General features: G+C 37.0%; 2 protein-coding genes across 2 annotated transcripts; one reads left to right on the top strand and one right to left on the bottom strand.

Moving 5' to 3' along the window:
• Positions 1 to 4,554: 4,554 nt before the first annotated feature.
• LOC5576020 (odorant receptor 85c) lies at positions 4,555 to 22,053 on the bottom strand. Its single transcript, XM_001662305.3, has 5 exons — positions 22,041 to 22,053; positions 7,836 to 7,911; positions 5,243 to 6,311; positions 5,027 to 5,182; positions 4,555 to 4,959 (listed from the first exon to the last, which is right to left on the bottom strand). The coding sequence occupies exons 1-5, from the start codon at positions 22,051 to 22,053 to the stop codon at positions 4,894 to 4,896; spliced, it is 1,380 nt and encodes a 459-aa protein (XP_001662355.3). The 3' UTR covers positions 4,555 to 4,893.
• A 2,907-nt stretch (positions 22,054 to 24,960) lies between these two features.
• On the top strand, positions 24,961 to 57,898 carry LOC5576018 (glycine receptor subunit alpha-3). Its single transcript, XM_021852483.1, has 6 exons — positions 24,961 to 25,288; positions 48,582 to 48,664; positions 48,727 to 49,181; positions 49,244 to 49,479; positions 56,436 to 56,798; positions 57,122 to 57,898. Exons 2-6 carry the CDS (start codon positions 48,585 to 48,587, stop codon positions 57,329 to 57,331), a joined length of 1,344 nt encoding a protein of 447 aa, XP_021708175.1. The 5' UTR covers positions 24,961 to 25,288; positions 48,582 to 48,584; the 3' UTR covers positions 57,332 to 57,898.
• The last annotated feature ends 10,514 nt before the right edge of the window (positions 57,899 to 68,412 follow it).

Here is a 68,412-nt window from a genome sequence, read left to right on the forward strand (position 1 = left end):
GCCACTCTATTTTACAATCGTTGTGAAATGTTGAGCACTCACCCCGACGGCACTGCAGCAGCGCCCGCGATTACAGTCTCAAATTGTTGAGTCATAAATTATTCATGACAAAGTGAAGCTGTGAAATTGATTTAGGAATATAAGAAGTCATAAATAAAGTCGGAAATGTTTCTCTTTCAACTCTTTTGCACTAGTTTGATGGCCCTGAAAAGGGCCGATGGCTTTGTTAGCTTTGATGCTTTTACAGATAAATAACACTGCGGGATGTTATCAGTTGATTGCCATGGTCAAACGGGGAATCCTCAACTCAAATGTATAAATTTGAGCAAGTTATTTGCTTATACGACGAACCGAAAGTTTCGTGGCGTGGATGGCGCACAACAGTAACACCGGGCTTATGTCGAAATCTGAAGATGGCGGCGGTGATGATGGCTGGGTGAACACAAACAAGCGGTGAACCACAAAGCGAAAATGATTCGCCCGACCGTGTTCACAGTTCGACCGCAAATTCTCCTGTGGACTGCTTCCTCTTCTTCTTCTTCTTCTTCTTCTTGGCGGCGGCAGCGGTGATGACTTTGGCTTTGGACGGCATCTTCTCTCGCTCGCTCGACAGTTTGATTTGAGCGAAGCAAGACAAACGGGGAGGTCCTTCGCTATCGATGTCTGTGCCTGAGAAGCACGCCCGGTCAGAGCAAGCCGACCTGCTGCCTACTGAGATGCGATCCAAGCGAAGAGTGATAAGCATCTTTTCTCTAGCACCCCATATTTATAGATTTGGTTGAAATCAACGTTCTCTTTTAAAACAGTTATTAAACTATTTGAACATGTATGTGGGATTCAGAACGTAAACGAAATGAACCTTTGATGTTTTGTCTTTCGATTGAGGTGCTAATCAAGGTATTTCGTTGATCCAGCAAAAAGTTATAAACGTTCAAAATACTTCATGCCAACGTAACGCTCTTGGTTTTTTTTTCATGCAAACTGACTAACTTTGATAAATTATATCTCAGTTATTTATGGACCGATTTGAATGAAGTTATCACAGAATATCAGACATAACTTTAATTTTAACATATATTTTTGAGTGATTTTTCCAATCACACGTTGAAAAGCAGTAACGGTTTGACTAAAATGAATTTTTTGACGATTTTTTTTATAATTGACATAACTAAACATATTGAAGGAATAGCTTCATGGTATCTTCAGCAAAGTTGTAGATTTTGACGAGATGAATAAGTTTGCTGAAGACAGTTTTTGTGTAGGGCTATCAGATTTTGAGATAAAAAGTTTTGAATTTTTCGTCGAAAATTACACTTTAGTCAAACCGTTATTACTTATAAACTCGTGATTGGAAAAATTATTCAAAAATATATGTTAAAATTCAAGATATATCTGATGCTCTGTGAAAGTTTCATTCGAATCGGTCCATAAATAACTGAGATCTAACTTACCAATGTTGGTCATTTTGTATGGAAAATCGAAAAAATTGCAAATGCATGTGAATAAGTTGGGGCCTTCCTTAGCCGAATGGTTCGAGTCCGCGGCTACAAAGCAAAGCCATGCTGAAGGTGTCTGGGTTTGATTCTCGGTCGGTCCAGGATCTTTTCGTAATGGAAATTTTCTTGACTTCCCTGGGCATAGAGTATAATCGTACTTGCCATACGATATACGAATGCAAAAATGGAAACTTTGGCAAAGAAAGCTCTCAGTTAATAACTGTGGAAGTGTCATAAGAACACTAAGCTGAGAAGCAGGCTCTGTCCCAGTGAGCACGTTAATGCCAAGGAGAAGAAGAAGAAGAAGAAGAATAAGAAGATGTGAATAAGTTCTCTGTTTACTCGACAAACCAGCTGAATATGTCATGAGTGCACAACAGCAACAGGGTAGCGGATCACAGGGATTTAGTTGAAATCTGGAAACGTAGCTCAATCTTGAAATCTTGAGCGATTTCACAAACCAGATTCAGGATTAACAGCTCAGCAGGATTCTAGAAGCGAGGTACTTCTCGCTAAGCAAGTTCGGAGGAGTTCTTACCAGCTCGAAAGCGGAAATGGAATGAAACTGAATTCGACGAAGGCAGCATGTTTTATAACCTTAGAATAGCAGATGATGCTCCTCCCTTTTGTGCTCTTCGCTTTCTGATCGACCAATCTGGGAAATGGGTATGTGCCAATAATGTGTTGGGCTTGGAATTACTTAAAAATTGCGGAGAATGCTAATACGTGAGAATTTGGTCGAACATGAATTGTTGGAATGATTGACATTCCCTAAATATTCAATACGAGCTATTGATAATCAATAGTTTTCTTTATTGTGAAGGTAAATTTCTGATCCATGGGTGCCAAAATTATTACAATTGTTCAATGAGAATGTCTTTTCAAAAGCATTCTAAATATGTCGCAATTTTGTTCCATGTGATAATTTTCCTAATCAAAGTGTTCCCATAAAATATGGAACATAAAAGGCGCTGTTGGAAATGCCACTCTATTTTACAATCGTTGTGAAATGTTGAGCACTCACCCCGACGGCACTGCAGCAGCGTCTGCGAGTACAATCTCAAATTGTTGAGTCATAAATTATTCATGACAAATGAAATTTTGTATGTAGCTGTGAAATTTATTTAGGAATATAAGAAGTCGTAAATATTTTTCTTTTAACTCTTTTCCACAAATTTGATGGCCCTGAAAAGGGCCGATGGCTTTGTTAGCTAAATTTGAGCAAGTAATTTGCTTATACGACGAACCAGCTGAATGTTTCGTTGCTGGAAACGTTGCTCACTCTTGAAATCTAGAGCGATCACATTAATCCGACGCTCGATTAGCAGCTCCTCGGACCAGCAACTCAGGGGGCTTCTGGTATTTGTTCCTAACGGGATTGCTTCTTGACCACCAATGCTGATTTTATCACGAGTCGAAATCTTGAAGCGCGGGTCAACAGCTCCTTGGCCGATGAAATTTGCGGCGGCGATGACGATGGCTGGGTGAACGCAAACAAGCGGTGAACCACAAAGCGAGAATGGCTCGCCCGACCGTGTTCACAGTTCGACCGCAAGTTCTCCTGCGGACCGCTTCCTCTTCTTCTTCTTGGCGGTGGCAGCGGTGATGGCTTTAACTTCGGACGGCATCTTCTTTCGCTCGCTCAACAGTTTGATTTGAGCGAAGCAAGACAAACGGGGGCGTCCTTCGCTATCGATGTCTGTGCCTGAGAAGCACGCCCGGTCAGCCGATCTGTCGCTTGTTGAGATGCGAGCCAATCGGAGAGTGAAAAGCAAATGACGTCAAATTTTCTCTAGCCACCCCTATTTATAGATTTGCTTGAAATCAATGTTCTCTTTTAAAACAGTTATTAAACTATTTGAACAGGTATTTGGGATTCAGTAAGTAAACGACATGAAGCTTTGATGTCTTGTCTTTCGATTGAGGTGCTAATCAAGAAATTTCGTTAAGCCAGCGAAAAGTTATAAACGTTTAAAATATTTCATGCCAACGTAACGCTCTTGGTTTTGAAATTCCAATTTCACTCCTGTATAGAGAAGAAAGACGTAGTTCTACGTCAAAACAACGAATCGGTGATACAGTAACTTCAAGGCATAAAAGCCGCGAATAAAATTTCAATGGAAATGTGTTGATATGTTGCCAATCAACATTCTCTTACATCAACATTGTGCATAGCATTCGGGCGGCCACGAATTGGTGGCCATCGTAGAAATCCCGAAATTAAAGGGCAATGACCAGGTCGTCGATCAAGAACCTTTTGGGCAACAAGTAAAAGCTAGAGGCTTCCAGTGTTGCCCTACACCATCCTGAGCCCTATTGGCCGAAGATCAATCCGTCCACATATCGGTAGCCTAGGACGCACCAAAGGGTCTCGAAAACTGCTGCCGAAGTCCACCAAGCTAACCCGAGAAAAGCATAGCCAGACGTGGTGGAAGTGTGAAGTAGCAGTAGGTCGAGAGGAAGGCGTGGGAAGTGGTAGCAAGAAGAAAAAAGCCCCGGAGTGAACAGGTCAGATTATCTAATAAGAAAGTAGGAAAAAACCGAAGGAAATAGTAGCCAAATAAAACTGTGAAGGAAATAAAGCAGAACTTTGAACAGTGAAGTTTATGTGGTTTTTTCTAAATCTTTGGTGTGAAGATTCCCTGACCGCGGTAATATTTGAATCTCATATCCACGGAGAACTGCAAATGTGGCGTCCATGATGGTCTCCGTTCTGTTTCTCAGAAATGTTCTGACGGAGCTTTCGTTGCACAATTGTACATCTAACTTCGCTAGAGCTTCCTGCAGCACACATCCTCTTGCATAAATTATTCTGCTGCCCCACACCACAGCTCAGACATTGAAGTCTCTTGCGATGATTATCGACCTTCGTTTGATCAACTTGCCGGTTAACTGGTAACTTTTTATCTTGAAGATGCGTAACATTTGCATTGAAGGACATAGTTATTTTTTGTGATCACGAAGCCTTCACCTGAATTGTATCGCTATGGTTCAGATTTATCTGGGCTAAATCCATCAATGTGACATCTTTTCTATGCAGGATATCTGAAGTCTTCCGTCTAATTGATATTACCAGGCTTTTCCATTGTTTTATTAGTAAATTTCAGGTGTCTACGTTTACAAAAAGAATTCTCTTAAATTTCCTGTATTATAATGGGTTTCTGTAACATAGGGTTTCAAGAACTAATGCTCATTATTCATTCTGGAGGATAAATTCTCACAAATAGTCAATAGCTTTTGTTTGATATTCCAAAAGTGCCAAGAATTGAAATGGTGCTTACGTCAAACTGCCAGATTTTAGCAGTATGAATCTATATTTGAATATATTTATTTCAGAAGTTGATTTCAACTATACCTTAAAATCATTTTGTTTCATTTTTTTCAAATTTACGTCCATTCACTTCTGACTTGGTTCATAGATGGTCTTCAGCAAGGTGAAGTATGAAAACGACGTACTTAAGATCTGTAATTACAAAATATTTACAATTTTCTGTAATGAAAACGATATCTTGTTCCAAGAGTTTTCTTACCGCCGAATAGCTTGCCAACGAAACTACGGAGAATTTCATCGCCGTCAGCTTTTGCCACTGGCCAGCTCGAGTCATCACGAAAAGAAGCGACTTTTGGTAGCGCAAGTCTGCCATGTACCATGTACCTTCGAAGGCACAGTACCCTATTTGTGAACTCTACAATGATACAAGTGGGATTAGGCAGAAGAATTGAATCTATTGTTGAAAATTACGAACCGCTTCAATCAATTTGTTTCCGTAGTAGCACAATAGAAAAACTTGAACTAACGATGAAATCAGAAAGAGAATGAATTTGAACAAATCGAATGCACTGATATTGGACGTAGCTTGGAATCCCACCAGACAGATTATTACCGAGCTTCCGACAAAGTTGACCAAAATGGAAGGTGAGAATATTCCTTCCAGCTGGTTGCTCAACTCAACGACTGACTGATGCAGTTTTACACATTGTTCCAACTCCTTATAATCACCTTTAGCATGTCGCAATCTGTACGCCAATATGTCAAATTGCAAACAAATCAGAAGAATGATTGCACAAAAGAGTAAATCCGTGCTGAGGTTGAACACAGCTGAATCGAAGGCTCCCCAGTTCTGGTGGAAGAACGTTATCTCGTAGTAACCTGCCTTGTGCCAATCATACCAATACCACATGAAGTAGGGAAGCTCCTTTTCCAGTATTCCAGTCGAAATGTAGTTCACCAACATCGATACCAACGGAAGCAGATTGAAGATCCAAATCAAGATCATGTAGAGAATCGAGAATGACTTCATCACCATTTGCGACTCGAGATTATAGTTGTACGTTCGATATCGATCCTGATCGAGGTGACTCCTCGGGAATAAGTCACTAAGCCGATCGAGAATTCCGTTCAACTTGGCTTCGTTCAACTTGATCGTCATAATTTTGACTATCGACAGCGCCGTGAATCCGATGCACGGTGCCAAGGCCGTCAATTCCAAAAAGTTCGTGAAGTTCCCCGCCGCTTTGATGAAGTAGATATGCTCAATGATCAGACAGAAAATTGTGTTGGCGTATGAACTCCAGAAGAACGCCTGCTTGAGTCGAGCCTTCCAGGTATCTCGAGCTTCCCCGTAGCGTGTGATTCCGATCATGTCGAAGAATATCTCCGGCACCCGAATGAAGGACTCGAACTTCACCAGGTCGTTCATTTGTCGGCGTTTGAAAGCTAAGAGAAGGGATGGATCAAGAATAAGCCGAGTGGGTTGAACAATTCGCAAATTTATTGAGAACTTACCTCCCATGAGAGCATTTCGCGAAATGGTTCTGAAATTTGCCATTGCCAATTAAAAAACGATTATCGGAAATAGATGAATGATTCAAACGATGAGTAGTTCTCTGCGGTGTGATTGATGCTATGACCAGTGCACTAATGAGGTGTGAAAGTGCGCTTGATTTTTCATTGCGGTCAAGCATGGGAAAACGACCAGGTCTCTCAAGTGTTGCCTCATGATAGTCTGGCTCAACCTTATAATTAAAATAGAAGGAAATATTCTACCTTTGATTTTCTGAAATCATAGACCAACAAGAAACATGAATAAATAAGAACAGCTGGATATTTATTTCTTATCAAATTGGGTGTTCGGGTCGTTACTAAAAGTCATCCCTTTGCTCGCTTGCGCTTAAGTATTCGAGAAGCCAACTGTCTCAACAAAAATCAACTTGATCGAAAAGCTTCTTCAGTTGAACATTTTTTGAAACTCTTGGTATCATCCTGCTTATCACTCGAAAAATGATTCTGTCCCAATTAGAATGTGCGCCTTGCACAAGAGATTTAGTAGAATTACTTGGCATAGATGAACCTTGTAAGTGCCATTTCAAAGAGCTGGAAGCTGATGAGAACTTTTATTTATAAATCCACTTCTAAGTTAGCAACTGACTTCCTATCTCGAACCACAAGAGCCACTCGACCAGATTTCCCTTTCTAACTATGCAATCTCTCATCAGCATCAGAAAATAACAAGGCCGAATAATCTAAAAATCCGAATAGATCACGAACGAAGGTTGACGACCAACTCGCACAATATCGATAATTAAAAATGGTTTCCACTCATACCAGCAAGGAAACGTCTCCGGTTTCCGGGATAACAAGGCATATACCTATGATAGAAAGAATATCGTAAGTGTCTTTCTCCATCGTTCAATGATAAGTGGTCACGGATGCTTGGTGTCTCGTCCTTGTGCTGATGGTATGCCGTGGATCATTACGATACTAGTATGTTACATACTAGCAGTGCCACACCATACGATGATGGGTTACGGGCCCTTGAGCAATACACCCGAAGCCAAATGGTACAGGCTACAGAGTGGAACTGGACATTTTTTAAACATATCAAACTACACGAAATCATTCGATTTTGGCAACCTTAATTTTAACACCGTGACAAAAATCGATTGTTTCTCCAAAATTTGTTAGATTTTGGCAATTATTATCAACAATTTCTACAATTCAATCAAAACTGAGGTTGTAGGATGACTTTGTAATTCAACTTACCATAAATTATGTTAGAAAACTGTACCTTGAAAAAACTTCGATTGTGACAATATGGAAAATTCGTACGAGTTGCCAAAATCGAACGAACACTGTAATTTCAAATTACCATTAGTTGAAAACCGATTTCGAATAAGAACCATAAGTAATGAGTTATAGAAATACAACCTTACTTTCTCAACTTAACTTAATACTAGTTTTTTTTTACATAGACTCGATCTTCGTCTACCAGATGAAGTTAAAAAATGTTTTTGAGCATTTTTTAACTTCATCTGGTAGACGAAGATTGAGTCTATGTAAGAAGAAGAAAAATTGTAAAACGTTGTAAATTTTTTAGGTCAATGGATAGCTCCTGATGGATTTCCTTAAAAATTTCTGGAAAGATTCCAGCAGAAATAACAGAAGGAAAACTTGAAGTAGATGTGGATGTAATTTGTAGAAAAAAAATTATTTTTTTAGGCATAAATACTAATCATTTGAAGGAAATCAAAGCTCTCGAAGAACTTTTGAGAAATCCTGTAGAAAATTTCTACAGGGGTCCAGCGATATATGTCTTGAAGATCATAAAAAAATCAAGGTATCTATTGAATTTTCTAACAAGAGGTCGTCCATATACCACATGAATACTTAAAGAGGATAGTGGGTACGTTCACACTAATCCACGAGGAGAGAGGGCGAAGGTATATGAAATGTCCACGTGGATATTGTTTATGTGACAACGAAAATTTCATATCAATTTTTGAAAAGTTCAACGACTAATCAAAATAACAAATCAGTTAACTCGTATAGGCCTGAGTGAAAGCAAAAATACTGAAACCCTCACCGCTCACAGAAATCTTAACGGATCCAAATGATTTTTTTTTTGTCAGTTTACTCGCCCACATATCTAGTTTCTAGAAGTGGCCAGAAGAACTCGGAAATATCCTGTGGCTGGAGTTATTGCGGTGGGTCACTGGGTCAAGTCGGGTAAAAAAGTGCTATTTTTTAGGACATGCTAAGTTACCTTCATTTGTTTGCAATGCCAATCATTTCAATTTGTATAAATCATTAAGATCTGATATTCAATATTATAAATGAAGAGTTTTGCACCATTTAAAATATACCAGATGTAGCCATTCGGACGTAATGCCCGGAAGAACCGGCTATAGATTTGTTGGATACTAAATCGTTTAGAATCTCAAAAAGTAAAAATCAAACATAATTGTGCACTAAAATGCGTTCCCATGAGCTTGGAACAGATGTTCAGATACAAATTGACCACTAAAGTCTTTATCGTCCCGGGACCCGAAAATGGTTATTAGTACGATCAATCAAATGTAAAACTCATAGTTATCCAATTCAATAATTTCTCAAAAAGTTTACACTGATGCAATTTTCTTAAAATTCCGTCATATAGTGGCCACATTAAAGCCGATTCCGGAAATTATCTGTTACTTGAAATTTGTCTACCTCCAGGGGCACAAACGCATAGTACCCTTTTCACCCGACCTGTTCCAGTGACCCACCGGAATAACTCTGGCTACATGAATATTTCCGCGTTCCTCTGTCCACTTCTAGAAACTACATATGTGTACCAGTATACTGACAAAAAAACATTTGAATCCATTAAGAATTCGCTGAGTGGTGAGGGTTTTACAATTTTTGCTTTCACTCAGGCCTATACGGGTTAACTATTCGTTAATTTTTGGTAGCGTAATTTCGGGTGAAGTTAACCACTTACCAATTTCTAATAACTAACGGTGAACCTCATTGACTCATGTACCTAAATTCTATATGAAAAGTTACTTCAACTAAACAATATTTTTAAAACCACAAATTGGTAGATTTATTTTAAGGTTGAAATAAATGAATCTATGACATTTGGTCGAATGACATTTAGTCGAATGACGTTTGGTCGAATGACATTTAGTCAAAAGTACATTTGGTTGAATGGACATTTCGTCGAATGGACATTTGGTCGAAAAGAATTTTATTGCTTTAAGAAGCATATGATATTTTGTTAAAAGGATGTTTAGTCGAAAATTTTGTCGAATAGGGATTTTTCAGATTATTTTACAGAGTGTCATTTTGACTTTAAATCACAGTGATTGAGTCAGAGTCAAACAGTATAATTGAACTGGGAGTAAAAATCATTACACTAAATCACAATTTTCTTGTTTAATTATTTTTGATCAAATTATATTTCGGTGCTCTTATCGTAACCATTCAAAGCTTCTACCACAAACTATTTTATTCACCCGAGGTCATCAACACCACCAGTAAAACCATATAATTGGCCATCAAAATTAGCCTGTTTATTGTATGTACAAAAATGCATTATATGGAGACAATTCAAGATGACCAAATTGTTCTATGCCCAACTGTAACAGGTCTGGTACCCGCATTCCAAATTGATAATTCAAATTGATAGGAATAATGGTTCCGAGCACTCACACTGGAGTTAATATATGAAGAACGATGACATAATGATATTTTGAAAGAATAATAAATTCAACAATGAGCAATAAAAAGATAAAATTATTTCTAAACTTCTACAAAATTGGGTAAAATAAAACATCCCGTCTTTCAATTGAAAAAGGCTGAAGAATATGAACACTTTTCAAGAATAATTAATCATATATAGACGTTATTACATATACTAATCACGTTGGTTATAATTATCATGTAAATAGATTCGTTACTGACTTCCGATGAAATTTATGTTCACCTAAAATAAACTTTAGATCATCCATTGAACAAAAATTTAGTTTGGTTTATATCGATATCGATTGGTTCAATAATCGATATTGCGATCAACTATTACTAAAAAATCTTTCTACGAAATGTTCTAAAGTCATTCGACCAAACGTCCATTCGACCAAATGTCCCTTCGACCAAATGTACTTTCGACCAAATGTCATTCGACCAAACGTCATTCGACCAAATGTCTTTCGATCAAATGTCCTAAAGCCGAAATAAATTACATGTCATTACGTTGATTATTACAGTCGCCTCTCCACATCTCGATATCGAAGGGACCATCGAGATACGGAGAGATCGTGACAAATACTCAGGCAAATGGACTATCGAAATACATAGTAACCACTTATGAAAATTCGCCATAATAAACTGGGTTGAAGTTCATAGCTTTGCCTTATGAAACCAAACTTTGAAAACAAAAATACGTTCTCGCGGCAACCTGGAATCGAACCAAGAACCTTGCGATCGTTAGGTCCGTGCGTACACCACGCGCCAATCGACGCATTGATGTGAGCTGATGCTAAAACGATAGAGTAAAGTGGGGCAAAAGTTCGAGTGGGGTAAAAGTTTCTTTTTAAGATTTCCAGCTCAATTCAAAACAAATCTTATAAATGTCATGGTGGTTCGAATGCTATTCAAGTAAGAGACTTTCGATCCAAATATCATAAAAATCGATTGAGATTTGGAAAAGTTATGGCTATTTGTTGTTTTTCGACGTGAATATTGTAATTTTTGGTCAAACTTTCGTTGCATGGAACCAATTAAAGATAAAATCTTTTTCAATATTTTATGTAAGGGCGTTTCTAGGCCTATCATAAGGTTGCTTTGAGGTGTATTAGTTTTTACATAAATGCTTGAAAACAATTTTTGGCCCATAGCGGGGCAAAAGTTCGACCCATGTATAAAATGACGGAAAAATTTACGAATTGCCTAAAATCCACATATTATCTTCAAATTTAGTTAAATTTGTCTGATCGTGTGAAAATTGTCACCAAAATTTTACATTTCCACTTAGTTTTGCGAAAAACTGCTATTTTTGAGTATATTACAATTAACCCGGTTTTGGGCAATTTTTTGATGAAAATTTAATGTGTATTTTTCGTCAAACTTAAGTTTACGGCTGGTGTAAAGTATGCCTATCATAAAAGGATCGATAATTTGTGTTTTAGCCAGCGAACTTTTGCCCCACACTAGATTCGAACTCTTGCCCCACCGGTGGGGCAAAAGTTCGAATAAGACAGTTAATTTTGAAACTGTTATAACTGAAAATGGGTAAATATTTTGACACAAATTTGTTCAGCAAAATTATAGCCAATATGTTGAAGGTTCCAACCCCCCCGCGAAGTGACAGATAACGCAATTTTCACGTACCTACTTGCAACGTAAACAATGGGGCCATCCACCGCTGCTGGCACAATTTTTCACTATGGCAGATCGGAATTTTGTTTCGTTGTTGACGGGTGCAAAACAACGAATGGAATGAAATAAAATAAGGGCGAGTCTGATATTTTCGTCTGCCAATGGAAATAAATTTAATAAAATCACCAAGTTTAAGCACCAAATGAACTAGGGTAGGTGTACCAGTTATGGACATAATGGTTCCTTATTTCGCCATACGTGATAATTTGATTATCTTCAAATTTTTAATCATTCTGTGTATTTAAGTAGTTTAATATCAAATATATCTTGATGTTAACACATTCAAAAATATTGAAAATGTGAAAGTTTTCGAGAAAACACGTATGGCCAAATAGGGAACCACTATAGCCATAACTGGTACACTTTCCCTATAGAGCGCACAAATTCATTTGGTGAAAAGATTAAACGACCTGTTAGTGCTTTGTTTTGCGGGAAAGTAATCCATAAGAAATTACTTACAATACAGCCTAACCGATTTGTGGATCGCTTTTATGCCCTCAAAAGAAAGCGCTGGCCGTAACATAAAATAAAATAAAATATTGTGGGCCTCGTGGCCGTGTGGTTAGTGTTGTCAGGCATTTAAGCGTATCGTGTCATGGGGTGTGGGTTCGATTCCCGCTTCAGCCGTTGAAACTTTTCGTCAGGAATGTTTCTCGGCTATGCCACTTGTGCATTCTTGTCCATTATCTAGTGTTAAGTTACAGTCCGTGCAGCTAAATGACTGAAAACGGTGTCCTTGTCTTTTTTATTTGAGATCGAATCAAGTCGAAAAGTGATATATTTTTATTTGCAGTTTTTTTTTCTATGCGGGTTAGAACACTTTTTCTCATACTCACCACCAGAGGTCCAAGTTTCAATTAAATAAGCCTATGAACTAATATACGATGACGTCACGCTGCAAATTTCAGCAAGAAGAAAACCTTTACTGCGGGCGATGTACACAGAAAAATAAACGATTTCGTTGCATATTCATCCACGCATTGTTTATCCGGTGAACATTAGTGTTGGCGTGGATGTTATTTTATGTAAACATATTAAGTTCGGAAAAAAAATCGTCAAGAAAAGAAGACCGTGGATAAGTCCATTGGATGAACTATGCAGCTATTTTAAAGCGGTAATGGCCGCCAAAGGTAGCTTACTTTCTGGTAGGGATCCAACATATTGACGTTTAGCTTGGGTCCGGTCAATTGACTTGTCCACCGGTGTGATAAATTCACTCGGTTCAAGAATTTTGACACTTTAGCGGGTCACGCTTCTTAATGCTCCCCACGTGTTTCGATCAAGTGTCAAAATTCTTGGACTGAGTAAGTTAAGATTAGTCCATATCAAGCGACCCAAGTCAAACGTCAGATCACTAGATCCCTTTTTTGTAAAAGTGGGCTAATTTTTGGTGATATTAGCGCTCGTAAAAAGCTGGATACTTCATCCAATAAGCTTATGTGATTGAAACTTAGACCACAGACAAACAGACGTCACACTCTCACCATTGTCCATCGACCACCTTTTTAATGGTCGATACAAAAATATGGTAGGTGGCCAATCCGCCACCCGCAGCGCTCGCATCGTTTTTGTTCGCGTTTGACGTTTACACACTACCGCCATCTGTTGGTCCGTCGGCCAAACACACTAATTTTAGCATTGGGAGTAAATATCTTCGTGACTATGATTTAGATCGAGATTTGTTCTAAGTGTTACGTCTGTTTGTCTGTGCTTAGACATCTGGTGGTGAGTATGAGAAAAAAAAGTGTTCAAACCCACAAAAGAAAATGTACTGTGAGTCGATATGATCTCAGATTGATTTCAAGCTTATAACTACAGGCAATTTCCCATAAATTAATGATCATCAAACATATCTAAGGTATGATTTATATATTGCGTAACGAAGTAATTTGCCAATCCCTCCCTGAAGTAACAGGTTTTGTATGGAAAATTTCAATTTTGTTGTATGGACCGTAACATTACAAAGTACCCCTTACCTCCCCCTGTTGCGTTACGTAATGTTAGAACGATCCCTAATAAATTTGTTTTGTTTTGAATTGCCAAGTGGTCAAAAAATAATTTCGTAAGCAAAAGATCGGTTTCTATAAGCAACTTATAGCATGCGGACCACATCACACCACTATTCAAAACTCGCTCGTGGGCCATACAAAATCTTCCCGATGACCGTACAAATCCTTTCAGAGAATCGCTATTTGGTGATCACTCGTTTTTATAATGATATTACAAATGCCAAACAAAAATTGTAAAACTTTTTTATGTCCATCAAGCATAATTCTAGTTTACGCCCTATTTTGAACACACTCCATGATTTTATTGAGTTTGACAGTACCACGGACCAAAATTTTTCGGTACACTGACGTTGTACTGCAGCTGTCATGGTGCTCCCGGGTTGGAAGGTTCACTGTATGGTATTTGTTTTGTTTTAAGTGCTATTATTTTCCTGGAAACTTTGATTATACCACTAAGGTCGAACTTTTGCCCCACCTTACTCTACATAAAGAGTTCGTATTGCAATAACCGTTCCGCCTTGCATAAGGCAAAATGTATGCATTTCGATAGTCAGCGTGTTTAATGAACACTCCGTTACCAGGAAAATAATAAACAAGCAGACGTCATCTCGCGTTCTGAAATTGTTTTGAATCCCTAAAATCTAGTCTAGTCCCGTTTGATTATGGTCATATCGACACACGGAGAGAAAATTTGGAACAAAAAATCAGAGTTGCTCGCTGTCACTATCAACGCATGAAATTTGGTGATTTTTACAGGCCGACTGCGATACTATTCGGATCATTCCATCAACTTCATGCTGTCTACTCCTTCACCAGTGCATTGATGGTGATAGACTATGGATATCACTAATGGGTTATGTTTAGCTTTAAATTAAACAAATAAAAAGGCAATTTACCAGTACGAGATTTTTGATAGTGCTTCAGATGAATTGAAACTACACGGAGAACAAAATATAGTGTTCGTAATCATTTACCGGTCAAGCTAACTACATTTAAAGGTTAATTTAGAGATAACTATAAAATGGTTGATTGGACAGAATATTGTTAAAAACAACTATACCGTATAGTTGTTACCAGCTATATTTTTTTATTGAATTTGCATAGGTCAAACGTCAAAATTCAACTACTATTTACTTGACTCAAAGTAAATTTAATTGAGTTCATAATATTTTGCAATGTTTACTCAGCATTTTGTTCTGCTTTATCAACATATCTGAAAAGATTCGCTGCTGCTTTATCGATCTAAAAAATATATTGCAAAAATAAAAAAAAAAGTACACGTCGGCAAACTTGATACGTGGTCTCCTGCGTGAGAGGTCAAACGTCAAAATTCAACTATAATTTAGTTGATTGAAAGTAAATTTAATTGAGTTTATAATATTTTGCAATATTTACTCAGCATTTTGATCTGCTTTATCAACATATCTGAAAAGATTCGCTGCTGCTTTATCGATTTAAAAAAATATGTTGCAAAAATAAAAATAAAGTGCACGTCGGCAAACTTGATACGTGGTCTCCTGCGTGAGAGGTTATTTACTTATCACCTACCCTGTTTCTTGCAAGTTAAAAGTAAGTCGATTTGTGAGCATGAATTTACACAGAACAAACGTCAAAATTCAACTATTATTTAGTTGACTCAAAGTAAATTTATTTGAGTTTATAATATTTTGCAATGTTTACTCAGAATTTTGTTCTGCTTTATCAACATATCTGAAAAGATTCGCTGCTGCTTTATTGATCTAAAAAAATATATAAAGTGCACATCAGCAAACTTGATACGTGGTCTCTTGCGAGAGAGGTGGTCTACTTATCACCTACCCTGTTCCTTGCAAGTTAAAAGTAAGTCGTTTTGTGAGCATGACTTGAAGTCTTCGAAACAACTATTTGTGAGTAGGTAAAAGTAATTAACGGGATAGTAATATTAACATAAAGAAATTCTTCTGCGTGTATGTGTTGGTCACTCAAAATATTATGAGCGTGCATAGTTAAGACGTGATCACTCATTCTGCAAAGATTATGATCTAGAGTGCGTTGTCGCATCACTGCTGTTGGTTGTCAGATCAAAGTGGTATTGATAGTTCGCAATTGATATTGATTGTTTTAGAACATCAGTCATCAGCTGTTATGACTGATATTAATCAACTCTGCAAAAAATCAACAGGAGCACATCGAGACATGGAGATATCGAGATAAGGAGGATATCAAGATATGGAGAGAGAAAATGTATGCAGACTGAAGGGACCGAAGAAATCATCGACATAGGGATAAAGATCAACGAGATGTGGAGAGTCGACTGTAGTTACAAAATCAACTCACTATACCTATTTAACGAGCTTCGTGGCCGTGCGATTAGCGGCGTCAGTCGTTTATTCGTATTGTGTCACGGGGTGTAGGTTCGATTCCCGCTCCGGTCGGTGGAAACTTTTCGTCAAACGAAAAATTTCATTACTGGGCGATTCGAATTTTAAAAATGTTTGAAAATCTTATCTCCCATATACTCTTTGCCATCCTTACCATGAAATTTTCAGCTTTCTAGATGGTGATTTATAGGAGGCCCAACAGCGAAAAAATCAACTCAGTGCTAAAAAATGTCTACCTAGCGTTAGCTTTCGAAGTCTCTAGAGTGAGTTAAAACAATCTAAACTTAGGTAAATTCGAAAGAATCTAAATTTGGCTTATTCCACGAATATTCGACGCTGGGTCGGTACGTCTCTCTCTGTTTTTGACAACATTGCTGTTGCGAGAGCGGCAGAACAACCCAACCGTGGGTAAAAACTAAATGGAGTTTACTCAAATTTAAGTTTAAAGAACTTATTTTTTGGGCAGTCTGATTTCTCCGTGTACACACTTAGAAATAATCACAGATATCTGTGAAATTTCAACCGAATTCTCAACAGCAAATTTTTCGGTAATCCGTTCGGTGATTTTTTACCTCACCGAACGATCTGTAAATATTGAAAAATTTCATCTGTCAAAAGCACCGAATAGTTCGGTGATTTTGTACAGATTTTCTGTGGAATTGGGTCCTAAAATTTTTAATGAAATCTTGTTTTTATTTAATAACACGAAAGAGCATGTTACTCTAACTACTTTAGCAATTTTTCCCGCTCAAATAATGGCTATATCATGTTTAAATTTTAATTTAAAAATTTGGTCCATAAATGAACCTTGACACTTTTGATCATGTTTGACGTTCGCTTAGTCGACAAAAACACCACAGGGATTTTAGTTCGACCACCGGGGTTGTTCCTATCTGACATTTCGTAAGGGACATGGAAAATAAAATACACCCAAAATTTGAGTTTAAGCCAAAGGATGTGACAAAATCTAAAAAAATGTTTTTTGGGCTTAAACCAACGGAAAACATTAGAAAATTGAGTAAACATGTGTTTTTGGCCTAAACTTAAGCGTTTGGCACTAAAATTGGGACAGGGCTTTAGGACCCTATTGTTGATTGTTTTTGAAGGTTTTACTGAGTTGTTCGGTGATTTTTTACAGATCTACTGTGATTTTTTTGTTATTCTATTGGCATTTTACCGATTGAATCTGTGTAATTTTACAGAACTTCTGTGAAAAGGGAAAAAGTTTCATATCGGATTTTTGATGACATGCTATTGTGCATTCAGATTAACTTTAGTCCGAAGTTCATAAGAGAAATGAAATATCACAGAAAGTTCGCCGAAGTTCGGCGTCGACATTCTACCGAAGTGCTACGCCGACAAAGGCAATCCTTATGCGTCGGCGAAGCACCAAATTAGAATGCCGACGCCGAACTTCGCCGAAGTTTTGACTGCCGAACTTCTAATTGTCACTCGAATTGTCAATATTATTGCAATAATTTCAAAGCGCTTGCTGCATTCTAAATATGTACCTACAAAATGAACGACGAGAACGGATTAAACGAATTGATTAAAACAAAACACTTAACGGTGATTGCGAAATAAAACATTTCTTTTCCCTTTTTTACACATGTGCACCTTAATTTTATTGGGATTCTAAAACAGAGAATTCCTTAAAATTATCATACAAATATCAATCAGCCTCACTTATTTTGGATGCCCATTTTCTATTTTGAAATTGTCACTTGGTTCTTCCGCGGTTGGCAATTGACCAGTAATTTCACAGATTTTCGGTGCAAACAATGAAATATTTCATCTTCACCGAACAGCATGTGAAAATTTTACAGAATTTTGTACTTTTTCTGCCTTTACAGAATATTCTTTAAATGTTTGACAGTTCTGTTCAAAACATTAGTGTTTCACAGAAAAATCCGTAAAGGCGTATTTTACAGTTCAGACTCTGTGGATTATTTCACCGAATTCTGTGTTTTATTCTAAGTGCGTATGCAACTTTTTAAGCTAGCTATAAATGGGGGGTGATTAGACTTTGGCATTCCTTGCCTACTGATATAGTTTAATCTTAGTAGGCAATAATTTGAGATTGTTGATTGAAATGTCAATTATTTTCACATATGATGCGTATCTAATCAAAAGAAGAGCATTTTGTAAGTCATCTTCGGCTTTAATATTCTGACAAATACAGTCATCAAATATAACCCTGGCGAGATCGGTCATTAGATTTTTGATAAATCCAGTAAAACGAAGTATGCAGTCCAACAGAAAAGTAATCGCCTATCCCGATGCGTGGGAAATTTCTTGCACGAAATGCTAAAGAAAAGCATTTTTCTTTGATCGCAGTACGCAGTTGAAAAGAAATGTCAAATCAAACAGAGCTCACTGTATAAAATTTCTAAACTATTTCTTGCGCAGAAATTTTTACTTTTCTTGAGCGGAACAGCATGCCTAGCTTAAAACGTCTTGGAGAAAGGGGAAAAACTAAAACATGAACTTTTTCAAAAGTCTACAAGACGTGGTCTGAGATATTCAAATACATAGTGATCATCATCAAGCGTGCTTATTCTGCGCGGCGTGTGAGTCGAGACGAGTCGCTCTCACCTCGGGTGACGTGAGACGACTAATGCTAATCAAATGAGAGCGAGTCGACAATTGTCACCCCAATCGACTCGTGTCACCTCACACGCCGCGCAGAATAGGCACGAAGGTCTGCTGGATCGTTCATGAACAGTACTTTGCTTAAACATTATGTACTTGTATCATATTCGATGGTCGGAATAGCCGAGGAATTAACTTTTTCCAATAGTATGAATAGCATTTGTGAAGGACACTCCATGTGTAGGATGTAAAAAACATGACAAAGGGCGGTAGAAAGCACACTCCACACAACCTAACAAAAACAGGTTCTTAAATCGCTTTAGCCATGCTTTGGGCTGTTTTGTTAAGAAATATTATCTTCTGAACTTTTCAAAGGTACAAATTTTATCACTAGTGTTTGATAGTATGTGTTGCAGAGAAATCTCAATTAAATTCTTACATATTTCATTTCTAGAATATTAAATTTGGCATCGACGTTTTGTTTAATACACTCATGCACGTTGAGTAGTTTAATTTATCTTAAAAATGAAAAAAAAAAATTAATCAATCGGATGACTGCGCAACATAAACAGTACATAAACATAAACACATGACCAGAAAATTCTCATTTCCTTTAACCGCGATATTTATGACGTTTCTCTTACATCAACATGAAAAAAAAAATCTACATAGTTTGCTTTGATGAAACCATAAAATTAGTATAGGGTAGGAAAGAAATGTCAAAAAGGAGTGATTTCATGCTTATAGTGATCTAGCATCAAAAGCTGACATACAACACTCAATTTCCGAGCAATTTAGCGTTCTATTAAAGTGGAATACTATAGTGGTAGGTCTACTGTATAATCAAAAGAGAAATAATTTATCAATCGACTACGAACAATCATCAAAAATATTGTTCAGTCAAGATATAAAACCTTGATGGACCTTTACCGCCTCATTTTCCCATTACAAATAGATTATCAAATTGCTCTTGTACTGATTAGAAACCTTTGAATACATGAATAACAAAACTTGACAAGATTGACTAATATAAAATATCTACATTTCGTTGGAAAAACTCAATTAGCATTGGGAGTTGCTAGGAATCACACACTAGGACATTTGAAAAATGACACCTTTTTATGATTTTTGATATGATAAAATAATTCGTTTAAATCTTTTGTCATTTGGCTTAGCTTAGCTTAGACTGACTACACATATCAATGGTTGCTATTCCGTGATTGACCGAAGTCAGTAAAAGTGCATGAAGAACCAACTAGAAGTTTGGCTTGGATAGGCCATAATCTTCTGCAGTGTGCATAATTTAGTGCCTCTATTTATACAGGGTCAATAACGGCACCGGCCACGTCCTTGCAGTCAGGTGGGATTGGGGGAAGGAATATTAGTGTGTAACCTTTGCCATTTGGACCGTGTTTGCCTCTGCATCCCCATAAAGCTTACTGGGAGGGATGTTTGTTAATGGGGAGGATCGTTGGGTCACAGGATTCACTTCGATAAGCGATTAGACCAAGATAAACAATTATTTGTGAGATATAAACATGCTTTTATGTAAATATAATATTTTGGTTTGATATGAAATTATGCCGACACTTGAGGTGACAAACCATTCAAAGTTTGTTGAACAAATACCTAAATGTAACATTCCTAACACTCTTATTCTTATGCCAACACTTGTAGTGACGAACTATCCAAAGTTTATTGAATAGAGTGTACCTTTCGCAAGTCTACACTTGTAGAGTCGAACCATTCAAAGTTTTTTTAATTACAAAAATAAAGGTAAAATTTAAGGTAATTTTTTTAATGATAATTCATGAATCAGAGTTTATGTCTACACTCACAGTGACGAACCATTCATAGTTTGTTGAAAAATCATATTTATGATTAAATGTGCAGTCATACATATTTTATAGATTAGAAAAAGTACCATGAAACGAGCTCACCAATTGATCCGTCATCCTTGACTGAGCAGCAGCAATCCACTTTCAGCTCCACTCGTTTGCTCGGCAATATAAAAGCACTCAGAGAAAAAAGGCGCGCGACCCGAGATCTTGTCCTCATCGCCCGCCCCCGCAGGAGCAAGCGTCAAGGTCGAAAGATCAAAAACTACTCTCTTTTAAATCTTTTGCCATTTGGTACTGAAAAAGTCATTGTTAATAATTGTTAAATTGCATATGTTGGCAGGCAAAAATTAAAAATAACAGTGTGGGGCGAAAAATATGACTAAATAAAAATAAATAATTTTGAATGAAAAATTGCCCTAATCACTGAATTTGGGTCCCTATATATTAAAATGAAATTATTTCTAATAAATTAGACCATTTCACAGCGAAAATAAATTTTTAAGATCAGCTTCATATGCCTGAATATAATCCATTTGTCTTAGTTTACCTTAATACCTTTACTCTAGTTATTTGATGATTAGGATATTGGTACATTCGTTAAAATTTTAATAGCTAACTTTAAGTAGAATTGCGTGCTGTAAATTACCTTTTTCTTCTTTCCTAAAGTTACGTCTTAACTGAGACAGACCGTACTTCCCAAACAATCAGAAGTCGCATAAAAGTTCACGTAATAACTCGTTAATTCATACAAATTTAATCAAACCCGGAAAAAACGGTAGTTAAAATCGTCAGATTGATGAGCTTCCTCGCAAAGAACTTTTTTTTCTGAGTACATTTGTATATTAAGTTTCGTCGTACAAAGTAAGTCGAATCAATCCGTAACAACTGTCAAATCAACATTTGTTATCATAAGTTATGTCACATAGGATCACAGGTTAGTTCGGTAAAAAATGTATACACTCGCATTGTATGCTATTATTCATCACATAACACATGCACGTACATCGCCTCCACTTTTGCACGTAGAAAACCTTTTCACCACATCTTATAAGTGAAATTTTGCACATGCAAAGCCTCCAGGTGATTTTGTTATACGTACATTTTGGTTGCTAAGTGCTCTTATGAGGACTTCCATTATTATTAATGAGAGCTTTCTATGCCGATTCACTTTTTTTTTGCATTCGTATATCGTGTGGCAAGCACGAAGATCCTCTATGCCAAAGGAAGTTGAGAAAAATTTCTTTTACGAAAATACCCTCGATCAGTGAGATTCGAACCCACGACCCTCAGCTTGGTCATGCTGAAAAGCTACACGTTTACCACCACGGTTATCTGGGCCCTGTCGTCTATACTGCCCATAAATGCAGGTCAGTCCCATGTTTGCTGGATTTCCTATTCACATGAGACAATTATGCGTTTATGGGCAGTATAGAACTTTGAATTTGAAAAGTGTTGCAAGTTATCCTGTTTGATCGTATTGCGATTCTATTCCGCAGTAATCGAATTCACCACAGTGTTTATTTGAAACAGGTTATCGTACCTACCTTCCTTTTTCATCTCCCTAGCCGATACAACTTTCCCCAGAGTACCCTAAATATAAAGCCATATATTTACCACGACTAACTTGATTCTACCCCAGTACCACTGTAGAATCTCAATTTTTCGGTATATTTAGTTAATTAATGACGCAACGTTACGTCATAATGACGTTGTTATCGTCGGAATAAAGAAGATACATTTTTAAATCTCTCAAACAAAATCCTTCCCTGTCCAAAGACTGACCATCGACAGCATCATCATGGTAAATTTCATCATTATCAAATTTGCGAGTGGCAGTTCGTTTCCTGCATCAGTTTTCATAACAAGTCCTTTTCTTTACGAACCACCTTCTGCACTGCCCCTCTTCCGGCCTGATCGAAAAAGATGAGCTTTTGTTGTTTCTCTGCGGATCCCAAGACCATCCCTCTCTCTTTCTTTTCGACATAGTCGTCGTCGTCATCCAAACCCGCGACCAATGGCTCCACTCCTGTAGACCTTCGCCACGTGGTCTATCAGTTGGTCCATTTTTCGCTATTGATGTTCCGCTGGATGATGCATTGAAACTGTTCCTATTTATGGCCCTACTCATGCCGTTTCTCCACTTATCCCATCTCATTATCCTCGCCGTTCACTGTACAGGAAAAGAAAAACGGGCGCGCGGTTGCGGTTGAAATGGTCACAGAAGAGCAACTCGAACAAAATCGTGTCCATAATTTCAAATTTTAAAAATTGAGAAGTTTGATCCGGCTATATATTTATAGCTTATTTATACATTTATGTTTTATATATTTTTAATCATATTTTGTTGCTCAATTGGGAAGACGTAAAAAAACATTGATCAAATGTGATGAGTTTGCAAAAAAAATGGTCTTTTGAGATCTTCCTCAAGAAAGTCATGAAACACACTTAATTCAGAGTGCCGAATCTCGGCTAATTTTAACCGAGATCCGCACAGCCGAGTAGACGGCAAACAAATTGCCAGGGATCTCAGCAAATAAAAGCCGAGCTCAGCAAAAAAAAATCTGTAAATCGTGCTCCGTTGCTAAGCAACCTGAGAATTTGTTAGCTGAGTCTCGGTTAAAATCGGGAAACCGAGATTCGCACAGCCGAGCAAGTGAAAAAAATCTAATTGTGAAAGTCCATCACGAAAAGCTGCTCCACTTTATCTATCTATATAAATAAAAATGGAGTGGTGTTTGTATGTCACGAAATGGCTTGCGAAAGGGCTAAAAAGATCGTTAAATCGTTAAATACAAGAATATATTCTACACACTTAATTTGAAATGCCGAATATCGGCTAATTTTAACCGAGATTTGCACAACCGTGTAGTCGGCAAGCAAATTTCCTGGGATCTCAGTATCAGCTAAACGTGGTTCGTAACCGTAACCGGGCGATTTGTTAGATACACTCCCGTGCATAAGTTTGGGTTCACCCCCTCAAAAACATACAAAAGTGTTCAGGCCATATCTCTGTGATTACACGTCCAATTCAAACTCTTTAAGCGGCATTCGAAAGGCAAAGAGTTATTTTTACTTCGTATGTATTTTTCCAAAAACATTCTTTGAACTTTGTAAACTAAATATGTACTTAAAGTTGTGACATTTTTCATAAAACACACTGAAAAAACATTACTAATTTCCTCAGCATTGGATCGACCAAAATTTTAAAACAAGGTGTCTTTAGAATCGTAATCTTATATTCTTTGAAGAGCACTCATGAAATTTTTGCGGAAAAATCTGAAAAGTATTCAAAATCAATGAAACAGTAAGTCAAGTCATCGTGCAAAAGTTTGGGTTCACTCCTCAGTATGGTGTATCGTGCGAAAATTTGGGTTCACCTAAACTTACTTAAATCTGTGAAATCTCAAACCAATCATGTACGCGCCATTATTTGCGCTCAAAAAAGCTTTAAACTTTTAAAATCGGTTGAAAAATGGCAGAGATGTTGACAAAAATGATGTGCGTGCGGCTCTGGTGAACCCAAACTTTTGCACGATTTGCATCATACTGAGGGGTGAATCCAAACTTTTGCACGATGACTTGACTGTTTCATTGATTTTGAATACTTTTCAGATTTTCCCGCCAACATTTTGTGGGGTCTCTTCAAAGAATATAAGATTACGATTCTAATGACACTTTGATTTAAAATTTTGGTCGACCCAATGCTGAGGAAATTAGATATGATCTTTCATTGTGTTTTTTGAAAAATGTCACAACTTTAAGTATAAATTTAGTATACAAAATCAAAAAAATGGTTTTGGAAAAATACATACGAAGTAAGAATAACTCTTTGCCTTTCGAATGCGGCTTGAAGAGTTTCAATTGGACGTGTAATCACAGAGATATGGACAGAACACTTTTGCATGTTTTTGAGGGGGTGAACCCAAACTTTTGCACGGGAGTGTAAATCTCGGTAAAAATTGAGAAACCGAGATTCGCACAGCCGAGCTCATAAAAAAAGTCTAAGTGTGAAGTTTTTGAGAAAATTTTGAATAAATAAAAATTTTAGGCGTTTTTGAACAAAAAAGATAGATGTCCTGTAATCGTTGAAAATTAATCCAGAATAAGCTTTAAAGATAATAAGACCATTTAAGGCAAACATAATGTTGGTCAGGATTGACTCAAATTACTCCTGTGTACCGTGGTGGGGTGGCAAAGAATGTTCTTGCTTTTGGCTTGCCAACCCCACTCGCTACCCATCGATCCCGCAATTCAAGATGGTGGGGTGGCGTGGGGTTGGCTTCTTTGAGCCATCATCAACAGCAGTGGCACTCCGGGAACGAACAACAATGAGGATCAAGGACGCGTCGCATCAACCTCAGCATCATCATCGTCGTCATCAACCGGCAATCTTCACCCAAGACGCGCAACCAGAATCTATTTAAACCCACTCCCGGCCCATCCAGCTGCTTAGTTATAATTTTAAACTCGCTCGCGTCGGATCGGGAAACAACGGGAACAAGACACGAACCTGGTTTGGATCAAATGGAAGACGCTGTGTGACTCTTGGATTAACTTATTATGCAGTGAAACGTTGGTGCATTAATGGATATTTTAGGAAACTTACCAATCTGCAGCACTGATTGGAATTGAAAAATCGCAGTGGATATGATTCAAATCGTTTGAAAATCGGGTGATAGTGAAAGATTCAATGAGTGATCGAATCGCTAGTTAGTGAAACACATTGCACCACTTGGTCTGGATTAACTGGCATATCAACTGTTCAAAAATCAACGGGAAAATTTAACAATCTGTAAGTTACACAAAAATTAGAGAAACTTTCGAGGTTTGGGATCGCCGAAAATAAAGATATCTGGAAAAGTTTTCCTTGCTTGCTGATTCAAAACCACTCCATGCTCATATAAGACAGAAAACTATAAAAGAACTTCAAATAATGGTAAAAAAAACCTTTTATGGTTCGAATATCTTGGAAGTTCTCCAATGTTGACCGGTGTAATTAGAAGAGGGCTTCAAACGTATCATTTTTTTATAACTATGACGAATTGGAACGAATCTATGATCTTTGACATATTTCAAACCAAAATTCTTGTTGCTCTGTTACTTGGAGGTTATTGAAGATTTTTAGCTAAATAGTTTCTCAATGATCCACAGGGAAGGGCCTAACTAAAAATGAGCCAAATTCAATCATCCGAATCACATCATTTATGACAATTTTTGATATACATCCATACTAGTGCTAGTGATAAATTCTAGGTAATAAACCGGACATAACAAATTAACATATTGATAAAATATTGAATGGCAAGTCTTCGATGCCATTATGGTAACATCCAATGATGTAAAGGGTAGAATTCAGTCAAAAATGTTTTCGTAATGGAAATTTGTTTCATTTCCTTCACACAGAGAAAATCTAGTTTCTTGTCTAGTTATTTTTATTGCAACCAGATTTATTAGAAAATTCAATAATTTTGATTTGGAGTTTCAAAAAAAGGTTTTTTCGTTTCCTCTGTAATTTGAGAAAAATTTAAATTATAGATTCAAAAAAGAATATTTGTTTTATTCGCAAACAAGATTTTATTGTACTTAAAAAATATATTGTGAAATTCACAAAACGCCGTTGCATAACGCACATACAAGCTCACTATGTAAATGTATGCATAAGTTTTCAATAGTTGTCCTATTTTGCAGTAGTCATTGTTATCGTTTTGACGAAAATTAAGTGCTGTGCTGCTGAACGATTTTTTGGTAAAACAATAATTACTTCGGCATTAATTTTAATATTGATCTCAACTTACGTTTCAGAAAAAAAAATGCAACCAGCCTTCGAAAAATTTGAAACAGTTCTTCCACGTAGTGAGCATGAAACATGTGTTTCACAGATCTCAGGATCCTGACCACTTAGAAAGATAGCGTCTTCGACAAAGTTGTTCGGTAACGCAAGCACTATCATTATTTGAGCTAATTGATTCAAAATTTTGCCACTGGGCGGCGCTAGTGAGTATAAAACATTTGTTCGCAAATATCTCAGGAGCCTGATCACTTAGAAAGATGGCGTTTTCGGCAGAGTTGTTCAGTAGCTTAAATTCTTTCTTTGTTAAATCCTTAAAGTTCAAGATTTTGTATAATAATGATAGTCTCTGAGCTTCTAAACAACTTTGCCAAAGGTGCCTGTCTAAAAAGTCAAGATCCTGCAGTATCCACAAAACAAAAATTTCATGCTCATTAGCGCCGCCTGGTGTCAAAATGTCTTATTTCTTGGCTCAAATAATGATAGCCCTTGAGCTACTGAACTGCTTTGCCGAAAACACTATGTTTCTAAGTGGTCAGGCTCCTGAGATATCTGCAAACAAAAGTTTCATGCTCACTAGCGCCGCCTAGTGGCAAAATTTTGAATCAACTAGCTCGAACAATGATAGTCCTTAACTTACTAAACAACTTTATCTGCAAAACAAAAGTATAACTTCCATACTGCCACCTAGAGGTCGAATTCCGTATTGAATGAGGTACTATCAGATATCTCTTCACCTCCAGGACAACTTTACTAAAGACCCCAAGTTTCTATACCACCTGGATTTTGAGATATATCTATATTAAAAACTGTGGTTTACTCGAACCGTTCATTATTATGCGACTTTCATGTACCTTTGTTGATTTTACTGTATTATAAAGGGCCATAATGTACCTAAAACTGTCGAGTATTCCTCTTAAGAAGATTTTTGAAGAATATATTTTGATTTGGTGTCGATAGATTTCTTTGTTGCAAAATGATAGCATATAGGGTAACGGTCGTATTTTGGACCCCCTAAGGAAGTCATTTTAGTTTTTTGTCCCAATTGATTAATTGCACAGCGTAACTAATTCAAAGAACATGCCAAAATGGAGAGAAAAACTTCCTCTACGAGATAAAAATGCCCATTCGGTCATGTAGGATCGAAAAAACGTCGAAAATAATTGAATTGGGAAGCCATGTTTTTCATTATTTTGGACACACCAATACATTTTGGACCCTCAAAGTATATATGTTGGACCCCCGGCATTTTTTATCGTTTGGCGACAAAGTCCACGACACTGGATGTATAATTTGCTTGCCCATAATCGAATGCCAATGGAAAATCGAAGAAATTCTAGATTCAGGAATTCAGAAATTTGATAAAAGTATTTGTTTACATTTGGAAAATTTCTGACGGCTTCAATTTCGGTGTGTAACGTGTTATAACGGTTGCATGGATGAACCGATTAAATTAAATTAATTTCAGACAAAATAAACCCCTTTTCTATGTACCAACGGTTGATGCAAGTGCGGCTTAGTCCTATATTTCCAAATGGCATGCGAATTGAGTTGGTCTTTCGATTCAAACTGGGAAATTTTCAGGAAAATGGCTCAGGGGGTCCAAAATATATTGGTTACCCTAAATCACAACTGTTGTACAAAGGTTAATAATATCGAACGAAAGCAAATGTTTTGGAAATACATAATATCATGAATAAAGATTATATTTCTTACTAATATGCAATAATTTTAAATTGAATTACAGTCAACTTTCCCTTGCTCGATATTGAGTAAGAGAACCACAGTAAATGTTAGTTTTCATGGCCAACTCGATAGTCCCTTGAATCGCAGTAACACTGGTTTTGTTATCTATAACTCGATACTTCGCTTAGTCGATGATCGTCGAGTTCTTGAGATTTGACGGTTTTTTAATCAAATTTGATTGGCATAATCAGTAATACAAATATTTTTAGATAAAAAACAATTTTTTGGTTTAAATGAAATTCTTGTATATTTTATAATATATTTTTTTATTTGCATCCAGGGTAGAAAAACCGTTTTTGGCCATACGCCAGTCGTAACCTTAGTGGATTATACACAGTTTCAAATGATTCTATACCATTACCCGGAATACCATTACCCGGAATGCAATTTACCGGAAGACCATTTACCGGAATGTATCATTACCCAGAAAAACCATTTACCGGAATGCACCATCTACCGGAATGCACCATTACCCGGAAAGCCAATGTAGAAATCAAGACCAACATTTATTTAAAACTATTGTTTTCTTAGGCCCCGAACGTCGCAGCTAATATGTGAATAGTGCGCTGTGTTCATAAAAATCGTGAGAATGCAGCGCCACACTAAAAAACTGATTTCAAAATGCAGCAAGTTAAGGCGCGTCGCGAGGCTCACTGGCGCGATCCGGTTTGGTGGCGGTGCGACAATATAAAATTTGTATTCTCTTTCATTGTTGCTCAGCACAAATTATGGCACGCTAACCATGGACATTCTCGACTCCCTCGGTTTCCATTAACACTTTTTCAAAAGACATCTCCAAACAGCTATGGACCAAATATGTTGTTCTTCTTGCCGGCGATACGATTCAACTGGGACAAAACCTGCTTCTCAGCTATTCTAGGAACATTTGTACAGGGGGGGGGGGCAAATAAAATATTTATGTCAGTCTTATACATATTTGAAAAACGCCTTACAAATAAGGTAGGGTACATTTGAGTAAATAGAAAATCTCAGCATTTAAAATTGTTTGGAGTTATGATGGTTTCTTCTTCCCTTAAGTTTAAACAGTTTAGAATCCAATTTTAATATTGTATCAAAATATAAAAAAACACTTATCTTGCGAGGAAGCGAGATGTAACAGTGCAATTCACTTCCCAGCTTGATGGTTTGAGGAAAGCTAAAAACAAAAATCAAGACGAAAACTAAGAGTGCCTTGCTGATTAAAAGTAGGGACACTATTCGCTATTGTGACGTCCGTCTCTGGATTCCGAAATATTGAACCTCAATAGATTTACTTTTCCTTTGAATTTTCTTGATTGTGATATTTATCTGTACCCCGAATTCAATTACAGGGTAATACATTAGAAAGAACAATAAGCAATCAAAAGAAGATGATTTTGGTAATTTTCGACTAAACACATTTTGCCAAAATTGCCAAGATCGGTGGAACTCTAAAGAACCGCCAACCAAATAAAGAAGGGTGAATATCAGATGACCTGAAATAGGTCATTCTAGAAAAAGGGATATACGGGGGATTTGCATTCGGTTGATTGATGTTTGTGGAAACGACATTCGGTGAATTGACATTCTGCGAAAAGTAAAACAACCAATCGCATTAAAAATTCTAATCATTGCTTATTTATTATCATTTGGATGGAGAACCGACGGTCAAATGTTAAAAGTAAAAGTCAAATGTTAAATAGTTATAGCCAAATTAAGCGCAACCTAACCACTACTTTCGTCGCCCCGCTGTATGGAGAGACAAAGTGACTTAACCACGAATCAAAACAAAACACTACTTGAGTCGATTTTACACTGGTAGAAAAACGTCGCAAGTAACTGAATAAAACGGCTTATCATTTTGTCATAAAATTTTTGTGGGAAATCATAGGAACTCCATAGTTTTTGAACGCGAGCTCATTGTATGCAAAATTTAAAGCAATATACACATCGAAAAAATGTTGAAAAGGTGATTCATTTTAAAACAGTTTTAAAAGACAGGTTGTGATTCTTCTGAATTAATTTTCTCAAAACCGTTTGGAAGTTACTTACGTCGATTTGAAAAAGTAATCGAGAATTCGTGATTCAACGCAGAACTAAACGATAAAGGTAATGCTATTCTAGAATGTCAATTAGGGTAGATGTACCAATAGTGGAGGTACTAAGCACGATTGAACTTCATTTAACCGCCTAGATTCAAGAAGCGCAGTTAATGTGCATGTTTATGTTGTAACGGGAAGTAACAACCTGAGAGAGAGGAGACAGCTCACTGACAGGTGGCATGTTTTCTAGCCTTCTTTGACTTCTTTTTTTAATTCTTGGGTAGTGCACAATGGTCAGATGAACTTATTTTGGTCAAAATCAAAATTACTTTATGTTGTTCACTACGAAAAAGGATACGAATGCAAAAAAATCAATAGCAGTTAGCCAACACACAACTATATTTAGGTATTCTTATTTTTAAAATGTGAAATCATCGAAATTCACCTAGAAATTTCAATTACCGTTACTTAAGTTTTGACGCTTTTTCACGTTCTGCCCTCCGAATGTGTTGGTTTTCCAGTGACAGTTGGTGACAGGTTCCCTTGACTTTAAGAGGCTCGCAATCTAAGCCAGCTGTCTCCTCTCTCTCAGGTAACAACCATTGACTTAATGAGAAAAATGATTTCATCGCAGTAAGCCACGGCATGTCAGTGAAAAATAATACCTCCACTATTGGTACACTGTTCCTTTAGTTGCGGTATATTTTTAATTTGTGTTCCTATAGTTGCGATATCCGTGGTTTTCTTATGGGATCCTCCACTATGGGAACACTTTACCGCAACTATTGGTACAAGTGAGAAAAATTTTAGTAATTTTAGTTAGAGATGTACCGAATAGCACTATTCGGCTTTCGGCCGAATACCGAATAGTTGAGAAATTATTATTCGGCCAAACGAATATTCGGCCGAACATTCGGCCGAATAATGACTTAATATTCGGCCGAATAAAACCGTTAATCGGTCGAATAACACCTAGTTTTTAAATAGGGATAGCTTCCACGGTGAAGAATTGATCGGAATGATCGAACTAGGTTAATACGTCGCTTTATTTCTCATCCAACTTCTGGAAGTGCTTCATATTAATTCGAGCAAATACATCGCATAGGGTCGGTGTTTCCTTAGTAGACAGTCCCCTATATTCGCACTAGTAGCTTTTTACGACCGTTTTTCTATAAATCGTTGCAAAATATTTTTTGACATGAATGTCAGGAGTTATTTATCTAAGTACCATTGATTCACAGCTCAATTTTGTTCAAGAAATGATTTTTTGCTTAAAACTCTAGCTCCCTTGCACCTATAGTACACCTACTATTCCTATAGTAGAGAAACTTTGTTTTTTTTTTTTTGAATAAACATACGATTTTGATTTTTTTGTTTTGCCTACGCCGTAAAGCTATTGGAACAGGAATTAGAAATAGGGTAAGTGTTCCCTTAGTTGTGGGTGTTCCTATAGTTGCGGTAGTGCCGTTTTCACTGATTTTATTACGTTAGCCACAGAACCGACACTGCCAATCGACGTCTTGGCTTGTTGATACACGGAATAGTCAAAAAGAGCGTTCAAATTGCTGATGAAATATCACTAAAATTGCTAAAACTGTTCTTGCTTGTACCAATAGTTGCGGTTAAGTGTTCCTATAGTGGAGGATCCCATAAGAAAACCACGGATACCGCAACTATAGGAACACAAATTAAAAATATACCGCAACTAAAGGAACAGTGTACCAATAGTGGAGGTATTATTTTTCGCTGACATGCCGAGGATTACTGCGATGAAATCATTTTTCTCATTAAGTCAATGGTCGATACTTTCCGTTACAACATTAACATGTACATTAATAACGCTTCTTGAATTTCGGCGATTAAATGAACTTCAATAGTGCTTAGTACCTCCACTATTGGTACATCTACCCTAGTGCTACTATAGTCACATGTGTTCCTATAGGCACAAGCGATAATAAATGCAAAAGTTTGAATTTTAGTTGTTTCCATATTTTCTACAAAACCAAGGTGAAAAGCACTTTCAGTTTACGTAAAAATAATGCTACAATACAATCCATGCAAAATGAGTGAAATATTGAATGGCTTGTAGGTATATTGAGCAGCATCGTAGAACGGAAAAATTCTCACATTTTTAAACATTTAGTAGCAAACTCCATCCATGGAATCCACCAAAGGGAAAATTTGATGTATTATCACTTGAATAAATTAATCGTTTTTTTTTTTTTGTTTTCCTTCGTATGAAACACAATGTTTTGTTACAATTTGTTTTATTTTGTTATTATTCGGTCACTATTCGGCCTATTCGGCCGAATAACCGATTTCATTATTCGGCAGACCGAATATTCGGCAAAATCAAAATAATCGAGATATTCGGCCCGAATATTCGGCCGGCCGAATATTCGGTACATCTCTAATTTTAGTGATATTTCATCAGTTTTAAAGCAATTTGAACGCTCTTTTCAACTATTTCGTGTATCAATAAGCCAATACGTCGATTGGCAGTGTCGGTTCTGTGGCTAATGCAATTAAATCAGTGAAAACGGCACTACCGCAACTATAGAAACACCCACAACTAAGGGAACACTTATCCTAGTGCATCCCAGTCGAAGTTGGTAGTGATAGTGAAGAAAAATCACCCAATCATTCTACAGAATAGATTTTGACAATTAAAAGCACAGGAAACCGTAAATATTAATTTAAGCTTGCAAAACTATCGCAGCATATCCCCACATTTAATCGGATGTCAAATGTGTGCCAAATGTGCCTTAGCAAAATAAACAAAAAATCTCTCAGTTGATAACTGCGGAAGTGTTTATAAGACCAGTAAACTGAGAAAAAGGCACTTCCTCAGTTGGGATGTAATGTCTGTATGGCATTACATCACAACTGTGGAAAAGCCTTTTTCTCAGATAACTGTTCTTATAAAAAGCAAAAGGATGAGCATGGACAGAAGAAAAAAAATTGTTCCTTTTCAAATCTTCCTTGAAAAAAAAAAGACAATTATCAGCTTGACCCACTTCCTTGCAGTTATTTTTACAAATATGACGCATCTCATTATGTAAAGCATATTTATGTGATTATCGGTTTAATATTCCATATTAAATAAAATGTATATCTTACTAACAAAACTTAAACTTTTAAGGGTTTATCGCATTAAATAAATCATATTGATTGATTGAAGTCTGCAATCAACTTTATTTACGATATTATACGAATAAACAATCTTAATACCACTCACAGCTTCGAAACATCAATACTGAGCATTTATATGATGAAATTGTGTATTATCCTAGCAAAACTGCAATTTTGTTTTAAAATTTGTAAAATATTTTTTCTAAGAAAATTATTCCGTTTTTGTCACGGATCCGTTTTTATCAACTGAAAATTTCCGATCGTGTTGATGAAAACGGAACATACCTGTATTGTATTTTGTTTTCTAAAAGTTTGATGTGTGTTTAAAAAAAGGTTTTAAGTGATTACAATCGAAGCTCGTTAAAACGACAATTTGTATAGCGACAAAAGCTCTCTATAGCGACATTTTTTGGTCCTTTGAAAATTATTTTGATATTATAATCATTTTCTATAGTGGCATTTCTCTATTACGACGGTCCCTTGCGATGTCGTTATAACAAGCTTCGGCACTATTTTATTTATCTGATATTGAGTAACATTGATCACCCATGAAAACAACGTTCGATAATATTGAAAATATCATTACCGTAAAACGGGGTAACTTTGATAGTTTTTTTTCGAAGAAAACTTCAATATTTATGCATGCTGTTTCAAAGAATTACTATTTATATTTTTAAAACAAGTACTGACATCCTAGTTATCGATTGCACTTGATAGATTGCTAAAAGATTTATTCTGAATGGATGTATAATTTTCGCGTAATCGAAAGTCGGTTTTCTGTTTTGGGGTAACTTTGATAATGGAATATAAATCGAACAAGATTGAATGAATTACGGAACATTTGTAGGGCGTTGCATACCTGTAGGCGTTTAACGCTATATGGAAATTTCTGACTTAGATTACAAAAATGGTCCCAGTTTGTGAAAATGGTTCTCGCTAAGAGATTTGAGACCGAATTCATGTTCTACTATAACTAGACCGTCATGGGTTAGTGACAAACTCATTATGATTTTATCAAATAGTGATCGTAGAACAGATTGTTTGTAAGCGTTGTAAAAATGCTAAAATCTTGTAAATTTTTAATATTTGCATAAATATCCTCAAATGCACTTGATTCCAACAAAAATAGCTTTGACATGAAGTGTCATACTAATACTCTTTACTTTTGCATTCGTTTTTCTTAACTGGTTGACTGAAACTTCGTTATTTCGTTTAATATATTGGGGGTCTTGCGCTATCAAAGTTACCCGCATTATCAAAGTTACCCCGTTTTACGGTACTTATTAAAATCATGGTCCCTGAAGCCGATTATGAAGGCTTACATGTTACAAACTTTTTGAAGAAAGATTCACCCCGCACCAAATGCATGATGTACAGAACGCTCATAAGACCGGTAGTCCTCTACGGGCATGAGACGTGGACTACACTGAAACAAGCGTTGAAGTTATGAGAACCATGAACAAGTTTTTAAATTTGATATTCCAATAACGATTGAGCTATCAAGAACGCTTTTTATTTGCGTTTTGGTGCCTCTCAATCCAACCGTATCGATAGCCGAGCGGTTAGCGTTCGCGCTTGACAATGGCAAGATCCTCGGTTCGATTCTGGCTTGCTGCAAGTTTTTAACCATGATATAGTAATTTTTACTGTCGAAATGGTACCATGGTAAAATCGAATGTACAAAATATTTGAAATAAATGCAAATTCAGTCTGCACAAATCAAGTGGCGTTGTGTATTTAATTTAACCTTCTAATATAGTATTTTCAACTGCAACGCTGTTCCCAGTGTATGCTCGAGGAGGACTTGCAAGCTCTTGAGGTTTTCGAACGCCGAGTGCTAATGACCAGCTTCGGCGGCGTGTGGCGGCGAAAAATGAACCACGGGCTCGCCCAACTCTACGGCGAACCCACTATCCTGAAGGTGGCTAAAGCTGGAAGGATATGCTGGGCAGGGCATTTTTCCAGAATGCTGGACAACAGACCTGTAAAGATGGTGTTCGCCATGAATCCGGTCGGAACAAGAAGGCGTGGGGCGCAGCGACCTAGGTGGATTGATCAGGTGCACCAGGACCTGGAGAGCGTGGGACGAAGACGAGGATGAAGAGAAGCGGCCATGAACCGAGTGAACTACTGTTGACGAGGTTTTATCAAGCTAATTGATGTAAAACCGAATAAATAAATAAATAAATTAAACTTTTTGAATCATTTTCAAATTAAAAACAACTTGAATTGTGCAATACGCCTAAAGGTAGACAATTTCCTAAGGAACCTCTGCACGCTTTATAATAATTTGTGAATTATGCTTAACTGAACATATTCATGAAAGTTTCGACAACGGAATCGTTTTAGGCGATGTCATTTTTTGTAAGAACCGCATTTCTCTTGCTCATATCGTTATCAGAACTCATGTGAGATATGATTCTTTGATCGTGTAATTCACAATCATGAAAATCATTTTTTTTTTTCAAAAATTGAAAAATTCACGCATGAACACTAGATTGATGCAAATTTTGAAGTTTTTGCTCCCCTATGCTTAAACGATGTCAATTATGATGAAAAAGATCCTCCCAAAATTTGAAGTGATCGGAAAAAAATTGATTGTGCACACGCTATTTGAAGTTTATATGGAAATTACTATGGAAAAGGCAAACCTTTTGTGTTCAGTCCTCTAACTGCTTGTCATAATATATTATAGAAAAGTAAACACACTCATCTCATGTGAAAATTTCCCAGCCACAACTTTGCCGAAGACCATATTTTGATTGGACGTAAGGATAATTTGTTATTTTTGATAACAAAGTCTAAATCATGCTGAGATGATCATTGAATTACTTTCAGAGCAACACTGCTTTTTTGCTGTATAACATAGTAGCCTGGATTACTTTGATCTATTCTTCACGCCAGGAGCACCACTGTTGCCTGCCGAACAGTTGGTGAAGCATGCTACATGCAAACCAACTTTATGATGATGAATAACAATTTATCCTGACGTTGTAGCTAGGAAGTTTTCACATGAGATGAGTGTGCTCACTTTTCCATAATATATTATGACGAAGAGGTAGAGGGCTGAACACATAAGATTGGCGTTTTCCATAGTAATCTCCATATAAACTTCAAATGGCGTGTGCACAGTCAAATTTCTTGCGAATCACTTCAAACTTTGGGAGGATGCTATTTACCACAATTAAAATCGTTTAAGCATAGGGGAACCAAAATTTGAAAATTTGCATCACTCTAATGAACACAGCTAAATTTCTCCGAAACCTTAATGTTTAATAACTCATGAATAGAAGGAAATAATCGACATTCATGCATTAAAAATATTTCATCGATAAATGTTGATTCTATTATTTTACGAGGAGGGCCATTACCCCGCTGATCAATGTTACCCCGGATTACGGTACATTTAATATTCTCAAAATTCAAAATTGTAACCTATAAAAAACTGCTCAAGATGCACAGTGATCTAGGCCAAAACGATAGACCAGTAGAATTGTGATATTTTTAAAAACTTTGATTGTTGTGACGGATTTTACATCCCCGACACTAGAACAAGCTACCCACCAACCCAAAACCCAAAAGATGTCAGGTAAACTATCACATAATTATCATATCATAAATTTAGTCAGAACATATTGCACACGGTGTAGAATAATGCATTTTATTTTAAATTATTGCTATGTATTACCAGCACACTATCGACAACTACTATAATCATCTTTGGCGCCATTCACAAATTACTTAACGCTTTAGGGGAGGAAAACTCAAGCGTTACGGTTCATATAGAATGTGTATTATTTTCATTAAAAAAAACTGTTAAAAAGGCCATAGAGAAGGTCCAGATATGTAATTTTTTTACGGACTTTGTAACCAGCTAAAGTCCCGCAACTTACAGGCGAAGACCAAACTCGCGCTGTACAAGACTCTAATTCTTCCGGAAGCTCTGTACGGCCACGAATCTTGGACGTTGAAAGAGGTCGACCGGAGAGCTTTTGAAGTCTTTGAGCGTAAAGTGCTGCGAACAATACTCAGCGGTGAATTGGACAATGGCATCTGGCGGCGTCGCATGAATCACGAGTTATACCAAGTCTATAATGAAATGGATATTGTTAAGGTGAATATGAATCGAAGCCAAACTTCAAATTTTCAAGAGCACAAATCTGGAGAACCCAACACCCGTTTGAGCTGAAAACTTAATCAATTAGTCACCACCAGCTAGTGACCAGAGATTTCAGCCTAAACGGGTGTTTGGTTCTCCATATTTGTGCTCTTGAAAATTTGAGGTTAGGCTTCGATTTATCTTCACATTAAGCGATTAAAACACGGCAGGCTGCGGTGGGCTGGGCATGTAGCTCGCATGTCGGAAGAACGTCAAGCTAAACTAATAAATAAACTAATAAACCTCCGTGGAAGGCCGCGCACCAGATGGATTTTTGCAGTTGAGGAGGATTTAAGGTCGCTTAACGTTCAGGGTGACTGGAAGCGATTGGCCCAGGACCGGGTCCAATGGAGAAGGCTTCTTCATTTGGCGTAGATTCAACGCAATAGCAAGGAATTGTTGCCCATCAAGTATCAAGTAAGTATGCATTACGTAGAGAATGGACGCTGCCTTTGTCTTATTTGCCTTTATTTGCCTTATAACTGATATCGATTAAATTCAAAATTTCATCAGCTATGATGATTCGGGGCAGTACTAGCAGTAACAATAATATTACTGAGAGGATTTTAATTTTTAACCCTCTAATACCCAAATTTTTATTTTCGATTTAAATATTATTTTTCGTTATCTAAAATCGTTCTAAACACGTTTTGGGCATTTATTTATTTTTATTTGCAAATTTTTTAATTTTTATTTTTGATTTTTATAATTTTTATTTTTGAACATCCCTAGCTTTTTTTATTTTTTCCTGAAGCCTTTTCTAGTTGTTGATTTTTGGCAATAATAAAAATTTAAATTTTTACGATGCTTTTAAAAACATTAAATTTTTATTTTTTTTTCGGAGCGTGTTTTATTTTCCGTGTAACTAACGAAAAAACAAGTTTGAAATTATATTAATACCACCAGGCTCTTCTTTTGTGATAGGTTGATCGTAGAAAAATATAAAAGGTACGATTTTTTATATTACACGTTAAATGAACCCCAGGCATTTGTAGGTTATATAAGAAAGCAATTTTTCAAACAATTTTTAAAAATACAAAAAAGTTTTAAAAGTCATAAAAAACTTTTCTTATATGCGTGTTATGAGTCAAGGTATAAGCCAAAAATAAAATCATTTTGATTTCCGAGCTACGAAAAAATACACAAAATTCCAAAGTGTACCCCGTCTAAAGGCGGGGTTGGGTATTAGAGGGTTAATATCGTTTGTCAATAAATTGCAGAAATGCGTCAAAATAAAAAGGAATGGTGTTTTTATGTCACGAAATGGCTCTGGAACGGGCTATCGAATTTTGAAAAATTCTCTCATAGTTATGTTCCTGTGTAAGAACTGTAATTTTGTATGGGACATTTGATGGCGTCCACTTATCGGGTCTACTACCCGAGAAGGAATAAATAACTAGCAATAACTTATGCATATCATATTTTGGTATCATACCATAATTAGGTATTGTTCAGATGTCAATACCTCATTTTGGTATTATAATGGTATTGGAAAAAATGTTTAAAACAATTAAAAATACTTCATTTTGGTATTCGGTAGCTATTGAGGACTGCTGGAGGTATTGAACTACTATTGAAAAATTTCACTTTTATATGAAAATCCATATTATTTAGGTATTACAATACCTGACTTAATTATCAGCTCAGTGTTTGTAGAATATGCAGATGGTATTGTTTGAGGTATTTTACCTCTTATGCTGGGCTCATTCATACCTCATTCAGATTGTAAGTATTGAAAAATATCTGGTATGGAATATCTTAGTTTGGTATTCAGTAATTATTTTATTCTGCTCGGGTAGTTATTGATAAATTATTTTATATTTGTTACAGGGGATCGTATGTATTTTCAGTCAATTTGTTCTCTTTTCCAAAAGGGATTGTATCGCACAAATCTTCGGAAATTAAACGCGCTTATATGCTAAATATATAAGCCTAAAATTTGAGCTCAATAGGTTTTAGAAACCCACTCAAGACGATGTCAACAAAGCTGCGAAAAATACAACACGTAACTCTATATTTTGATAGATTTACTAATTCTATGTGAGAAAAGTACTCTAATGAATATGAGATTGACATACAATAATATACAGAGTGATTACTATTTCCTGTCAGTAAAGTTAATGATCGTAGATATAAGATGAATATATGAATTTTAATTTCCAGTGTACATCCTGTTTTGTACATCTATAACGTTTGTTTTACAAAGTAAAGATTAAATCATTTTTCATTTACCATAGTTTTTGGTCACACATGTTGTTCTAAAGGCATTACACCTGGTACGCACGTTTTCCACATATATGTATTTTTGATTAAACTCCGCTGAAAATTTTGCCTGATTGCAACAACATGTTACCACAATCTTTTAGACTTACTAGGGAATAGCATAAAACTGATTATGGAAAATTTTAGCTAAAAAATATGTCCTTTTTGGATAAAACATATGCTTCTGAATAACGTGCGTTTTAACTGTGATACTTCTCAAACAACGCATGTGGCTGGAAATAAAGGTAAAACAATAAATATTTTATCTATGTATTGTGAAGACAAGTGTTATAGATGTCGAAAACTGGATATGCACTGGTAATAGAAATTCATACAACCATCTTTTTTCTATGGTTACTTATTTTACTGACAGGAAATAGTAATCACCCTGTAAAGCCGAGAATGGTCAATATGTTAAGAAAGCTCTCAATTAATAACTGTGAAAGTTCTTCTAGAACGCTGAGAAGCAGTTTCTTTTTAATTTGGGACGTAACGTCAAAAAAGAGAAGAACCTTTCTCCACAAGAAGGGCTTCCTTTTGTGCAAAGCCTTCCGCCAATTACGTGCTTCAAAATAAAATGTTAACCATGACCGTAGTCTCTAGAACGCATGTTAGTGTATTATCATCGTACCTGTCTACGAAAAGAAACACAGTAACTAACTATGCCTAGCAAGGAAGACAAGTACAATTCCCTAGTGGATGTGACACACCCCCTCGATGTAATCGTTTGTGTGGGAAACATCCGAAAGATTATGTTGCCCTCATCCGCAGAAGTGGGCAAAAGAATAGTCCTATCATTAGAGAAGAAGAAATCGCTTCGCGCATATTGTCTGTCTAACCTGCCTCTGCCACCCACATCCGGTTACAGTGGGAAGAGAGCACAAAGTTCGACTCGGAAAAATGCTGAATCGGTCACTTGTCGTCACAGCAGGAGAGAGCAAGTTTCCACTCCGACCGTTTTATGCGGGGAGGAAACACTTTGCATGGATTAGGGGTGTCATAATAGAATCGTTATGAATATGAACAATGCGTAATATGTACAGCAATTAGGTAGCATATCTACTGAGTACACGAGTGACAAGTCTTTCTGGCATTCTATGGAATTGATTTGTTTTTAAAATCAAGTCGCGCTGCGAAGCTTTTAGGGATATACCAGTACCAGTAGTCTCTAGAGTACAGGCCTTCAGATCGTCAGATAGTTCATTGGTCACGCGGCCCTAACTGAGTTGCATGTCCAGCACAATTGTGCATTGCCAATAATACACTCCAAACAATCCACACGTCGAGGCTACTTGAAAACACATTTTTTTTTCTCATTTTTGAGCTCCGATTACCTGGCATTGCACAGCTCACAATTCATTTTTTTTTTAATTTACAAAGAACAAAATGGCCAACAGAGGCATTACATATGGAGAATATGGAGAATATTGGAATTACTTCAAAACCAGATTATCAAAGATTAATATTGATACAAATTCTTAAACTAAATGAGCAAAAATATTGAAAAACGAAAAAAGGTATCACGATTAATTTTTTTTATGGTGAACAATAATGAAGCTGCTGGTAGAGGGGTTAAGAGAAAAAATTATTATTATTATTGTATTTAATACCCGTTTAAGAAATTTTCAGAACCAGTTTTTTGCTCAAAATTGAAGTATTTAATGTTCATGAAATTCTATCATTGCGCTATCTTAAATGCCGCAAGAAGATTTCATATTTTTTAATGAAAAAAATGGTATTTTTGATTGAATTATGGATTCTTGAATCTTCACAACTGTTGAGTGAGCGCTGAACTGAGAAGCAAGATCTGTCCCTGTTGAGAAGTATTATCAGAAAGAAAAAGATATGAGGCAAAAATGATTGATAAGAGCATTTTTAATCATGTCAAAACACATTTTTGAAAAAAAGCCGTAATTTTTTAAGGTACATATTTCAGATAAATACAGTGGGATTCCGTTTTAGGCATGCTCCGTTTTTGGCATCCCCGATTTTGGCAACAAAATGGATCCGTTTTTGGCAACATTTTTGAAAACCATTAAAATTTGTAAACTTTTGCATATATCTGTGTGTCGTTTGTATTAGTCATTTGAAAAGCAAGTCAGCTTCACGCTTATCGCATTCCAGAGCTCAATTTTCGTTGATATTCCCCCAAATTGCACCAACTGCTAGTATAACCGTACGCGCCCAGTTACTTGTAAAAGGTCGTGTATTTGCAACGTTTCATAAAGTAATTATTCTCTATGAGTATCTCAACTATTCCAATACCTTTTCTCAGGCTTTCCCGCTGTATGACCAGCCTGCTTGAGTATGCCTGTAGGTGATACACATTCTTCTTTGAATTTGGGAAAGCTCTTTTGAACGAAGCACAAGTATCCACACAAGAGCAACTAAAAGTCTATGAGTTTCTTTCATGAATTTCGTCTCGCCTCTTCAGCTCACTGTTCCATGTATAGCGTATGTAAACGCATCCATAACAATAGAAGCAAACCAAGCAAAAAATCGGGTCTCTCACCTTTTTATAGAATTTCTTTGACAATACCAGGATAAATAAATGACCCACCAGCTCCTTCTATACGCTGTTTACAAACACAGTCGAAACAACACTTTATTTTCAATAAGGTAATTAAAGCGTGCAATGAATACGAAAGAGACTCTGTATAATGTTAGACATTTGAAGATACGATCCAATGTTGCTTAGGATGCAGTATAATGCGTGCCATATCAAGATTTTAATTGAGCATGCGGGCCACATGGATCAAAATGCTCCTAATGCTATCAAGGATCACCAGCCAGGTCTAGGAGTTTTCTAACTGTATTCTGAAGAATCCTTACGGGATCCTATGTTCTTCTAGGAATTTTCAGCAGAATCTTGAAAATACTGAGTGAAATCTGGGTATTCCTATCGGACATTAAAGGTTTCTTGTGGGATCCTTAAGAGATATAATTAGTTGCTTGAGACACTGTGCAAAATCTGTCGAATCCTTGTAAATTCGCAAGGCCTCAGACGTCCTGTAAGTTTCTAGCGGAATGCTTTAATTTTCTAGTTGTATTTTGAACATTTCTAGCAAAATCTTGAGGATTCTGAATAGGTTTCCAGCGGAATATGGAGATTGTCTTAGAAGTTCTTATGAGTTTTTTTTAGAATTGTCAGCAATATCGCAGCGGAATCTTAAAATTCTGATCAGTGTCCTTAAAATGCCTAACAAGCTCTTGGGTAGACGTCAATTTCTATATGATTTCTAAGCAAGATCCTGTCGATTTCTAGCGAGCTACTTCAGAGTGTTAGCAGATTTCCGTGGATTCTTAACGGACAGCTGAAGATTCATATCGGGATTTAAGGGTTTCATAGCGGGATCCTGCGAATATCTGTTGGATTCCTATGGTTAATTTATAATATGCAAGCTCAGCTCCTAAAAGTCATTTCAAATTGAAGTGATGAGAAGCTTATTTGTGTATGGCGGCATCCACAAATTACGTAACGCTCGAAGGGAGGGGAGGGGGTAGGCTCAAGCGTTACGACTCATACAAAATTTTAAAAATTTCCATACAAAAAGCGTTACGGAGGGGGGGAGGGAGTCGAAAATTTCCAATTTTAGCGTTACGTAATAAATGGATGCCGCCTATTCTAAGAAATAGTGGGCCACAGTTAAGAATCCTGGGTGCTCAAGCGACTTGTGGGTCGCATCTTGAGTATCACTTCAATTATTTCTAGGGGAATTTTTCATCCATATTTCTGTGGAAAATCCAAATGAATGCTTAATCAATATTCTGTTTCGATAAACATTATAGTTTTTGTATATTCAGATTGATTTCAGCTGTTTATATATGCCCTTTTGATTGTAATAAATCATTTTATATATGATACCATACTATGCAAAGAACATAATTTTGAAGAGGCTGTTTCAATTGTTCGAATATTGTCAAATTTGGCAGCATAAGAGATAACCATTAGACCACTAACCCCGTCATTGTAAAATTTAACGCTTGAACTTAAACTGTTATGATAAGTTATGCTCATTGAATTAGAAAAATCATTATGTTTTGTAACACCTAGAACTTTTTTGTAAATACGTTTCTAATGAACAGTATTGTATTTTTGTATGTTTTCACTATTTTATGGAATTGTCCAATTCTAGAATAAAGTCACTTATGCGATTATTGTTTTTACATGGCCTATATAGTATACATATTAGCATTAGCATTAGCATTAAGCATTTCGCACAAATTCGTAGGTGGTACAGTCCTAGACCATTGTATGAGGGTTGCCTCCTTCCCGTCCGTTACCAAAGTCAGAAATTTGGGACTAACCTCTAACTCTTAGACAAGATTGACGCATCCTCCAATAGTCGAGAGCTGTCCTGGCCACGTCCTTGCGAAAGCTGGGGAATGGGAAAGGATGATTGATTGAACACCTACTTAAGAAAGATGCAGAGAACTCTACGACCTCTCATAGGTGTTACGGGATGTTGTGGAATGTTGATGGAAAGGGTAGTGCCATAGGATACGTTCGGTAAACGTTCTGGCCGACAAATGGTTGATATTTTTGCATTGTGATCATGCGCTGCTGATCAGAACAAACTCACCAAATTCCTTTTTCGAAACTGCAATCAGTCGCTCCTCTAACAATGAACAATAACGTGAACCGTATACGTCTGCTATCAAAATGCACGCAACGCACGAAAAATCGGCAAAGAACTGTAGTTTATAATAAGGCTATCCATGAAGACTTTCCGCGATAGGACTGACAGCTAAAAGTGTGCATGCAACTGAAATTGAAGGGTAAACAAAACATGTAAGTGTTATCGGAGCTTAATATTTTCCTTTGTAATCGAACGGTCACTCCGATCACGAAACGTCAAAAGCTCATGGTAAACAAAAAACCAGCTGATCACAGCTGTCTCATGGATTGCCTTATCAATTCAATTTTTATATCAACACGTTTAACACACACAGGAGAAACGAGTTGCGCGAATCGAATTAAATTGCTGGAGCTATCACAGAGCACTCTCGAGTAAAACGCGAGCAAATCGAATAAAAAAAAACAAACACCGCTAATGTCTGAAAAAAAAAACACTTTTATTGCTTTGAAAAACATGTTCCCACAGAACATTTGCTCGTGGCATAGCACTTTCCGCCGAATCTAATTTTCACAAGCCGAAACGGAAAAAAAACTCGTGACGAGGTAAATAAACGTGACACAAACTTCAAAAAACCGCCTATATAGTATACATATGTATAAAAAAAAGTATATATAAAGCTTATAGAACATCATTGAAGATGCTTCAGTAATCAAAAGTGTGTGAAGCGTCTGTCACAATTAACATGACAGGTCTATAAATTAATAGCATAGCCCTTTCCTAAGGACAACCCAACAAACATTTTTGCTGAACAAAAGTTGAACAAATCACTCTCAATCATACTTCAGCTGACTAAACTGTTGTTCAGCTACTAATGTTACTTAGGAATTGCTTCGAAATGGACCATTTGGAAGTCTGGCCATCATTTGGATCCATAATGATGATGTAATAACGTCCAAATAATATTCTTGAAATTGGAAAAAATGGGATCCGATTTTGTCACGGTTACGTTTTTGGCAACTGAAAATTTGAATTTTGTTGCCGAAAACAGAATTCCACTGTATTGGAAAAACCCTGACAGAGGTTATAAAACAAATTTAAAACAAGTTTGAGTTGAAATTTTAAAGAAGAGTAATTGGTTAAAGAATATTAGGGGCAGATCCCCCAGTACCGGACAGCACCCAATACCGGACATTGTTGGAATATGGAGAAATCCTAAGATAATGTATTAGAAGAAAAGGTAGCCATAGCAGAGAGTAATGTTCGTTTTAATAACACATCTTTGAAAAATAGATGCATTTTTCACGTATAACGAATGTTTGGAAACTGCAATAAATCGATGTGTCGCCTTATATTTGAACGCAATTATTAATGCTTCTATATATGTGATATTAGTGATAAAACTCTTGTGTGTTTTATTGAAAACAATCATATTTTGAAATTGCGAAATCAATTAGAGCCGCTTCAAAAGAAACTACCTATAGAAAAAAATGGTTTTGCATCTACTTTCCCCCAGTTTTGGTCAAAGAGATTTTCTGCAGAATATCTTTGCTATTTTAAAACTGGTATTTCAAAGTTTGTTTTTGACGATATTCGGTAGAAACTTTGCAATATATGGAAGCAAAAAACAACTTTCAGTACAACAGCGGATGTTTTTATTCATATATGAAGCCGTTTTTGATACACATCTTAAAAGCAAAGTTTAACTCAATTAATCCAAATAAATGTTCAAGTAGCTTAGAACCGCCTACTAATCACATATCTTAATTTACATTTTAACTACTGAGATGTCCGGTACACTAGAGGATCTCCCCCTATAAGTAATCTAGATCGATTCACTTATTTTTTATTTATATAAAATGGCGTTTCCATAAAAAATGCGTGTGCGAAAGCTGTTGCAAAAACGCTTAATTATCCGAAATCACAATTTCACAAAATTTATTATACATCAATAGTAGTTTGACCCTTCGGTCACTTATTTTAATGTTTGATGGAACACATGAGAGTATAGATTTATTCCAATAATTATTCAGCTTATCGTTCCAATTCGAATTAAAATATCGTTCGTCGAAAATCGGTGCTAACAGCGTTGGGCAAATTTGTCCCTAACATCGATGTTACTGAATCGATTCAAATTTAGGCTGTCAAATCGATTCACCGATTTAATCGAATCTTTTGCATCGATGTTCTTGAATCGATTCGAATCGAATTCAAATTGAAATTCATTATATTTTAAGTAAGACCAAATTCATTTGCTTTCGCTTTCAAAATCTTTCAATCAAAACAGTTTTAAATTCAATAGAACATAGGGGAATTCGGGGTAAAACCGACACCCTAAGCTTATTGATAAAATTTGTGTACTTTCGCTTGTTAAACGAACCTAAAATTGTTGTAGAATCACATATTGGTTATAAATCTATCAATCCTTGCAATCGCTGGATGATATATAAGGATTATATATTGATTTAAATCAAATTGATATTTCATCATTTTTAGCTGAGACAATTGAGAGTGCGGGTAAGATCGACACCCTGTTGGGGTAAAACCGACACATCCACTTTGAGTAGAATTCATACGTTGTGAACATCGCCATCACAATGCATATTCAAAAGAATGCTTTTAACATGACTTTCGACATTTATGACCCCTTCCTCCAAAGGATTATTCACATATTACGTAAATTATTGAGGAGAGGCCAAAGATCCACTAAATATATGTGAAAATTTCAAATGTCCCATGCTAAGATTATAAAGTTGGGGTGAATACACATGGGCATTATTAATTCGTGTTCATGGAATGCTTACGAAGATGAAGTGGTAGCGAATGTTTGGTTGTGCAAACAAATACTGTTTTATTTTAACAAAACAATGAAGTGTAATTATTTTAAGATAATAAAAACTGTCGACCTCATGGTTTGCAAATAAACAATAAGATTGATTTATATGAAAATATTTTTTTTGCTTGCATAAAATTCTATTAATTCTTCAATTTTAAATGAAAAAATTTTCTTCATCAAATAAGTTAAAACGTGATAACATAGAAATATATTTTTTTAACTTAATGATAGTCTGTGGCAAGTCATATAGTGTCATATTTTACATGTTAACAAGTTCGCCATCCGTGAACTTCACTGGAATTCGAAAATAAAGACTCACGTAAACTACAGAGATAGTCTTCCGATTAGAAAGATTCCCTGAAGTTAGATTATGAAGCAAAGAAAGGTGTCGGTTTTACCCCAAATGAAAGTGTCGATCTTACCCCGAGTGGACATTTATTTTTCAATAGCGTTTTCAGCTGTCGAAAAACCAAAAATTAATTTCTCCTTCATGTTGTATTAACGTAATAATAGTAAATGATGATGTAGACGCAGACAAATAATGATATTTTAAAAATTTCACATGTAAAATAGTTAAAGAATAACAACGAAATATTGCAACTGCTGTTGATTCTATGTTATCCAATATGATTTTGTTGTTTATTTTGGCAGTTTATTGGTAGAGTCAGTTGTAATGTCATTCGAAACACAACATTTCACAAGTTAAGATAGAGCGTAGTGGAAACTGCATGAAAATCTGCTCAAAACATGAAAAATCAAAGGGTGTCGAGCTTACCCACAGTGTCGGTTTTACCCTGATTTCCCCTACTAAATACTTTATGGCGGATATAGAATGCTGTTTGTTTTTCATCAACTCGTTAAGGAAAATTGATTGGTTTCACAAAAATGAATCGAATCAAAAAATCGAAAGAAGAAAATCGATTCACCCGATTTTGGTAACCCCAAACATCGATTCAAAAAATCGATTAATCGGAATGAAAACATCGATTTTCGGAACATCGATTCAAAATCGCCCAACGCTAGGTGCTACCATGTAAAAGGCAGGTTTAAATTCGATTTTGATGGACGTTTCCAAATTCTTTCCGCACATCCCTATTTCACATTCTTCTTTCACTTTTAAAGCCTCCTCCCGTTTTCCGATTCCGTTGTACTACATTCAGAATATCCTTGCATAATTCATTACGCTTGAATGGAACACCCCGGCGAAGGGTGCTTCACTTGAAAACCTTTACCCTCCCCCCGATGCTGGTTCCCTGCATCGGTTTGATGAGCCCCAATAATAGCTCTGGAGGGCCTTTCGAATTATGACGTTAATCGTTGTTCGTCTTTTTTGTCCCCATGCTTGACTCATTATGCTTCACGTTCGGTTCTTGACTACACTGCTTGTGAATTATGCCACATCGGCAGTTCTATATTTGACCTTTTGATCCTGGGAGGGGACGGCTTGAGAATATGAACTCATGGAGTGGTACGCGATGTATCTCGATCAGCACACGGAGAACTTTATCCTTCTATCTAATTGCGTTTGGGTAACCCTTTCTTCTCTATGGTATCTTTCCATCAGGTCATGCTCTTAGATTATGGTTTATCGCTATTGTTAACACTACTGACAGTATGTATCACAGGCATCGCCGGAGAGAGCTACCAGTGAGTTTCAAAGATGAAAGTTAATGAGATTTACCGCTTTAAACATTATTCACCTTCCGCAGAACCAGCCTCACCTTCAATGACATCCTTCCGGAAGACCCAAAGCTGTACGACAAAATGCGCCCGCCCAAGAAGGACGGTCAGCCCACAACGGTCCTGTTCCACGTGACGGTCATGGGTCTTGACTCGATCGACGAAACGTCGATGACGTACGCGGCGGACATATTTTTCGCACAGACCTGGAAGGACCACCGGCTGAGGCTGCCGGAGAACATGACCTCCGAGTACCGGCTGCTGGAGGTCGAGTGGCTCAAGAACATGTGGCGGCCGGACTCGTTCTTCAAGAACGCCAAATCGGTCACGTTCCAAACGATGACCATTCCCAACCACTACATGTGGCTGTACAAGGACAAAACGATCCTGTACATGGTCAAGCTGACCCTGAGACTGTCCTGTGCGATGAACTTTCTCATCTATCCACACGACACGCAGGAGTGTAAGCTGCAGATGGAAAGTTGTAAGTATTTCTTATAACTTCTATGAAGAGTATTACAGTAATTAAGGATTCATCATTTTCAGTGTCACACACAACGGACGATATGATCTTCCAATGGGACCCGGAGGTCCCCCTAGTCGTAGACGAGCACATCGAGCTGCCTCAGCTAGCGCTGGTGAAGAACAACACCGCGGACTGCACTCAGGTCTACTCGACGGGTAACTTCACCTGCCTTGAAGTGGTCTTTGTCCTGAAGCGACGTCTGGGCTACTACCTTTTCCACACGTACATTCCAACCTGTTTGATCGTCATCATGTCGGTAAGATTGCAAACCATTTTGTGTAACCACAATCTGTGTTAAAAAGATTTGCGTTGTCTGTGCCAAGGAGTCATGTAAACCCCCAATTCAAATCGTGATAACTTCGTGAAATTTAAGTGGATTGTAGAGGAGGTGCAATTTCTGCAATTTCTTATCGTAGCAGGCTGTTTTTATTACGCCGATCTATTATGAATCGGCCTAGCGGACTTTGGGGCAAGTGTGCCACCCCTGCTTTTTATAAAAACTACAATATATATTTTCTCTTTGAGCTTAACAATATGTTCCCTTATAGTTCACAATTCAAAGATCAAAATATGATGAAAATTGCTGTATTTTTAACGTATTTACATCGACTTGTGCAAAAACAACCAAATTTGAGTGGATTTTTATAAGATTTCGTTGTTTCTAAATAGCATAGTGAAAGGTAAATTATTAACAGATTTTTCTAACGTATTCTATTGTGATTTTCACAAATGATTAGACTTTCATGACGAAATTGAGAAGCTGCCAATAATGTACTCATAGTACATTTTCAAACACCATTTACCTTTCGTCCTTGATTTCAGTCACTATCAGCTGGTTTTGACACGAGAACACAACCAGCTGGTTCATAGTGGTTTCTGCGCTCGTGTACATACACGTTACATGACACCAACACTACTTAAAGATTGCTGGTGGAAAATATAAACAAAGATCAGCTGTTCCCAGCAAAATCAAACGGCAGTATTTTCAACCAGCAAATTTGCGCATGTGTTCGTGACACCGCTCGGCGAGAGCTCAATGAGAACAATGACGATGACTGTAAACATCGGAGGACCAGCTGGTTTTGTTGTGTAAACAAGACCAGCTGGTGAGTCGAGAACAAAGAGAAAATGGTAAACACTAAGCCGGCCGGAGAAAACTGTCATGAACATCAGGATAATTGCATGGGCGGCGGTGATCGAAAAGGGGCAGCGAAATCGAAGGCGAAATCTGAAAAAGACGAAATTCAGATCACTAAAGTCTAAGTGGTGAAAAAAATCGCAATACATCATGAAACAATTCTAATGTGTAAGTTATTGTGGCATTTGAACGAAAAAATATTCATTTTTACATACGAAATACATTCTGGTTGAAATGTGTACTTTTTGGGGCAAGTGTGCCACCTATTTGGTAGACAAAAATTGTTGGAGTGATATTTATAAAAATGTAAACATCATCAACAAAATCATAATGATAAACCAAAATGAGGCACCGTTAGTAGTTTCTGAAGTATAGTAGGGGAATAGCAGACATTGTTGCTCCCAAAGTGATTTTTTGTCAAAGTACTCAAAAATAACATGTTTTTCGGCTTATTAGGTACCGTTTTACATATCTACAACAATAGTTTACCGTTATCTAGTGCTGATCAAGTTTAATAGTATTCATAATCACAGTAATATAAGGGTAATACATATATTGTATTGAATGGAGACAAAAATAACCATTTGAGTTATTCGAATTGAGTATTAGGGAGTTACGCATGTTTTGAACCTTGTTATAAATCATTCCCTTATTACAGTAAACTTTAAATTGTTTTTTAAATTATCGATTAGCGTCTGCATTGTAAGTAATAATAATAGGAAATAAATAAAATTTCATTACAAGCAGAATTTCATGCGATGTTCATTCGGTGGCCGTCTTGCCCCATATGGGTGGCACACTTGCCCTATAGTGTCGACAATTATGTTACTTTGGATGATATTTGAGAAGCTCCAAAACTAATACTTTTTTGAATTATTTCCTATTTAAATGGCACAGTGGTTATAAAAAGATGTGAAACTAACATCATGAGGCTAAATTGGTAGATTTTATAAGCTTTAGGCAAAGTTAGAGAACAATTTGCTTAAGGTGGCACACTTGCCCCAAATTCCGCTACGTGAATGATTCAGTGTTGTAAGGGTCATTACATATCTGATTTGATTTGCGTAACACCTTTTCAACACACAACAATTTTCAGAAATTTAAAAATTGTGGTGAACGAATCTCGATATGATTTTTGATGCCCTCATGTGTCTATTTAGGAATTCCAAAAAAATTTTTTTTTTTTTGCAATTTCTCATCGTAATAGACTGTTTTTTATCATGAAGCACATGTGATTTATATAACTATCTTTCTTAGAAAAACGAAGAGGTCCATGAATTTCCGTTTTTAGAATTTGTGTAATTATCATTATTTTATTGTTGTAAGTAAATTTCGACGCATTTTCCAGCAACAGTTGAAGATTCCCATCCTCCAAGACACTTCAGAATACAAATATCTATCTCAGAATCTGCCAGTAGAGACGCGGACGATCGACGAAAGCATTGCCCTGTGTAATCAGCTGGTGATGGTGCCTTCAGAAATTCTAAATTTGTTTCTCCGGTAGGAGATCATCCAGGGCCACTTCCGCTACCGACTCAATATTAATCGTAACATCAGAATCGGAATCACTTTCGAATAATGATGCTACCCGGACTGTGGTTTGAAAAATTGTGACAATTGCTCAGTACAACCTACTATGATCAGAATTTCTCATACATGGCTAAGGACGACCATGTGCAGATTGATGAGAAATAGTTTTTGTTCCGTACGGAACGTGCCGTAAACATGTGCGATTTAAAATACATCCGATTGCAGCCCCTTATACGACCCACCCTACCGACGCCTCTGTGGTCGAGAGTTTTCACAGTGAGCGAATGAACTCCGTGAGTTACCGAATGATCACGTGAGTTCCCTTCCACGAGTGAGTGACCGAGCTATGCGCATCGCGACTATTCCACGTGATTCTAGAAGCTTCCACGTGCTTCTAGATCACGTGGCGCGGTGCTATAAATACACGATCCCTTTGCGTAGTCGAACGAGTCTTGTTTCTACCGCCGCGAAGTTTATACCGATCCAAGTGAAGTAAAGTGAAAGTATAGTGAACAGTAGTGTAACTAGTGAACAGTGTAGTGTAGTGTAGTGCAATAAAGTATACAGTGGACTAGCAGAATCAGTGGTGTTGTTCCTTTCATTCCGAAAAATACAGTCCACCCCGACCCGACCGCTGCCCAATACGAATCACCGATACGTTTTGTGACACTTTCTCAAAGCGTGTTGCAATAGGAGGAACCGTAACCCGACCATTCGACACGTCTGCGTGGTGCTTGGACCAGGACGTGCATCCGTCACCGTGTTTGTTCGACACCCGCCAAACGTCGAAGAATCCCTGCTCAGAGTGACTGTTTCGACCCGACACGAATCCCAACGCCATGGCGTTCCGAATTCCATCAGGAGACGCTATGCAGCAGAATTGCATGCCGAAAATGAGATCCGCTACTGAGCCGAATGATCAGGACGCCGCTATGATCGCCCGAAACACCGATTGGAAAACAACCGTTGATCCGACCATGTTGAACGAGCTTTCGTCGCTATCACGCCTCCAAACGCACGTGAGCCTGAAGCTAGAGCGAGTGCAAAGCGCACTTGCTGCCGCCAAAGATCCGGTGAGCCTACCGCGACTCAGGACGTATTTAAAAAACATTGAGGACGCCTACGCCGAGTTCTGCGCCGTGCATAGCAAGGTGATAACGACCGTTCCAGACACCGCTCTGCAACGTCAGGAGGAAGTATTCGCCGACTTCGATGACCGATACTTTTTTCTACGCTCGACGATTGAAGATTTGATAATCGCCCAAGAAAAGAGTCCCGCTGGATGTCCGACTCCACAACTACAACCGTCTAACGACCCGATCCCCACTGTCCAAGTATATCGCGCCGACTGGACGAAGCTTTACTTCCTAGCACCCGTAGTAGAGAAGCCAAAAAAGATGGATTGCGAAAACCCGCAGGATAACAACGAACTACCGAACCACGCATCCACGAGGAGCCATCCGATGGACTTCAAAATAACAGCAGAGGTTTCCTTCCAACCACGACAATGCCAAATCCAACATCCAAGGCCAATGATCAAGAGACAATATAAAGAGCACGATACTCAAACCGATCCTACCGACCAACGCACTGGAGACAGATCGAACATCCAACAGATTGCGAATTCAACAACCACACAGCAGTCACCAAGCAACAACAGTCCAGAGCAGCGACAATTCCAATCTAAGAGTAACGAGTTAGACTTCTACCAATATGACCGACAGAAAGATGAACCGACACCGAGCCACCAAGTTGCCAACACATCGCATTCCACCGTACATCGTCCGAGCTTTCCAGCGATTGAGCAGCATACCATAAGAAAGATACCGACCAACTCCAAGGAAACCAGACCCAGTCGACAGGATGTCCACTCAGCTGAAACCCTCTCCGATCGAAAATCCCGCTCACCGAATCCCGTCCAATATCGACCTAGTAAGATCAGTGCGACAGAGATACGACTTCGCCGTATCCGACCCAGATTCCGCTCGCCGAAGAGAATGACCATGGAGAACCACAAACCCGAAACCATACTGTTGAAACTGCGTGTCAACCGGGGGGAATATGTTCCGTACGGAACGTGCCGTAAACATGTGCGATTTAAAATACATCCGATTGCAGCCCCTTATACGACCCACCCTACCGACGCCTCTGTGGTCGAGAGTTTTCACAGTGAGCGAATGAACTCCGTGAGTTACCGAATGATCACGTGAGTTCCCTTCCACGAGTGAGTGACCGAGCTATGCGCATCGCGACTATTCCACGTGATTCTAGAAGCTTCCACGTGCTTCTAGATCACGTGGCGCGGTGCTATAAATGCACGATCCCTTTGCGTAGTCGAACGAGTCTTGTTTCTACCGCCGCGAAGTTTATACCGATCCAAGTGAAGTAAAGTGAAAGTATAGTGAACAGTAGTGTAACTAGTGAACAGTGTAGTGTAGTGTAGTGCAATAAAGTATACAGTGGACTAGCAGAATCAGTGGTGTTGTTCCTTTCATTCCGAAAAATACAGTCCACCCCGACCCGACCGGAGTTGGCCACGGTTAACGCGCCAACAGTTTTAAAATTACAGTACTAGACCCATTTTGCGAAGAACTTTTTGCTTTCACTGTTTCATCTTGTTCAACTCAGTTAAAGTTATTATGAAAATGCATAACTTAGTGAAGAAAGAATTGTGATAACTTGTTTATTTTGCAGAAATCCTTGGAAAGCATTTTTGGCCAAAGTTTGAATCAGCGGGGCAAAGGTGCGAGTCGTATATTGCGAATTACCTAAAATTAACAGAGAACAGACATGGAGGCTCGAACAAAATTCCATCAAAATCATGTGTAAAGGTTAGAGTCAATCATCAGCGCCGCCAACGCAGGCAGCGCGACATACAAACTCGTTTTGACCACACGATGGCACTAGCGAACGTAAACATACATTGGCACACAAACCAACGCTAGCGACAAGTGGCAATTTCTGATTGTGACACTAGCGCCAAAGTGTAAAAAGCGGCAAAATTGAAGCTCCTATATTCTGACGACAGCGCCGCGTAACAGGAGCATAACGACATACTTTGAAATGACTAGTACAAAGCTTTACACACGCTGATGATTTTAGATAAACGTCTTTAAACTGTTCAGACTTCGTTTTTCGCTTTGGACATAATTTTTATCTGCTACTTTCTTCTAACTAGAGAGAAATTTGAAGAATATCTTCAAATTTTATCATGCAGTCATTGAGTTCAATATCTTTGCGATGAAAGCATTTTACACTAAAAAAAAGCATTTTTTTTTTCTCAAAAATAGGTGATAACGTGAAATTTTGTTGATATTTTTTTAGGACGATCAGACAAATTTCGCTAAATTTAAAGTTAATATGGGCATACTGTAATAGTTCGTTATCGCACACTAACGGAGTCATTTTATATCACAGCTTTTGCATGTTGATGCCGAGATTGTGACTTCAGTCGAGGATGGATTATTAACTGGTGAGTTCGTTTCATGCTTGTGATAACATAAATTTTGAATAGTTTGACATTTAAAATGTCGACGTACTGATAAATAACTTTTAAATTGAGGCTACATGAATCGCATCACTTACCAGACTTAATCCTGATCATGTAACTTTTATCACTCCCACTAACAAAATTCCTTCTTGTGAAAACCATGGCGATGCAGAGATGATCTCGGTCTCCAGTGTGGAGTACACCACACTAACATTCCTTACCTTCCTCGATGACCGTAAGGAAGTGGCCGACGCCGTCATTGACATTACTAAGTATGGACTCCTCGAAATTGTACATTGAAGATGGTACGCTGCTCACAAGGTACTTCTGTTGGTTCCCTGTGCAATTTTGATTATTCCTGTCAATCATGGAATAGAAACTACTTATGAAAAGGTCATCAATGTTCATGATTATGCTTAAATATTGATTGTATCACTTAGGTCGAACTTTTGGCCCAGCTTCCTCTAATCCAAATTTATTTACTAAGCCATTTGAAAAATCGAGAATCTGTTCCAATTTCGAAAAGTTTAAGCGATTTGAATTGGGGATCTATATCAAGGAACAGACCCAGGAGGGGCCCAGATAGCCGTAGCGGTAAACGCGCAGCTATTCAACAAGACCAAGCTGAGGGTCGTGGGTTCGAATCCCACCGGTCGAGGATCTTTTCTGGTTGGAAATTTTCTCGACTTTCCAGGACATAGAGTATCTTCGTACCTGCCACACGATATACGCATGCAAAAATGGTCATTGGCACACTAATCTCTCAGTTAAAAACTGTGGAAGTGCTCATAAGCTGAAAATCAAGCTCTGTCCCAATGGGGACGTAATGCCAGAAAAAAGAAGATCAAGGAACAGACAAGGTATTATTTGTAAGAAAAGTAGCTTTCATGATATATGAAAAATTAAAACCATGCGCATATAAAAAAAAACTCACAAATTGTTGCACCAAAAAATGTTTCAATCCATAATTAAAAGGATCAAGTTGACCACACAATACATAAAAAGGGTTGATAAGCCTCTCGAACCTAATATCTGCAAACTCTATCTTTTTCAGTGGGTCTCGTTTTGGATCAAACCGGAAGCGGCTCCAGCCCGTGTAACGCTCGGAGTTACTTCGCTCCTGACCCTGTCCACGCAACATGCCAAGTCTCAAGCATCCCTTCCGCCAGTATCTTACCTTAAGGCGGTGGACGCCTTCATGTCCGTCTGTACGGTGTTCGTGTTCATGGCCCTGATGGAGTACTGCCTGGTGAACATCGTCCTCGGAGACTCCGACCCTCCGAACCCGAAGCCACATCCACCACCCAAGATGGATCGGTTCTTTGACTTCAATGCCCCCGGTGGTAAAAACGGAAAACGGAACAGCAAATCGCTGGAGAACAGTGAAACCACAACCGTGAACACGTTTCAGAGACAGGTAGATCAAGCACCAAAGCCGAATTTGTCTACCACCCTTCGACCCATGGGATCACCCCCCATGATTGTAAATTTGATAGACCCAAAAAGATAAAACTGTTTTAAAGATTCGCTATTGATTAATTGAAGTCCATAATCTAAGTGTATATGTTTAATAGTTTCGAAGATATAAATTCAAGAAAGTGAACAAAACTGTGGTCTTTTATCAAATTTTGAGGTGATTCGATGGGTACAATAATTGGGCTTTTATCATATTTCAAGTGAATGAACATTTGGCCAAATTTGGTCGAAAGCAGTTACCCTTACTATTGATTTCAATTTTAGGAAAGCACCCTGCTGCTCTCGCCAGTACCGCACATTCAAACTATTCCGCCTCCACCGTGCAAACCGGCATCGGCCATTCCGAAACTCACCCCGGCACAAATACGGCTGAGGCGGGCGATCAACATCGATCGTTTCTCCAGGGTTTTCTTCCCGCTGCTGTTCACGCTTCTCAACACCGCCTACTGGATCATGTTCTACGAATACATCTAAGAACCATGCCCGTGGGCTTGTGACATAAAATTGTAATGTAGAAATGTCAAACTGTTCATATTGAAGCATTCAATATGAAAGGTTTACGAATAGTTTATAATTGTGGAAAATCGAAACAAAACAATTAGAGTAGACTGTAAAATCAAACTGTAAATTACTGATACACCATGCGCCTCCACGTGACGATTTCAAATACTGATAGTTTGTAAGAAGATATAAAGACAGTTGCATACGAATACGGATAGCCGGCTTATGGCACAAAATGAACAATGATAGTTTTGATTCACAACGAATTATTGAATACAGGTTCACTCCATTAAAACATATTATGTACTGAAAAAGTTAAGGTGAACACAAACTGGTAAAGTTAAAGTTAAATTTGTCCGTAGTCAATATGTTAAGAGTCGTATACGACACTCTGCAGTCACTCTCAATGCCTAGAATCAGCTACTAAACTATATCAAGTTATCCTGATGTTACTTGTTGATGTAATGTAAACCTTATGAAAAAATGTCATCAATTTTGTAAATAGAGTTACGATTCGGCCAATAAATATTAAAGTATAAACTGTTCACTGATTTTTATTGTGAAAAAAACATAGATGAATATTTCCAAAGTGCACAGTAGATCATTAAAAGAAAAATATAACAAAATTCTAACAAAAGTTGTGTGTTTGTTTGTTTGTTTGTTTGTTTGTTTGTTTGTTTGTTTGTTTGTTTGTTTGTTTGTTTGAACGTGCACAATCGTTTATTTCATCGTTTCTTCATGCAAACGATTGGTGTTTATTTCAGAGCGTTAAGTTGATCAAGATTACAAATATTATGAATACAAAATAAATCATGTCGAAAGCCAGACATTTTCAAGTGTATGACACAGTCAATGCATACATCATGGCGTTGAGAACATTTCCACAATCATTCACGCTAAGTAGCCCTTTGAGCAGCCATGTTGATTTTACAGCTCGCAATTTCAAAGTAATAAAACTCATTCACCATAGTTGATATTTATCCAGAAAAGTATCACTATGAGCGATTACATACATTTACCACTTTAGCAACTGATTTTCTTGATTTTCAATCCTGAGATGAAATAGCCGCAATCATCGATGTCGCATACAAATTTCAATGACGGCCTACGCCTTGATCATTGATTAAGAGGAAAATGACCATCACCGTTTTACAAATTTTCTAAACCAGTTTTTTTTTGTTCAAAATTTAAGCAATGTTCAAGAAAATCTATCATTACATTACACTTGCAATCTGGATTGCGATGATAGATTTTTATTAGGATTTCTTTAAATCTGAACGAAAAAAATGGTTTTTCATTTTTGATGATTGCTGATGATTGAATGATGGATTTTTGAGCCCTTAATGACAGATAAACAGACGTCGCACTCTCATCACTGTCCATTGACCATCTTTTTAACGGCTGATTCGAATATATGGTAGGTGGTCAATCGGCCACCCGCAGCGCTCGTATCTTTTTGTTCGTGTTTGATGTTTACACACTACCGCCACAGTGATTTTAGAATTGGGCATACATGTCCTAGCGACTATGATTTTAATCGCGATTTGTTCTAGGGGTTTTTCTGTGGCTGAACAGTTCGGTATACTGAAAGGAATTTTATTGTAAAAACTACTGAATCCATGGTAAAATTAAGAGCTGCACCAACGATTTTCAACCGACTACATTAATCTGTTAACTCTACTAAAACATAGTCAACATCACTACACAAGAAAATATATTCTGTTTATTTAACTAGAGTTGTAGTATTTATGACTAGAAACATTGTAGATTTGACAAGTTTGGCATTGTACTTTTGACCATACTGTGTCTACTAGGATTAACTGCTCGGGTGATATATCATTGTTGAATTTGGATTTTATAAAATACCTATTGAGCTTTTAATCATGTTCATTAGGGTGCCAATGAAAATCGATTTTTCGAATTTCAAAAAAAGGTAGGGCTCAAAAGTTTTGTCTCCTCGAAAAAAGTCCCCATGCAAAATTTGAGCTCAATCGGACTTCATTAAGTGGACCCCCAAAGCGGTCAAAGTTTGGCTTTTTTGACCCATGAAAAATCTCCAAAGGGGGAAATTTCCGAAATCGAAATTTTTTTTTTGATGCCAGATGTCTTAGAAATGCATGAAACGTCGAGATCTGGTGTTATTTGGAAAATTTTTTTTTTTTTTAAATCGACCTTTTGGGACTTAGTAAATTTTTGAGTTGGGGGAGAGAATTGAATTTGAAATGAACGATTTGAATTCAATTGCTGAGAAATTCAAGGCAATAGTATTGAAACATATCCTATATGATTGTTGGCCACTGAAAACATATGATATGTGATATTTCATTAGGGTGGTTCATTTACTTTGCATTAGAGTGGTCCTTTTTGTTAAAAAATAAAAAAAAAATAAAAAATAGAATTTTAATTGAATATTGAAGACAATAGTATTGGAACATCTCTCACATTATCGTCAGCCATTTTCTACATTTAATATGTGGTATTTTATTAGGGTGGTTCACTTATTTTCCATTCGGGTGGGCTTTTCTGTCGAAAAATCATAATTTGAATGGGATATTAAAAACAATAGTATTTTATCACCTCTTTCATCATCGTAGGGCATTTCCTTCATTAGATTCGTGATATTTTTGTTTAGAGAGGCTTTAAATTCCTCTGAATTCATGCGCCTCTAGTTCCATTTGATATGCGACATCATCGTAGGATACTGTTAACATATTTCATTAGGGAGTTTCTCTTATTTTCCATTAGGGTGCATCATTTTTCGTATAGTTTGAAACCATGATTTCTCGAAAAAGTCTCGTCCACTTTCCTTAATTATGGTATCATTGTAAAAATTTCAACCTTAATATCTACAGACCGAAAGATTATGGTGTGGACTACTACATAATATTTGCGTAATGTTCGACGAAAAATGTAAAGGTAACTTAGTTAACAACAAAAGAGTTTTCTAGAAAGCCTCTCATTGTTAGAAAGGTCTTTTGAAAAGTTTTGCGTGATTTTCATTCGGAATGCAACACTTCACTAAGCTGAACCAGTTTGGAGTCCTCGTCTCATACAAAATCCGCTTGCTACTTCGTGATTTCAGATGCACTCATCTCAGAGATCAAGCATTGAGCCTCGTGACCTTTCCAATTTAGTTTTGCGAATTCCAAAGGAAATTCTACAGAAAATTCTGAAGGAAATTCTAGAGGAAATACTGAAGGAAATTCCAACGGAAATTCCAGAGGGAATTACGAAGGAAATTCCAGTGGAAATTCCGAAGGAAATTCCAGTGGAAATTCCGAAGGAAATTCCAGTGGAAATTCCGAAGGAAATTCCAGTGGAAATTCCGAAGGAAATTCCAGTGGAAATTCCGAAAGAAATTCCAGAGAAAGTTCCGAAGGAAATTCCAGACGAAATTTCTCAGGAAATTCCAGAGGAAATTTCGCAGGAAATTCTAGAGGAAATTCCAGAGGAAATTCTGAAAGAAATTCTAGAGAAAATTCTGAAGGAAATTCCAGAGAAAATCCCGAAAGAAATTCCAGAGACAATTTCGAAGAATATTCTAGGGGAAATACGGAAGGAAATTCCAAAGTAATTTCCGAATGAAATTCCAGAGGAAATTGCGAAGGAAATTCCAAAGGAAATTCCGAAGGAAATTCCAGAGGATATTCCGAAGGAAATTGCAGAGAAAATTCCGAAGGAAATTCCAGAGAAAATTCCGAAGGAAATACCGAAGAAAATTCCAGAGGAAACGAAAATTATAGTGGTACTTCCGAAGAAAATTCCGGAATAATTTCAAAGCTTCAAAAGAGATTCCAAATCAAATTCCGAATCAAATTTAGCATGAAACTCCAAAAGGAATTCCGAAGAAAACTCTAGAAGAAATTCCGAAGCAAATTGCAAAGTAAATTTCGACGAAAATAACGTAGAAAATTCCAAATCAAATCCCGAAGGTAGCTCCAAATGAAATTCCAAAGCAAATCCCGAAAGAAATTCCAAAGCAAATTCAAAAGGATATTCCAGAAAAATAAATCCGAATGGATTTTTGAAGGATGTTCCGAAGCAAATTCCAAAGAAAACTCGGACGAAAATTGCGCAGAAAATTCCAAATGAAATTCCGAAGCCAGCTCTAAAAGAAATTGCAAAGGAAATTCCATAAGAAATTTCAAAGGAACTTCCGAAGCGAATTCCAAAGGAAATTCCGAAGGCAATTCCAGAAGAAATTCCAAAGGAAACGCCGAAGAAAATTTTGAAGAACTGAAGAAGGAAATTCCGAAAGGAATTCCAAAGAAATCCAAAATAACTTCCTGAAGCAACTTACTGAAAGAAATTCATGAAGAAATTCCAAAGGAAATTCTGAAGTAAATGAGATATGAAGTTCCGAAGAATACAAAGAAATTTTAAAGGATACTCCTAAGAAAATTCCGAAAAAACAATACGAAGGAAATTCCAAAGTAAATTCCGCGAAAATTCAACGGAAAACAGTCCAAAGGAAAAATTCCAATCAATACTTCTAAATAAAATTTCGAAATCTCCATAGGAAATTCCAAAGGTTATTCCAAAGGAAATTCCGAGGAAACTCTATAACAAATTTGGAAGTAAACTTCAAACGAAATTCCGAAAGAAATTTCAAAGAGAATTTTGAAGGAAGTAATAAAGGAATTCCTAAGAAAATTCTGAAGAAAATTTGATAAGTAGCCCCAAAGAAAACTGCAAAGGAATTTTAAAGGATACTCCTAAGGGAATTTCGACGGAAATTCCAAAGTTAATTCCGAAGGAAACTAAAAAAATCCAACGGAATTTCCGAAGCAAATTTCAGAAGAAATTCTGACGAAAATTGCGTAGAAAATTCCAAAGGAAATTCCGAAAAAAACCCAAGGGAATTCCGAAGAAAAATCCGTGGAAAATTCCAAAGGAATTTCCGAAAACTCCATAGGAAATTCCATAAAAAAATTCAAAGCAAATTCCGAATGAAATTCAAAAAGGAATTTCTAAGGAAATTTCGAAGAAAAGATCACAGCTCCAAAAGAAATTCCAAAGGAAACTTCGATTGAATCTTTCGAAAATACAAGGGAAATCCCAAAAAAAAATTTAAAAAAAATGAATAAAATTGCAAAAGAAATTCTGAAGCACATTCCAAAGGACATTCCGACGACAATTCTGAAAAATATCCAAAGCATATTCAAAAGGGAATTTCTAAGGAAATTCCAAAGCAAATCCCGAAGCAAATTGCAATGAAAAAAGGAAGTTAAAAGGAAATTTCGTAGAAAATTTCTAAGGAATTTTCTATGGAATATCCAAAGCAAATTTGTAAGGAAATTCTCAAGAAAACTCTGTGGAAATTCCAAAGAAAATTGTAAAGGAAATTTCTAAGAATATTCCGCAGTAAATTTCAAAGGTCCAAAAGAAATCCCAAATGAAATTCCGAAGAAAGCTCCAAAGAAAATTTCGAAGGAATTTCCAAAGTAAATTCCAATGCTTCGAAAGAAATTCCAAATAATATTTCGAATACAATTCTGAAGGAAGCTCCAAAGATAATAACACAGGAAATTCCGAAACAAACTTTAGAAGAAATTCGGAAGGAAACTCCAAAGCAAATTTCGAAGGAAACTCAAAAAGAAACTCCGAAGTAAATTTCGAAGAAAATTCCAATGAAAAGTTCAGAATGAAATTCCGGAGGACACTTCATAGGAAATTTCGAAGGAAATACCACAGAAAATTCAAAAGGGCACTTCTAAAGATACCGAAGAAAATTCCACAGGATATTCCGAAGCAAATTCAGGATAAATTTCCGATTTTGATAAAAATTCCGTAGAAAAAAAAGAAAATTTCGTAGAAAAGTCAAATAAAAATTTTTAAAAGGAATTTCAAAGGAAATTCCGATTAAAATTCAAAAGGAAACTCCAAAGAAAATTCCGTTGAAAACTCCAACGAAAAAATCCATATGAAATTCCGACGAAATTTCTTGAAGGAACTTTGTTACATCTTTGAAGAATAAACGAGAACTGATTGTCAAAACTTGAATTACCTACGTTGTCACAACCGAATCGCGTGTACTATAGCAAGCAGAAGGCAACGTACTTTTGTTTCGGGAATGAAGGAGCCCAAGGCTGAGAATCTCTTTTGAAAATATAAACTAAACACTTTTGTTGCCCTTCATCGTCGCCCATCAAGCTATTGTCATAATTTGTATACGTCAAAAATTATTTCATTCCTTTTTTATCTGTATTTTGATTATGGCAGTTAGAGTTGTGCTTCACTGAATTCACTGATGATTGGAACGTTTTATTTTAACTATTCAAAAGAAACCCTTAATGAAAATAGCTTAACGAAGAGTTGCATGCCAATGAAGAATCATGATTCAAAACTATACAAACAGTGCGCATCGTACCTTCGTGCTGTGCGTACACGAATTCTCTCTGCTCTTGGAAGTTTTCTTAAAAACTACCTAAAGCAATAAAAAAGTACTTTTCAGTGCTACAAAAACAGTACTTTTCAGTGCTAAAATTAAATACGGTACTTTTCAGTGCTACTAAAACAGTACTTTTCAGTACTATTTTTTCTACTATTGATCCCTTTACGATCCTTGTTTGGACCCGTGCCTTCGATTTTTCGTTGGACCCGTTGGTGAAAGCTAGCGGTGGTAATCCTTCTTGGACACCGTCTTGGGAAAAAACCTTTCGAAGGTCACGTCTTCTTTCGTTTATTAATTAAACATGGTATCAACAACAAACAAAAGGAAGGGTGAATCTCTGAATTCTCTACTTCCTTCCAAAAAAGTGGGTTTTAAAACTGTCACTACACGTGGCAAGAATGGAAGAAAGGACGCTTCCCCGGAATGCGAACTTTCTTCCAAGGGTGAAATGAATAATTGTATCGAAATGAGCAATCAGTTCGATGCTCTAGACAAATTTTCCGAACACCAAATCGAAGCAGCCTCTAGCCCAGGCTCTTTGATTCAAGTGAGGAAGCAAAGAGTGCCGCCTATCGTGGTCAGTTGTTCCGAATTTGGGGGATTTAGGCAGGAGATCTTGAACTCCATTAGGGGAATCAAGGTTTCCTTCCAAATCGCAAAGAAAGGAGACTGTCGCGTTTTGCCGGAAACTCTTAAAGATCGTGAGCTTCTTCTCAAACATCTTGAAGAGAAGAAGCACAAATTTTTTACTTATGACGACAAAACTGAACGTTTGTTCAAAGTTGTTTTGAAAGGTCTCTCAAGTGACTATAAATCACCTGAAGAGATCAAAAATGGAATAAATGATATACTTGGATTTTCCCCAGTCCAAGTAATCATTATGAAAAAGAGAACCCAATCTGGCATTGTTCGGAAAGGGCTTTCTCAAGAATTTTATTTAGTTCACTTTAACAAAAAAGAACTAAATAATATTAAAGCTTTAGAAAAAGCAAAACTTTTGTTTGATGTCCGTGTGACATGGGAACATTTCCAGAAACCTGGAGGAAATTACCAGAACCCCACTCAGTGCCGTCGGTGCCAAAAGTGGGGTCATGGTACAAAAAATTGTCGCATGGATGCTAAATGCATGATTTGCGGAGGTTCTTCTCACGCCAAGGACGTCTGTCCAGTGAAGGAAGATACCACCAAATTCATATGTTGTAATTGCGGGGCTAACCATAAGTCCAATTTTTGGAATTGTCCTTCACGCAAAAAGGTCATTGAGGCTCGTGCCAGGCAGATGATAGATAATTTCCGTTACGATAACGGTCGTTTCCGGAATTTGCCTGGTAGAGTATCGAACAATGCTCATTTTTCAGTTAACGATCGCTTGATCATGAATCATACCCATCAGGAAGATCATAATCATGCTCATTCACAAACTAATTTTAATCCGTCGGGTAGCCGTTCGAATCTTTCTATTTCGAATGTATCTACCCACGGTAAATCCTTTGCCGATATCGTAGCAGGAAATTCGAACTCCTCCCCTGTTCGATCCATGGGTACCCATTCTACTTGTTTCAAATCAAATGGAAAAAAACCCTACCGCCACAGGTAACTCCGCTTCTTCGTCTACCGGAAATTCCAATGGGAAATCACATGACATGTCTGCCTCTGATTTTAATTTTCTAACTGAACAATTGAATCTAATGATTGATGCAATGTTCAAAGCCACCACTATGACTGAAGCAGTCCAAGTAGGTGTAAAATTTACAAATCAAATTGTTATTGGATTACGTTTTTCTAATGGATCCAAATAATAATTTAAATATTTTAAATTGGAATGCTCGTTCTCTGAATGGTAAAGAGGATGAGCTGTTTAATTTTCTTACGGTTAATAACGTGCATATAGCAGTTATTACCGAAACGTATTTAAAACCTGGATCTAAACTCAAAAGAGATCCTAACTTTTTTGTTTATCGTAATGATCGACTTGATGGGGCATGTGGGGGAGTTGCAATCATCATTCATAGGCGTATAAAACATCAACTGTTTTCATCATTTGAAACTAAAATTTTTGAAACTTTAGGTGTTTCTGTTGAAACATAGTTTGGTAAATATACTTTCATAGCTGCCTATTTGCCTTTTCAATGCTCTGGGCAGCAAGTTAATTTGCTCCAAACTGACTTGCGTAAATTGACACGCAATAAGTCAAAAATTTTTGTCATTGGTGACTTTAATGCCAAACATCGGTCATGGAATAATTCTCAAAGTAATTCCAACGGCAGAATTTTATTTGATGAGTGCTCTTCAGGATATTTCTCAATTCAATACCCTGATAGCCCCACATGTTTTTCCTCTTCTAGAAATCCATCTACGATTGATTTGGTCTTAACCGACTCTAGTCATCTTTGTAGCCAACTGATTACTCATGCTGATTTTGATTCTGATCATGTCCCTGTTACATTTCAAATATCCCAAGAAGCGATTCTCAATCCTATCAGCTCCACTTTCAATTATTTACGTGCCGACTGGAATATATATAAAACGTATGTTGACTCCAATCTTGATGTTAACATTTCTTTAGAAACTAAATTTGATATTGACAATGCTCTTGAAACTTTAACAAATTCCATTGTTGAAGCCCGGAGCATTGCAATTCCAAAATGTGTAGTAAAATTTGAATCCGTGATTATAGACGATGATCTTAAACTCTTGATCCGTCTTAAAAATGTGAGGAGAAGGCAATTTCAACGCACTCGCGATCCTGCTATGAAAATTATATGGCAGGATTTGCAGAAAGAAATCAAGAAACGTTTTGCAGATTTAAGAAACAAAAATTTTGAAAATAAAATTTCTCAATTGGACCCCGGCTCTAAGCCCTTTTGGAAATTATCTAAAATCTTGAAAAAACCTCAGAAGCCTATACCGGCATTGAAAGAGGAAAACAAATTATTACTAACTAATTGCGAAAAAGCTCAAAAACTTGCTATGCAGTTTGAAAGTGCGCACAATTTTAATTTAGGACTTACTAGTCCAATTGAAAATGAAGTTACTCAGGAGTTCGAAAATATTCTCAATCAAGAGAACGTTTTCGAAAATGCCTGGGAGACTGATTTGGAAGAAGTGAGAACTATTATTAAAAAATTCAAAAACATGAAAGCTCCTGGCGATGATGGAATTTTCTACATCCTCATCAAGAAACTTCCAGAAAGTAGCTTATCATTTTTAGTTGATATATTTAACAAATGTTTTCAATTAGCATATTTTCCTGACAAATGGAAAAATGCTAAGGTTGTTCCAATTTTAAAACCAGACAAAAATCCTGCAGAAGCTTCTACCTATCGTCCAATCAGTTTGCTTTCCTCCATCAGTAAACTTTTTGAAAAGGTTATTTTGAACAGAATGATGGCCCACATCAACGAAAATTCAATTTTTGCCAATGAACAGTTCGGATTCCGCCATGGACATTCGACCACTCATCAACTTTTACGTGTAACAAATTTGATCCTTTCCAACAAATCTGAAGGCTATTCTACTGGTCTTGCTCTTCTAGACATAGAAAAAGCATTCGACAGTGTTTGGCATGAAGGTTTGATTGTAAAATTAAAAAAACTTTAATTTTCCAACATACATTGTTAGAATAATTCAAAGTTATCTGTCAAATCGTACACTTCAGGTTAATTATCAGAACTCCAGATCTGAAAGACTTCCTGTAAGAGCTGGTGTTCCCCAAGGCAGCATTTTGGGACCAATATTATACAATATTTTCACATCTGACTTACCTGAGTTACCTCAGGGATGTCAAAAATCTTTATTTGCGGATGACACAGGCCTCTCCGCCAAAGGACGAAGCCTGCGTGTCATCTGTAGTCGATTGCAAAAAAGTTTGGATATTTTTTCTTCATACTTGCAAAAATGGAAGATTTCTCCTAATGCTTCCAAAACTCAACTAATAATATTCCCACATAAACCAAAAGCTCTTTATTTGAAACCTTCAAGTAGACATGTTGTCACGATGAGAGGGGTTCCAATAAATTGGTCAGATGAAGTTAAGTATCTAGGGCTCATGGTAGATAAGAATTTAACTTTCAAAAATCACATTGAGGGCATTCAAGCCAAATGTAATAAATATGTAAAATGTCTCTATCCCCTTATTAATAGAAAATCAAAACTTTGTCTTAAGAACAAGCTTTTGATATTCAAACAAATTTTCAGGCCAGCCATGTTGTATGCTGTACCAATATGGACTAGCTGTTGTAATACCAGGAAGAAAGCTCTGCAGAGAATTCAAAATAAAATTTTGAAAATGATTCTGAGGCTTCCTCCCTGGTATAGTACCAATGAGTTACATAGAATATCCAATGTTGAAACATTGGAACAAATGTCATATAAAATAATAAATAATTTCAGGCAAAAATCGTTACAATCTTCTATTGCCACGATTAATGCGTTATATGTTTAGGTTAAGTTAGGTTAAGTATATTAAAAACACTTTTTTTTTCTCTTGTAAGCAGGTGAAATCAACTCACCTGTAAAAAAACTGAACTGCTACGGCAAATGAAATGTAATATGTTGTTAACAAAATGTTAATTAAATCTTAAATTTGTTTTACCAAATTAGGATGATAGTGTTGTCAAATAACACAGAACACCTAGATATAAGAAATGACTGTAATGTT

Source organism: Aedes aegypti, chromosome 3 (assembly GCF_002204515.2).
Source record: "Aedes aegypti strain LVP_AGWG chromosome 3, AaegL5.0 Primary Assembly, whole genome shotgun sequence".
In the NCBI taxonomy this organism is placed as follows: Eukaryota; Metazoa; Arthropoda; class Insecta; order Diptera; family Culicidae; genus Aedes; species Aedes aegypti.

What these genes read in the sequence shown, in the direction of transcription:
- LOC5576018 (XM_021852483.1), top strand. Translation starts at nt 48,585, where the DNA reads ATGCTCTTAGATTATGGTTTATCGCTATTGTTAACACTACTGACAGTA. An exon ending in TAAGCTGCAGATGGAAAGTT is followed by an intron (nt 49,182 to 49,243) that starts GTAAGTATTTCT and finishes CATCATTTTCAG; the next exon opens with TGTCACACACAACGGACGAT. An exon ending in GTTTGATCGTCATCATGTCG is followed by an intron (nt 49,480 to 56,435) that starts GTAAGATTGCAA and finishes TATCTTTTTCAG; the next exon opens with TGGGTCTCGTTTTGGATCAA.
- LOC5576020 (XM_001662305.3), bottom strand. An exon ending in TTTACAATTTTTCTTCTTCT is followed by an intron (nt 6,312 to 7,835) that starts TACATAGACTCA and finishes GGCAAATTTCAG; the next exon opens with AACCATTTCGCGAAATGCTC. An exon ending in GAAACAAATTGATTGAAGCG is followed by an intron (nt 5,183 to 5,242) that starts GTTCGTAATTTT and finishes GTATCATTGTAG; the next exon opens with AGTTCACAAATAGGGTACTG.